At 45.3% G+C, this 62,321-nt stretch overlaps 13 protein-coding genes across 13 annotated transcripts; 5 read left to right on the top strand and 8 right to left on the bottom strand.

Annotated features, from left to right (window-relative positions):
* Positions 1-9,252: 9,252 nt before the first annotated feature.
* Positions 9,253-10,831, top strand: SEPMUDRAFT_165689 (alcohol oxidase; the record flags this gene model as incomplete). Its single annotated transcript, XM_016908184.1, has 1 exon — positions 9,253-10,831. The coding sequence occupies exon 1, from the start codon at positions 9,260-9,262 to the stop codon at positions 10,829-10,831; it is 1,572 nt and encodes a 523-aa protein (XP_016758096.1). The 5' UTR covers positions 9,253-9,259.
* Positions 10,832-11,089: 258 nt separating this feature from the next.
* On the bottom strand, positions 11,090-12,351 carry SEPMUDRAFT_158185 (uncharacterized protein; the record flags this gene model as incomplete). The annotated part of the gene is made up of 4 exons (XM_016907774.1): positions 12,197-12,351; positions 11,676-12,040; positions 11,301-11,635; positions 11,090-11,227 (listed from the first exon to the last, which is right to left on the bottom strand). The coding sequence occupies exons 1-4, from the start codon at positions 12,211-12,213 to the stop codon at positions 11,090-11,092; spliced, it is 855 nt and encodes a 284-aa protein (XP_016758095.1). The 5' UTR covers positions 12,214-12,351.
* Positions 12,352-13,386: 1,035 nt separating this feature from the next.
* On the bottom strand, positions 13,387-16,141 carry SEPMUDRAFT_70961 (uncharacterized protein). The gene is made up of 4 exons (XM_016909923.1): positions 15,610-16,141; positions 15,004-15,529; positions 13,916-14,942; positions 13,387-13,774 (listed from the first exon to the last, which is right to left on the bottom strand). Exons 1-4 carry the CDS (start codon positions 15,689-15,691, stop codon positions 13,430-13,432), a joined length of 1,980 nt encoding a protein of 659 aa, XP_016758094.1. The 5' UTR covers positions 15,692-16,141; the 3' UTR covers positions 13,387-13,429.
* Positions 16,142-17,431: 1,290 nt separating this feature from the next.
* Positions 17,432-19,686, top strand: SEPMUDRAFT_158183 (uncharacterized protein; the record flags this gene model as incomplete). Its single annotated transcript, XM_016907773.1, has 3 exons — positions 17,432-17,961; positions 18,029-18,168; positions 18,235-19,686. The coding sequence occupies exons 1-3, from the start codon at positions 17,601-17,603 to the stop codon at positions 19,684-19,686; spliced, it is 1,953 nt and encodes a 650-aa protein (XP_016758093.1). The 5' UTR covers positions 17,432-17,600.
* A 115-nt stretch (positions 19,687-19,801) lies between these two features.
* Positions 19,802-22,498, bottom strand: SEPMUDRAFT_151052 (uncharacterized protein; the record flags this gene model as incomplete). The annotated part of the gene is made up of 4 exons (XM_016906566.1): positions 19,802-20,240; positions 20,310-20,726; positions 20,780-21,584; positions 22,347-22,498. The coding sequence occupies 3 exons, from the start codon at positions 22,496-22,498 to the stop codon at positions 20,454-20,456; spliced, it is 1,230 nt and encodes a 409-aa protein (XP_016758092.1). The 3' UTR covers positions 19,802-20,240; positions 20,310-20,453.
* A 279-nt stretch (positions 22,499-22,777) lies between these two features.
* On the bottom strand, positions 22,778-23,194 carry SEPMUDRAFT_151051 (uncharacterized protein). The gene has a single exon (XM_016906565.1). The coding sequence runs from the start codon at positions 23,174-23,176 to the stop codon at positions 22,865-22,867; it is 312 nt and encodes a 103-aa protein (XP_016758091.1). The 5' UTR covers positions 23,177-23,194; the 3' UTR covers positions 22,778-22,864.
* Positions 23,195-23,540: 346 nt separating this feature from the next.
* Positions 23,541-24,706, bottom strand: SEPMUDRAFT_151050 (uncharacterized protein). Its single transcript, XM_016906564.1, has 2 exons — positions 24,322-24,706; positions 23,541-24,248 (listed from the first exon to the last, which is right to left on the bottom strand). Exons 1-2 carry the CDS (start codon positions 24,694-24,696, stop codon positions 24,093-24,095), a joined length of 531 nt encoding a protein of 176 aa, XP_016758090.1. The 5' UTR covers positions 24,697-24,706; the 3' UTR covers positions 23,541-24,092.
* A 172-nt stretch (positions 24,707-24,878) lies between these two features.
* SEPMUDRAFT_151049 (isocitrate dehydrogenase subunit 1 mitochondrial precursor) lies at positions 24,879-26,428 on the top strand. The gene is made up of 4 exons (XM_016906563.1): positions 24,879-24,964; positions 25,023-25,068; positions 25,134-25,208; positions 25,282-26,428. Exons 1-4 carry the CDS (start codon positions 24,941-24,943, stop codon positions 26,268-26,270), a joined length of 1,134 nt encoding a protein of 377 aa, XP_016758089.1. The 5' UTR covers positions 24,879-24,940; the 3' UTR covers positions 26,271-26,428.
* Positions 26,429-26,764: 336 nt separating this feature from the next.
* On the bottom strand, positions 26,765-27,685 carry SEPMUDRAFT_70948 (NAD(P)-binding protein; the record flags this gene model as incomplete). The annotated part of the gene is made up of 3 exons (XM_016909922.1): positions 26,765-26,994; positions 27,083-27,161; positions 27,239-27,685. 3 exons carry the CDS (start codon positions 27,683-27,685, stop codon positions 26,765-26,767), a joined length of 756 nt encoding a protein of 251 aa, XP_016758088.1.
* A 313-nt stretch (positions 27,686-27,998) lies between these two features.
* On the top strand, positions 27,999-30,027 carry SEPMUDRAFT_127694 (RNase P/MRP, p29 subunit). The gene is made up of 2 exons (XM_016902167.1): positions 27,999-29,380; positions 29,439-30,027. Exon 1 carries the CDS (start codon positions 28,017-28,019, stop codon positions 28,722-28,724), a length of 708 nt encoding a protein of 235 aa, XP_016758087.1. The 5' UTR covers positions 27,999-28,016; the 3' UTR covers positions 28,725-29,380; positions 29,439-30,027.
* Positions 27,999-30,405, bottom strand: SEPMUDRAFT_165682 (glutathione S-transferase). Its single transcript, XM_016908183.1, has 5 exons — positions 30,167-30,405; positions 30,054-30,100; positions 29,753-29,909; positions 29,439-29,660; positions 27,999-29,380 (listed from the first exon to the last, which is right to left on the bottom strand). Exons 1-5 carry the CDS (start codon positions 30,331-30,333, stop codon positions 29,239-29,241), a joined length of 735 nt encoding a protein of 244 aa, XP_016758086.1. The 5' UTR covers positions 30,334-30,405; the 3' UTR covers positions 27,999-29,238.
* Positions 30,406-42,610: 12,205 nt separating this feature from the next.
* On the top strand, positions 42,611-42,766 carry SEPMUDRAFT_50655 (uncharacterized protein; the record flags this gene model as incomplete). Its single annotated transcript, XM_016909172.1, has 1 exon — positions 42,611-42,766. A coding segment is annotated over one exon (156 nt), but the record flags the coding sequence as incomplete, so codon positions are not given.
* Positions 42,767-50,262: 7,496 nt separating this feature from the next.
* SEPMUDRAFT_50043 (uncharacterized protein) lies at positions 50,263-50,430 on the bottom strand (the record flags this gene model as incomplete). The annotated part of the gene is made up of 1 exon (XM_016909146.1): positions 50,263-50,430. A coding segment is annotated over one exon (168 nt), but the record flags the coding sequence as incomplete, so codon positions are not given.
* Between the last annotated feature and the right edge of the window lie 11,891 nt (positions 50,431-62,321).

Genomic DNA, 62,321 nt, shown 5'->3' with positions numbered 1-62,321 from the left:
GATAGAATTGTAATCGACGATCCGTCGGCGGGTCTCCGGGTATAACCGGGCGAAGAACTAGTATAGCTACTGCTCTAGAGTATACCGTTCTAGCTATACCTCGAGAGTCTCTAGGTATATTAGGAACTCCCTTAGAGACTAGTTAGTACGTTGTTTAGCGGACACATAGTCTAGGTAAGCCTAAAGCAGTCGAGCGTTAGGATCGTCTAGAAGGTTAAGTAGGAACTGCTTGAAGTTATCCTAAGTCGTATCCTTACGCTCGGCCTCGGTTATCCGCTACTAGTATACGTACTAGCGGTCCTTCGGGGTATATCCCTTAGAGAGGTACTATATTGCCTAGGTATACTTCTTAGCTTCCCGTTAGAAGGATCGTAGATTCTAGAGGAATACGACTTCGTACGATATTACGAAGTCGCCGTATTCTTTTAAGGACCTCCCCTCGTATTCGCTAGAGGCTTTTACCGAGCGTTTAGGAGGAGGGGTAATATCGGTTTCTATAGTATACCGCTTATAACTACGGCTACTCTAGAGGTCGGCTACTTCTTAAATTAGTAGTAGACGTTCCTTTTCCGCCTATAGGCGGGCGATATCTTTCTAAAGGTCGCTTAGCTCCTTACGTTCGACAATAATTTCCGGCTCGGAATCGTTCGCGTCTTCTAGCTAGATACTAGCGAGAGCTTCTATAGATTCCTCCTAGTCGAGTAGTTCCTAAACTCGTCCTACTTCGATATCCGTAGAGGAAGATTGTTTAGTAGAGGCCTGTTCTAGTATAGAGGGGTTCCCCGGCGAGTCGCTAGGATTCTGTCTAGTAGAACGTCCTCCTACTATTGTTCGGACCTTTCCCTTATAGTTAAGGTCGGAGAGTTATTATATAATAGTTCTATAAGCGTAAGGGTATACGTAACAGAGGTCCGAGGTATAAAAGGTATAAACAATATACGGCTTACTATCTAAGGTACAATAACTCTGCCCTTCCTTCCTAGAGGAGGGCCCTCGCTATATATATAAGCTATTCTATTGTCTACTCCCCGCTACCGGCACCGCCTCCTCTTAGGTAGTAGCCGATAACCGGTTCCCTTAGGAACCCTCTTAATTTAGAACGTCTCCGATCGGTAGGGCATCCCTTCTATACCGGATCGCCGGGAGTCCGCGAGGGCTTCCCGGCCCGCGCGGTACGCCCCGCCCGCCTCGCTAGGGGTTCGCTAGGGCTTCTCTGCCCTAGCGTATTATAGTATACTTCGCGTTAAAGTACTTCGCCTACGCTTCGCTAGCGCGTTGCTAGCGCTTACTTAGGGTTTCGTAGTTCCGTTTCAGTCTCTCTATAGCGTCTACTACGGCCGGTACCTCCCTCTCCGCGAGCTCGCCCTAAGCGTTATACGTACTTGTCGCTAGCTCCGGGTTGAATCTATATAATACTTTGAATAGTAATATCTTTAATACGGCGTAGTCGCTATTGTTATACGCGAATTTAGCTTATATTAGTATACTAGCCTAATCGTCCTACTGCTCTAAGCAGTAGATATATAGGTACGTCTCGATTATCTAGTTCATCCGTTCGGTTTGACCGTCGGTTTGCGCGTAGAACGCTATACTAAGCCTACGTTTTACCTACGCCTTATAACAGAAGTCTAACTAGAACTAGCTCGTAAATACCGAGCCTCTATCGCTTACAATACCTATAGGTATACCGAACCGTCGTACGATTTCGTTTACTAGGATATTTACTAGATCTACGCTAGTGCATTTCTTCGTAGTTAGTACGAAGGTTACTATTTTAGTATACCTATTGACGATTACGAGGATCGTATCGTAGACGCGGTCGCTACGCTTGCTTAGTAGTAAGTCTATAATAAAGTCCTAGGTTAATTCTTAGAACGGCCTTTCTAGTATAGGCAGCGTAGCTAGTTCGCCGTATAGACGGTAGCGTCGCGCTTTCGACTTTTAATAGGCGTCGTAGGTAGCGACGTACTCTGCTACCTCGGTAGCTATCCCTAGCTACGAGTACTTTCTTCGGATTAAGGCCGTTGTCTTATCCTTCCCGAAGTGTCCTACTAACGGGTCGTCGTAGTATATACGTATTAGCTATACTCTAAGGGCGTAGTCCTTAGGTATATACAGCGCGTCGCCTACCTACAAGTTGCCTTCCTAGGCGACGTAGTCCTCGAATATGCCCTAGTTGCTTATCGCCTACTTATATACTATACGTACGTTAGGTTCTGCCTAGATAAGCGCGTAGGTATATATTAGAATTAAGTCGGAGACGTTCGCGTACGGTTATTCGTCTTTTAATACTACTTAGGCGACGCGGATAGGCGACGTATAGTACTACTATAGGTTAGCGTCGGTACTTCTCTTAACGCCGCGGTATAAGCGATCGCCGGTAATACGGATACGCGATACCTTCGGACTGTCTACTTCTAGTATACGTCCGTCCTATAGCTACAGCTTAGTTTGTAGGGTAGGGAGGAGGTTAGTTACCTTACGTAACTCTCGTACGTAATCGCTACGTCGCGACGGACCGTCGGCTAGGTTTCGTTTACCTACCTAGTAGGTAATAGTAAAATCGAAAGCCGCTAGGAATATCGCCTAACGGGCCTATCGACCTATAAGTTTCTTTACGCCTATAAAGCCTCTTAAATTAGCGTAGTCGACGAGTACCTTAACCGTATACTAGGTACCTTTATAGTACGGCCGCTAAGCTTTAAATAATTCGACTACCGCTAATAATTCCGAGTCGTATATCTCGTAATTATATTCTACGGGGATTATCTTATAGGAGTAGAAAGCGATAGGGTACTACTTAGAGCCGAAGAGTTGGCTTAGGATACCTACGATAGTAAACGCCGAGGCGTCGCTTTCGATCCGTAGCCGTAACGCCGGGTCAAAATGCCTTAATAGGGGTGCTTACTAGAAACGCCGCTTAATCTCTTAAAACATATACTCCTCGGCTACGCTCTACTAGATCGGTCCTAGCTTCCTACCTTTTACGGCTCCCTTTAATAGCGCCGTTAAGGGTACTACGATCCTCGAGTACTCGAAGATAAATCTACGATAAAAATTCGTAAATCCTAGAAAGGACTATACCTCCGTTAAGGTAGTTAGTATTAGCTACGCTCCGATTGCGTCTACCCTACGAGGGTCTATTTTTACGCTGCTAGGGGTTACGACGAACCCGAGGTAATCGACCTCCTTTATAAAGAATTTGCACTTTACGCGCTATATATAGAGTACGAATCTACGGAGCCTCTTAAGCACTTCGCGTACGTCCTTTATATACTGCTTGCGTGTTTTACTATAGATAAGGATATCGTCGAAGTACACTATATAGGTAATATCGACTAATCCTGCTAGGGCTCTGTTAATATACGCCTAGAACGTTGCCGGGGCGTTAGTTAGACCGAAAGGTATAACCTTATACTAGAAGTAGCTATAGCGCGTACGAAACGTAGTCTTCTAGCGGTCGCTTTCCTTAATCTTAATACAGTAGTAGGTATCGGCTAAGTCTAGGTACGTAAACTACTCGGCTCCTATAAGCCTATCTAGCGTTTCGCCTATAAGGGGTAGGGGGTACCGATTTTTTACCGTAATTTCGTTTAGACCGCGGTAGTCTACGTACAATCGAAGTGAACTATCCTTCTTTAGTACAAATAGTACCGGCGCGCCTGCTTTACTTATACTAGTCTCAATCTAGTCGTGTTCTAGTACGTTAGTAATATATTTATATAGGTGCTTAAGTTTAGCGCCGGACTAGTAGTATAACGGTCGGAATAGTAGAACGGTGCCTAGCCGTAGGTCGATCGTATGCTCTACGCCGTCTACTAGTTTGCTACGCTATTCGTCTATAGGAAACAAGACGTCGTAGTAGTCCCGATATTCTATCGGTAACTCTACAAGCTCTAACCCTACGTCTGTCCTACGTACTATTACTATATATACGTAGGACGAGTTCTTTAGGTCCTTAAAGAAATCAGGTACCTCTCGGATCTTAACGTATAAGTGCTCGCTACCGTAGCGCTATTCGTCGGTAGTACTATCTACTACTACTTACTAGGTACGACGCTACGGCCGTCCTAGGATAAGATTAGGTTCCGGTATATTATATATATAAAACAAGCCGCCTATCGTACGCTCGTTACCCGCGGAGTTTACGAGGGTTATATAGATATAGTACGCCCCGTAGCAGTAGCCTAACTAGCCTATAAACGAGCTTACCGGCGGTAGGAGTACGTTCCTACAGACTGCGAGGTTATACTTTAGTACGAAGCTACGCGATACTACGTTGATGTTAGCGGTATCGTCGAGTAGTATAGTAGTAGGGGTACGCCCCTTATATATCTCGACTTGTCCTTCGAGGACGTAGGTATAGTATACCTAGATAGGTAAGGGGGTATCGCTATCGAGATAGGCATCTAGAGCTTACGACTCTCCTCTAATACCTTCTCTTTTTTCGGCGCTTGCTCTTTAGGTACGGTAACCCTATAAACCGTATTCGCCTTGTCGCGGCTCGCGTAGTTAGGGTATACGGAGTTAGTCGCGATATATCCCTTCTTCTTATAGGAGTAATATTCTAGGTTCTCGTACTCTCGTACCGTCGACGTCGCTACGGTCGATAAAGTACGTCTATCGTATAGGGCCCTACTCTTGCTTCGATCCTATCGATCGTCGCGGCTTCGCGGTACGTCGCTCTCGGTACGCTTGCGTTTGCCCTACGCACTATAGTCGCGCCGATAAGGCTCGTCTTTAGTATAGACTACTAGCGCGTTGTCTACTTGCTCGAGGCGCCTTACTAGGTTTACGAGCTCTACTCGCGTATTAGAGATAGTATATCCCTTAACGATGTCCCTACGTAGCGACGGCTTTAACTTAGCGAGGAAGTAGCGTATTAGCTACGCCTACGTATAGTCAAACTAGGCTTCTAGATAACTGAGCTATACTACGAAATAACGGACGCTCTAGTCCGGGCCTTAATATACCCTTTTATACTCGATTATTACGCCGATCTAACGGTTTGACTAATCGCCGATAGTATTATAGAGCTATCCCTTGAATTCCTCCTAAGTATAGTCCTCGGGGATTACGTCGGAATGCTCGTCGTACTACGTCTCCTACGCTTCGCCTACAAGCTATATAATACTATATAGGACCTTGTCTTAGTCGGTTCGATATTCTCGGAGGGCGCTAAGGAAGACGACCTCGAGGTACCTAATAAAATTACGGCACTCTTTATCGGTATCTCCTTTAAAGGGCTTTAGTTCCCGAATCTTAGGACCCCTATATAGAGAATACGAGCTATATAGTAGGTTCGTAGCCTGTCTACGTACGTCGCGTAGGTCTATCGACCTAAGGTCTTCTTCGAGCCCGTTAAGAAGGTCGGGCTCGGCGTCGTCGTCTATAGTAACTATAATAGTTAGGGTTAGCACTCGGCCCTAAATTTGTTCCTATAGACGTTAGTTTTCCCTTTCGAGGGCCTAAACTTCTAACTCTATATAGAGACGCTAATTTGCCTCCTCGAGCTATATACGTCTAGTATACGGGTCGGCTACGTAGGCTTCCGGCTAGGTAGGAGCCTCCTCGAAAGGAGTCTCTCTTAGGTTCCCGTCTGCCTAGGTACTTATAGGGCCCGATACCGTCTCCTCGGAAGGTTAGGTATCTTCGTCTACTTCGCCGATAACGCGGCCCGCCTACGCTATAGCTACGGTACGGTCGCGTTGTTGTCGTAGGGCTATAGGACCTCTATAGATCACTACCCTTTAGAAGGATAGAAGAATTAGAAATATAAGAGTAGGGGTATATAGTAATGTATAGAGCGTCCTTCCTACCGCGTAGGAAAAGGAACAAACTAATTCTTGTTCTTCGGAAAGGAGAGAGCGGCGTCGTATAATATACCCCTACGCTAAGCATACGTAGGCGCTACGCCGCGCGGGCGGTCGCCTAATAGCCGATCGCCCGACGACTCGGATCGTACTGCTCCCGCAGCCTGTCCTGCCTTAGGCTAATATACCTTAGACTCAAATACCTAACCGCCCCCTAGGGCTATATGCCTCTAGGCCTAGCTGTTATATTTTTACCTACGTCCTTACTAGATAGGAGGGCTCTACGGTAGATATTATAGTACTTAGCTACGTAAGAGATATAGAGGGATTTAGTAGGAACCTTCCGAAGGAGAAGTACTACGTTGCAGACGCTAGATATATCTCGTCGGATATAATAATACTACTATTTGCCGGTAGGGTAAGGTATTATCTAAAAGAGTAGCTTTAACCTATAGTATCTGCTATATATACTAGTAGGCTACAAGCGGATTTGCGCCCTACGGACGAGAAGGAGTTATTTAATCTACGCTATTCCTTACTCCGTAATGTCGTAGAGCGAGTGTTCGGCGTACTTAAGAACCGCTTCTATATACTTAAGAAGCGTACAAAGTACTCTATATATATATAGATATAGCTAGTCTACGCCCTTATAGCGCTATACAACTTTATCGGACGGGCTAATACTAATAATACCCTCTTCCGGGATAAGATCGTATAGATATAGAAGGATATCCTAATACCCTAACCCGAGGATATATTTAATTAGTAAGGGGCTATAGGCACTCGTTAACCAACCGTCGCTTCCGAGGCTAAGTAAGAGCGCGAGATAGACAAGTTCTACGATAAGATTGCCTCTAATATATAGTAGGACTATATATACTATCTAATTACTAAAGGGCAGAAAGTTAGAGAAGTAAATAAGATACCTTGATTTTACTAATTATTATATAAATATATAGTAGAATAGCATATAAGTTAGAGGTATATATAATATTATACAGTTCTTAAACCGCGTTCAATATTAAGTAGTAATGACCGTAGTAAGTATAAGAAATCGGTAAGGCCCCGGGGGCCTTACTAAACTAGAATACTTATACAATTAGACGTAACAAGTCTAGTATAGAGGTAGAGCGCCGCTCTGCCTCCTCGTCCGTATCCTCTTCGTCCGAGTTAGTAAGCCTAATCTTATATAGTCTTACTGCATCGAGGTCAATACTCTCGATAACGTCGCGGCGAGTAAGTATAGTATAGCTCTTCCGGCCTACGGCCTCGGCTTTAGCGATACGGGCAAGCTACTTTTAACGCCGGTTATAGAGTAGGTTAATCCGAGCGACGTTACGGTTAAAGCTATCGTCTGTATTGTTATCGCTCTAGACTATCGCTATAAAGCGAAGGCGATATTCGTAGTTACCCTCTACGTACGTAGCGACTTGCTATAGCTGTTTATTAAAGAGGCGTAGACATACTTGCTAATAGACTCGAGAAGTATAGAATTCCTATATTAGACTCCGTACCTCTAATAGTTTCCGCTCGGATACTAATTTAGCGTTAGTAATTACCCTAAATACCTCTTTTATCTAGATACCGAGTAATTTAGTACTAGATACCTTCCGGATACTATCCTTCTTAGACAAGATAGGTATCGTACCGGTACGGCGGGTATTCGTACCGCTACTTGGTCCTAGTGTTTTAGGATTGTCTACGTCCTCTTGCTCGTCTATAGGCGTAGTCTCCTCCGGTTCCGAAGTAGTAGGTTGTTCCTCGTCGGATAGGCGCTTACGCTTCTTGTCTTGCTTAGTCTTTGCTACGGTTAATATAGCCGCGGCACTACTAGTAGTATACTCCTCTATCGCTATCTTAGTACCCTATATATTACGATACTACTTAATACCTAGTAGAGGATTGTTACGTAACTAGCGTACCTCCTTATAGCTATCTATAAGTATATACTTGTTCTATGTCTCCTTCCCCGTAGTAACAATACTAGTCTTCTAGTCTATACCCTATCTACTAACCTTAAGAAGGCGTTTAATAGCGGTAGTCTTCCGCTAATACTAATTAAACTTAGTCTTTACCTAAGAGAATACTAATAATAGCCTGTCTACTTGCCCTAGGTATATCTCTCTTATAGCCTTTATTACTACTACTACAATAGCAGACTTCTTATTAGCTCTTAAACCCCTACCTCTATAGCGGTTCAAATAGATAAAGTCCGAGTATATCTTTAGTACCTTAAGCTTAAGAATACGCTCCTTATCCTATATAAACTTCGCCCGTTAGACCCTCTTCTAAGAACTATTAATCTAGCTTTCCCTAATAGTATTATCTATTATACTACTAGTCTCTTCTTTATCCTCTTTAAGGGTATAACTAGTAGGATCCTAGGATTAAGAACTATACGTATTGTAGGTACTACTATAGATAGAGGGCTAGCTCTTACTAAATTAGCCTATACCTTCCTCGAGAGTTAGATTAAGATCCTCTATAGACAAGGGATCGTCCTACGGAGTAGCAGAAGACGGAGTCTATAACGAAGGTATAGTTAGTAAGTCGGAGCGATCGGTCGGTAGAATAGCGTAAGGTTAGGTCTACGAGGAAGCCCTAGTAGGCAAGTCGGGGCGCGACGGTAGAGATATAGATATATCCTCTATAGCGATCGCCCTAGTGTTTATATAAGCCGAAGTAGCTCGTATAGCTATAGTATTACGATCTGCCTTCTTATTAAAGAGTTAGTTCTAACTCTTACTAGTATTACGCTTAATTCGGAGGGGTATTTCAAACGTAGTATAAGATAGTAAGCTTATAGGTATTCGAGAGTAGTAGATACTATTATTAAGTTAGTAGATACCTACTGTTTATATATAAGCTTGCCGTCGTCGTACGCTATAAATACTACTGCTCTGATATTTAACTATATATATCGTATATAAGGTATAGGTAGTATAGCTTAAGACGGGTATAGCCGTAGTAGGCTCTTTATATTATAGTACAATACGGAATAATCTATTAAACAATATACGAAACAAACGATATAGTATTTCAACTCGTACCTACGGCTACCTGCGAATATTAAAGCGTAGGTTTAGTACGAATCTGTAGGTTGCGCGACCTATCTGTCAACCTGTCGAGAATTGGCTAAACGCCTACTAAACAGGCCCTAAGCAATGCTGCCAAATAGCAACATTAGTAGAAACCTGCGGACAGGTGTTCCGGATTACCTAAATAGGAAACCCGGAAACATGCCGCAGGTTGTTAACCTGCGGTAGCAGGTTAACAACCTGCGGGTAGATTTAAGAATATGTAGCAGGTAGATAGAGCTGCCAAAGCGTTCAATATATCAAGACTATTATATAGAACCATCAAAAGCGTTCAATACGTGCCAAGTCACCTGCGGCAGGTTGGTTTACAGATCGGCGATATGTTATTGAACAGGCCCTAAGGAGCCAATGGTCAACACTCCCTTGTTGGCGCCACTCCTCACTGAGACCGAGTATCTATGGCAATATACGTCGCAGCCGGATCCCAACTTGGGAGGCCGGGCACCCACAGCGGGCCAAGGACGCGCACTGGGTGGCGGAAGTGCGGTGAACTATATGGCGTATTGTCGCGCGGCTCCCTCCATCTACGATGAATGGGCTGCCATTTCCGGAAATCACGGGCTACGTTACGAGAACTTGTTCCAGGACTTCAAAGCAACGACGCACTATCAGGAACAGGTCTTGACCTACGATCCACGCCTCAACGCCAGTGCCTACGACCATGGGCCTTTGCAGATTGCAGCAACATCGGACACTATGGATTGGACTCTGCAATTCACGGAAGCGATGAAAGATGCTCTCGGCTTGCCTCAAGTCGACCTGAATGGTGGCGACAGTCTGGGAGTCACTTCTGGTGCATCCTCCATCCTCGCATCGAACCGTACCAGGAGCTATGCCCTGACCGCCTTTGGATGGAAAATGGCCGACCGTCCGAACGTGCACATTCGGCACGGCGCCTGGGTTAGCAAAATCCTGTTCGAGAATAAACAAGCAATAGGTGTACGATACCATGACATCAACGACAACTCCACGCATGAACTCCACGCCCGCGAGATCATCCTCGCCGGTGGTGCCATCAATACTCCCAAGCTGCTCTTGCTGTCTGGTGTAGGTCCGCAGAACGATCTTCGCGCCTTATCGATTCCGCTCGTCCTGGACGCACCGCACATAGGCTCTAATCTCTACAACCACCACTTCTCCGTCATATCTTACGAAGCCTATCCCCATGTCGAGACGCTGGGGAAATATATGCAAAACCAGACCTTCAGTCAGCAGTCCAACATGTCCTACGCACAAAACGGAAGCGGAATCCTCGGTCAAACCTCTGCTCCTTTTGCTGTCGCGCAAGGGCCCAACAACACCTCATGGGGAGGAATTAATGGAACCTATCCAAAAGAAGAAGAAGGAAAAGAAGAAAAAAATGACCGCGGCCAGCTCCTCTACCAACTCACCAACGGCGCCCTAATCCCCGGTATAGGCACCAACACTTCCACTCTCAGTGCATTCGTCGCTCTCATCCAACCCCAATCCACCGGATCCATCCGCCTCAATTCCTCCTCCTATCGCATCCCACCCCTCATCAACAGCAACTACTACGGCCACCCCGTGGACAAATCCCTAATCCTCCACGGCTACAAACAACTCCGCCGCATCATGCAACAACCCTGCATGACGCAACACGTCGTTCAAAGGGAAATTTTCCCTGGACCACATGTTGCGGACGATGATGATGAAGGGTTGTGGAAGGCTATTCAGGAAACTGCCCAGACGTTTTATCATCCTGTTGGTACGTGTGCGTTGGGGAATGTGGTGGATGGGAATTGGAGGGTGAAGGGTCTTGGGGGAGGGTTGAGAGTGGTGGATTCGAGTACGTTGCCGACTCCGCCGACTTGTCATTTACAGGCGAGTGTTTATGCTGTTGCGAGGAGGGCTGCGAGGGATATTCGGGGGGATGATGGTGATGAGGGTTGTTTTGTGTGAGTTTTTACTGGCTCTGCGACTGCTGCAGTGATGTGGCGCTGTCATTGAAGTTGGAGAAATAGATGTGAATCTTGAAGATATAATACAATGTCTGATTCGATATGTGTGTGTGTGTGTACTGCCCACCTCACCTCTCCTTCTGTAAAGAGATACTACTACCCTGTGATATATATGATAACTCTTTGCCTGGTACTCTTCATCAAAACCCTTCATTCAAATTACCCCCCCATCATCCTCCTTCCTCTTCCTCTTCTCAATCTAATAAGCACAGTTCGCCTGAGCATCATACTCCTCTCCATACTCCTCCTTCGCCAACATAGAGCACACCTGCCTCATTCCCTCGGGCGAAACTCCTCGGTTGTGAGAATCCACACATCCTTCTCCTACATTCCAGTACTATAGCAAAAAAAAAATCAGCAAACAAATAATTCTCTCACACTTTTATGGATAGGTTGGGGTGATAGCGTACCAAATTCGGATAACTCTCAGCAAGATAATTACAAGCCTCCTCACCCAAATGATCATCTTGCTGAGGAGCCGAGTCCGAAGAAGGATCGATGAGGTCGCAGCTGCATTGGTGTGCGTAGCAGCCGTTTTCGTCGCCGTCGCAGTCTTCCGACGAAGGAGAAGAGGAAGAGGAAGAGGAAAAGTCTTTGCTGCTGAGGGATTTGCCGCTGTTGCTCTTCTTGTGAGAGCTGCTGCTGCTGAGGCGAGAGGGAGATTTGGAGGGGGCATCCCACTGGGGGAGGGAGATGGCGAGGGCGCTGGGGGGAGGGGGGGTTAGATATTTTTTGTTTGTTGAGTCTGGAGGGGATGTGTATATGGGGTGAAGGGAGTGGCTTACGAAGTCGCGAAGAGGGCGAGGGTGAAGAATTGCATGATTGCTGATTGGGTTTTGAGTAGTGGTGGTTGTTCTTGTTGTTGTAGTGAATGTATTGGAAAGCTGATGATGATGCTGATGATCTGGGAGAGAGAGAGGAAGGGCAAGTCTTGCTGCTATATGTATGTCTACATTCCGACTGACTTGTCCAAGAAAATTTCCTTCTTCTTCTCCTTCTGCTTCTTCGTTTCACCGAGAGGAGATTTCTTGCTTCATGATTCGCAGGATAGGGCTCGAATTTTGGTGATTTCCTTGGAAACCGAAACCGTATTTTTGTCAAGTTGTCGGATGTAACTTGTATGAGCTCGTGGGGGAGGGGGGTTATGCTTCTGTTTCTTTGCTTAGCTACATACAATTAGCTGTCTGCTGTTCCCCTACCTTGGCCGTTTGCGCTAGACTGACCTACTGAGTTTAGTCCTTCTACTTCAACATAAATAATAAGTTTTTTCTAGAACGTTTGATGTGAAAAGACACTTTCACCATACCTCATTCGTGCATACATACACTGAGCCTGTGACTCCGCCACCACGAGTGTATAACGATGATCCCTCGAGAATGGTGGGATATTCCCAATCGAAGTCTCGTTTTTCCTTGTTTGTGTTCTCAGAAAGAAGGAAGAAGATCAAACTTGTCTCCGGACCGGACATGTAGGATCTGGAACGTAGAAGGTCAGAGCTTAAAAGGAAGTTCCCCGGAAAGATGGAAAACATGAACATGCTTTGCTAAGCTTCTTCTTTCGGCTTTCCACGGCGGGAACTAGGAGGTATTTGGATTAGTGTAGCCGTAAGAGAAAAGCTTCAATGGACCCTGAAAAGTCCTCGAGTCGGAGTGAAGGCACTCATCAATGTGATGACCAGATTTACCTCCTACATTTGTAGTACAGACACATCATCCCCCTCATCCCCATCTCTCATAGGGCCCTCTCCTTCATTAGGGCCCTTCTCCCATCAAAAACGCAACCTCTTTTAACAAAAAACAAAACCAATTACGTAGGTAATCTCCCTCCAGTCAGCAACCACCTCGTATCCCTCCCTTCTCATAACCGGCTCCGCCCCTTAGCTGTCAAAAACAAAAATCAAAAACGGCGACTAGAGAAGTAGAGGCAGTTTGTGACGGTTTGGACTAACTAAAAAGGTACCCTCCTAGCTGTAAAAGATGTTTCAGTTGCCTGTTTTTGGACGGAATTTGATTTGGGACGGTTTTTCTTTTTTGAAGTGGTGGAGTGGAGTGGGTTGGTGGATGGATGTAGGTTTGTGATGAAGGGGAGGACCATGAAGTTGGATTGTATGGTAAGGCTTTCTTTTTTTCTTTTTCTTTTCTCTTTCTTTTTCCTTTTTGTTTTTCCTTTTTGTTTTTCCTTTTCCTTTTTGTTTTCTATCAGGTTGATGGGGTTAGTTGGGGATGTGGCAATGAGAGAGAGAGAGAGAGAGAGGGAGAGAGAGAGAGAGGGAGAGGGAGAGGAACAAAGAGAGAGAAGCGCGAGCAAGCAGAGAGCCGCCATGTATACTTTTATCATCAGTCATCTATCTTTTCCTCAGCATATCCATAGTCTCAACTACAGATTACGACCAGCACATCTATAGTCTCAACTACAGATTACGACCAGCACATCTATAGTCTCAACTACAGACTACGCTCCAGACACTTCCTTCCTTTCCCCCATAGATTTTTATTTCCCATCCCTCCATCCATCCCTCCATCCATCACACTGACCCCATCTACCCCATATACGCCTCCTCCCCCCTCGTAATATACACCTGCCCAATCAACACCACACACCCCACGACCATCGCAATCGTAATAATGGGCAAATTCGTCACTGCAAAATCCCGACTACTCACGAAAATGTGTTTTCTCGCCAAAATGTCCCTCCACAGCATGCCGGCGAGAGAGGCACTGAAGGCGGTACTGAAGGCGCCGTAGTTGACGCCGAGAGCCATGCTGTAGATAGTCGCCCAGAACATGCGTTGCGAAATGGGGTCGCCGTTGCGAGAGTGGATTTCGACCCAGGATTGGAGGACGCGGCAGATGAGGATTGCGGTGCCGATGTTGGTTCCGGCGAACTGGAGGGGTGGGTTAGTTTTCTTTTTTCTCTTTTCTTTTTTCTTTTTTCTTTTTTCTTTTCTCTTTTCCTCATTTCCGTGTGCGAGAGAGAGAGGGGGGGAGAGAGAGAGAGAGAAAGAGGGAGAGGGAGATCAACTTACGTTGCACAAAACGACCGATACAAAAGCCATGCCACCGATAGATCCTACGACTCCTGTCCTACTCGTCCAGTGACTCCATCCATATGCGAATGTTGCCACCCAGCCCGATGTGACGAGAGATTGGACGAGGACAAACATTGCCAAAGCGAACGGGACCAGTTTCAGAGGGAGATGCTGTACGACCACGGTCGTGGTGGGGAAAGTCTGTCGTAGCCATTTCCACGTATCAGCGATGATGGACTGCAAGCTTCGTTGCTTCGTGGTGGTGTTTGTGATGGTGCGGGAATCGAGTGGAGGTGCTGATACGCTCTCGGACTCTTTTGGTACCGAAGCGAGCGGGACGTCGCTTTGTCGGGGTGGTTTCTCTAACTCAATAGTCATCTTCTCGGGGTCTTCTCCTCCAAGAGTCTCTTGAAAGTCCGATTTTTCTTCTTCGTTCCTGGAGTGAAGTTCACTAGGAGGTTCGGTGGTGGAGTTCGACGTGGGCGTTCCGGAGGCAGCCTGTCTGGACTCATGTCGATGTTTCCATCCATACGACAAGTCCCAGCAAAGCATCACGACAGCCCCAGGCACAGTCACCCAGAAGACGGGGTGTTCGTGGCCCGTTTTGGCTGTTGCATTGAGCACTAATATGGTAACCAGTGTCACAGTCATGACGGTCACGCCCACCGCAGCGCTCTTCTTGTCAACGTAAGGATGCATAATCTCCAACAGCGCTTTCAGCTCTTCGTCCTCGTCACTTCCAGCAGGTCTGGGAATATTGGGATTCACAGGTGGAGCATGTTTTGCGCTTTCAGGCAGTTCATGCATCTCAACTGTTCTTGGAACCAGACCATCCTGACGGAATACCAGAAGTAACAAGCAGGGAAAGAGGATCAGAACCGTGACGATCACAGGAACGATAATGTTCGCCGTGTAGACAATGAACTTGATGCCGAAAGCGCCGGCGAGCACCAAATTGGTGGGGTTTGAGGAAACGAGGACTGCGGAACCGACATTCGCCATCGCGAATTGTGCATATATCCATCTAACGCACACGGGTCAGGAGTCATTTCGTAGACAAAGAGACAGGGTAGTGCATGACTTACGCCTTGGCATTTGTGATGTTCCTTGAGACTCTCGTCATGTATGCGAGGAATGCTGTGCCGGAGAGCACGATTGGATCGTTCCCCACGAAGCTAGCGAGCGTGAAGAAGAAGATGTAAAGATAGAGATAGAGACGAATGCCATGTTTGCCACCCCTTTGGAGCACTTTGAAAGCCAGAAACCTGATCAGGCCAGAGGCATCGATGGAAATGGCAATGTATGCCAAGCTGATGAAGAATGCCATGATATCGAGTGGAGCGATATGGTTGGAGCCCACAGTGCCATCACGCACTTCTGTCCGTCCAATGGCGGTAATGGCAAGGAGGAACAGGTCGGCAATGACTGGCGCCGTGAGGAAGTTCATGGAGAGCCGCATTCGTACGAACTTGCCATGATCAGCAGTAGTGTCTCTTCTCGGACCATCATCCGGAGAGATGATTCGAGCAGCTTGCAATAGGCTTCGAGTGCCATCACAAATCACACGCGGGATGTACACGGGGATGTGAAATGGAAAAAGCACAACAAGGTCTGCGAGAGGCTTCAGATCAGTCACCAATCTATTCTTACGGATGCATGGCCAAGTATTCTTGCCATGTAATACCACTTACTGGTCAAAACGAAAACGATGAGTATGATGATGGACCGCCAATGCGTGATCCGACTGGTGTCCAGATCGATCTCCTCGGCCATAATGTGAATAGTTCGCAGGTGTCACTCGTGACTGCACGTCCAAACCGGTGGTCAAAGTCACACAGTATGTGCCACGGCGAGCTTATATTATATATGCTTCTGCCGCTCAGCGTAGCGTGCCCTTCCTGTTGGTTCTCTGTGTCTTTAAAGATTCCGAGTCTATATTGGTCAGACTTCTCTGATGCCCGCAGAGACCCGAGATCATACAGCAGGCTTCGAAAATGAGAGTCCAGCGTCCGTGTAGTGCATCCGTTCTCGTTTCAGTAGCTTTGATGCATGTCCTGGCCCCTTTGTTGCAGTGTTGACACTGTTGAGTAGGCAGAGATACAGCTGACGCCAAGACCTACGAGCAGCTAGAGAGGGATATTCCCTGCGCTATGGGCGTGTCAAGGTCGGCTACGACGGTCAAGAAGAGAACGGAGGCCAGGCAGCCAAGACGTAATACTCAATGAACAAGACTTTTCGTCAGGCAAAGAATCATAATCTGCAGCCTGTTGTCGTAGTGGACTTGTCTGGGATCAGTGTTTCTGCACGCTCACTCTGCTCTGTCTACTCCAAGACTCCCCAGCCAAAATAAGAGAGCCTCAGAGATGTGACTTTAAACGCCCTCGTCGCCGGAGGTAATGGAACAGAAAAGGTGATTATTGTTGCCAGGGAGCAGCTCTGTTTTTCCCCGTGACCGTGCTGATCCGGGCTTAGTGGACGTCTGGGTCTAGGGACACTCGTCTCCTTGGGTACCTCTTGGTAAGTTGGTATAGCACAGGCTGCACAGCGGGCCAGCGGCTACAGAGTCTTAGTCACCACCAGTGGCTGATGTGGCCGACGGGCAGAGGTATATGGCCGGCGGCCGCGCCCACAAGTTGTATGATGAAGTTGTATATGCTCTCGACGAGTCGGACTGCTGCTACATTTCTATGTTATCTACCTAGGCGCGAAGATGCGGAGGGGCAGACCGACACCAACATACTGTTTCGACTCCTGGCGTGCTCATTGAAGCAAATGTGAAAATGCTTGATGGAGTGGCTGTATATGGGAGACGGCGGGGCGGAGGGCGGAAATCCAGTCAATGGAGGACTTCTCTGAGAGAGGCGGGGGACGACAAGGTGTACGACGTCGATCGGTGTTTTGCTTGGCAATGATTCCAATCGTGAATCGTCCTCGTCGTCGTCACCGCCCTGTTCCTCGTTCACTGGTCATCAGCACCCAAATGACCCAACTCAACTGCCATCATCACAACACCGCCTCATTGGGACACTTCCATGCACTTACATGCACTGCATGAAGGAGTGAAGTGAATGAAATGCAGCTGTACCTACTGCCGCCAAGCGTTGGCTCTGCTGCCCAGCCGCAAGGGCCACGTCTTCCTACGACGAGCTTGTCTACGGTATTGTCTTCCGTCGTATGAGAATAGCAGTCCTGTAGTGGCTGATGGACTGCCGGCCGTGACGTGGAAGAGCGACAAGCAACGGCACTTCTGAGATTACTGAGATCAAGCATTGGAAGCTCGCACACCATTCCAAAAGGGAGAAGGAGTACCCGCCCTTGCTCGCCCTCTCAATGCAGCAAAGGCATGCCAGCGACGACGACACCTCCATGTCTCCTTCACAAGATCAAACCTCGCCAAGACTCATCCAGCAGCAAATCTGTCTGTCAGTGTGTCGAAAATGGCAATTCACTTGCATGCACTTCTGAAACGCCTCTGGGTACTCACTCCCGCGCCAAGCGAGTAAGAGGCGGAGCCCTTTCAGCCAGACGTTCAGTGCACGATGTCTGCTGCTGTCCAGAGATGCCAGTAGTGACGGGTCAGTAGAGAGCGAGCCATAGATATGAGGCGTTGTGCACGCCCACATCGCCCACATCCACACTCGCTCCATCTTGTCCCATTGTCTCTGCTCGTCGCCTCATCCAGATGTCTCCCGCACCAGCATACAACAATCGTATCTCCTGGCGCGTTGGCGACGATGGCGACGTCGACGCCTACCGCGAGAGCATAGCACTACCGAAAAAGAAAAAACAAGGCTTCGTAGCCAAAGTACGATCCACATTCACTGCCACGGATGGATCCCTTCGACCATTTCGACTCCTGAAAAGAGACGTGGGAAAGCTCATCAAGCGCTATCGTTCAGACTGGACAACGTTCAGCCAGGTCATTATTGCAAGTGCCATATTTGTCTTCTTCACCAATCTTCTGCCTGGTATCACCTTTGCAAGCGATCTATATGCCTCTACGGGTCAGAACTGGGGCACCATCGAGATTGTATTCAGCACCGGTATGTAAACGATGCGTGATTGGATAACCCCCCAAGCATCTACATACGTACTCACTCCCGAAACCAGGTCTCTGCAATGTCATCTTTTCATTCTTTTCCCTCCAGCCCTTGACCATACTCGGTGTCACGGGACCGTTTTCCGTCATTGCAGAAAATCTCTACACCATGATAACCGACTCCATGGGCGTCCCGTTCCTTCCCTTCATGGTAAGTGCAGCAGCAGCAGCAGCACTGGATTACCAACGTGAACGCTACTGACCACTGAGCCTTCAGGCATGGACATTGATCCACACCTGTTGGATGCTATGGTGTCTCGCAATCTTCAACGCCCACGAATGGACCATGCTTTATGTCACCGATTTCACCTGCGAGATTTTCGGCCTCCTGACATCGATCATATACTTCAGCAAAGCATTCCAAGAGTTCCGAAGGGGCCACACCGATATGCCTCTCGATGCTTTTCTCTACTCCGTGATCGATGGCGTAGGTACCTTTCTTCTGGCGCTCTTACTCTCCTCCGCGGAGAAGTGGGCGCCTCTCTTTCCGAGACACGTCCGGTCTTTTCTTCGACAGTACGCGACTGCGATCGCAGTCATCTTTTTCGTCGGCATCGGCTACCTGGGCGACGTCGAAGCCCTGGAGAAGGGCAGACTGTCCACCAGCAGTGAGCGATTTGCACCCTCCTCGCCCGAACGTTCCACCTTCTTTGTCCAATTCTGGGATCTCCCTGCAGGCTACATCGCAGTCTCGATGCTCTCCGGCGCCATCGTCACCATCCTCTTCTTCTTCGACCACGAAATCAGCACCATCATGTGCACCGCCCAACGCTTCCGCACGCGCAAACCCAGCGGCTTCGCATTAGAAATCATGCTCCTCGGCCTCACCACCGCCATCTGCGGCATCCTAGGCATCCCACCCGCCAACGGCCTCCTCCCCCAAGCACCTCTCCACTCCGAAAGTCTGATGCACACTTTCGCCGACGACGAGAAAGAGGAGATTATGCTGCCTGTCAACGAGCAGGGCGAAAAGAAAATCATTTACCAACCCCTACCCCGCGTCTGCGAACAACGCTGGTCCCGATTCCTACACGCAGGAGCAATTCTCGCCTGCATGTCTCCACCGCTCCAACGTGTGTTGGGCTATACACCCACCAGCGTCCTCGCCGGTCTGTTTATTTTCATGGGTTACCAAAATCTTTCTACAAACCCTATACTGAAACGATTTTTTTGGATTCTCACTCCGTCTTCGCAACTCCCTTCTCTATCCCTACCGCACCAACAACAACCGCAACAACCACAAATACAAGTAGTACAGCCCCAGCCAGAAGTGTGCCAACCACCACCAGCAGACTGCATCCCCCCCACAAACACCACCACCAACCCAAATCCATGCGGACGTGGATACTGGTCCATACACACCTACACCCTCTTACAAATCACCATTGCAATCATCGCATTCGCCATCTCCCTGACGTCGGCCGGTCCGGCGTTTCCTTTACTGGTGGTGGCATGTGTGCCGATGCGATTGCTCGTGGTGCGAAGGATTTGGAGTCGACAGACGCTGCGCATCGTGGATCGATGGTCGTGTCGAGAGGGTTCACCCGAAGATGACGAAGATGCCATGCGGGGAGAGGCTGCTCTGCTCGCGGGCGAAGGGCTGAATACCAGTCGGGTGGAGACGGGGTACTACAATGCTCCTCCGTTGCTGAGCGGAGAGAATGTATGAGAGAAAGAGATTGATAGATTTCCTTTTGTGATGATTTGGAAAAGGATGGCGTTCTGTTCAGCGTGTATTTTTTTTCATATAGAGGATCGGGAGCCAGAATTTGCGTATACCATTTCTTCATCTAGCTACGGTACCGATCCTTACTCCCTACCTTTTCGCCTCTTCGGCTCTTGTTTCTTGACTTATACTTTCCCGGACCTAGTCTTGCTCCTCCTATGCTTAATTGTGAATGAGCTGTACTGAACAGAAACAGCCTCAAGGTCTTTCAGCATACGACTCCGCTTTCGTGTCGCATCATCTTCATCATCCTTGTCACGTTGCTTGCCCAGACGTGTTTGACAATCAGCAAATGGATATCTCTTCCGCTTGGATCCTTTAGGTCTCTTCGGCTTCATCCACAACCGCAAATCCCCATCAGAGAAAACATTTGCGGGTCCTGCCTCCAGCTTCGCCCCACCATTGGGCCTATGACTCTGTCCGGCCTGTTGGGCTCGTTCCTGAGCAGCGGCAGCCTGTAAAATATAACGCTCGGGGTTGTATGGTTCCCAGGGATTCTTCAGATAATCAAGAGGTTGTTCGTCATCATCAGCTGCATCTATCTGTCCTGTTCTGAGCCTGCTCACCTCTTCAGACCAATTGTTCTGTGTGCGATCGGCCGTCAGATTGACACCAGGCCCATTTTGCTCCAGATGATGATGCTCCAAATGATGACGCGGCAGACCGGTGTCCGTATTAAATACTTCGCCAGCCTCGCCGAAAGTCCCCACCTAGGAGTCAGCAACTTCCTCAATCAAACTTCCGTTTCCCTTGCTGCTCAGACCAAAGTATGCTCCAACAGGCGAATTCTGCCAGAGTTCCGGTACGACAACATGACTGCCTTCCTTTTTGTTGACCCAGCGCACCATAGTTGGATTCAGAGCATTGGAGTCGCGGTCAGCAAGAGGAGTTTCGCCGGCCTCGGCTGCACGAGCAGCGTCAATCTCAGCGCGAGTCCGGCGTTTTGGAGCTTGTTTATGGAGCAGTTTGTTGATGGTTTCCATCTGTGACATGTCAGTAGAGACACACTGTAAGTGGTTCACCAGACTGAGCCTACCTTTTCCTCCTCGTTGCGCTTGTCGGACAGATTCTTCCTGCGTCGAGCCATCTCTGCTCTGCGCTGGACATGCTCCTCTTCCGTGAAGTGCTTTTTCTTGAGTGCTTCATTAGACAATGCCAGCAAATCACCCGTTTCTGCGCCTTCAAACTCGACCATGACTCCGCGTTGGCGCTTTGTGAGCTTTGACAAATCAGGGGTCGCGCTTCGTGAGTTATCGTCATCCTCATCGCTATCATCATCCAGCTCGTCTTCCTCGTCGTCGCCGTTGCCCCCGAGCTCATCCTCTTCCTGAGACTCTAGCTCAGACAACTCTTCGTCATCGTCATCTTCCGTTTCCTTGGCTTCGACAGATTTTAGCGCGCCTTGGGAGGGTGCTGTCACAGTGACAGTCGGTTTCGCTTTACCAGACGCGGTCTTTTGCGTGATGACAGGCGGGGGAGGGTGATCGTCCATGTCCACATCGTCGTCCTCTTCTTCCGCGTCATCTTCGCTGTCTTCTTGCGCGAGAAGCTCCTGGTCGCCATCGCCCCCTTCGATTTCCCCCTCGGCGTCCTGATCGTCGTCGAGATCGTCACTATCGGGGTCGACGACAGTTCGCGGATTGCGGGTCGCTCGTGCCGCGCGTCGTGGCGGGGCTGGGGTGGTGTCACTTTCGCTCGGCGTATCTGCATATGGATTGGGCGGGATGTTCGAGCCCGAAGTGGCCTGCCTGAGTTTGCTGGGCGGTGCCTTGACCGTGAGACGGAGGGATGTGGTCTTGCCGTTGGCGGGGCGTGCTGCGACGGATGCTGAGGACGAAGAGCTGATAATACGCGCGTTAGTTCGAGTGTATGGCTGGGCCGAGTGTGTCGCGGCGGCAGCTGGGTTAGAGACAGTGCGCTTGGAGCGCCGCTCTGCAGGCATGCTGGGGAGGAATAGAGAGCTATGTGATGATGGATGGCAAGTCCCGGCGGTGGTAGTAGTGGGGAGTATGGGTGGGGTGTGGGCGGTGTCGACGTGGCGGTGATGGAGTGTGGGTGTAGGGCGAAGTGGTGGGAGCGGTGGACTGCAGTGAGGTGAAGTGAGGAGAGGTGAGGGAGGGGAGGGGAGATGAGATGAGGGAAGGCGCAGTTGTGTTGTGTTGTGTGGCTTGCTCTTGCTCTCGCTCTTTCTCGCTCTTGCTCTTGCTCTTGCTCTTGCTCTTGTTGTTGCTTGTGATCTGCGTGGGCGTGCGAAGACAATGGCGTGCGGCGACTTCATCTCATCTCCTCGTTCTTCTTTCTATCTCAACCTTCCATTGACTCCCCTTCCCGCCCTCCCCTCCTTTTCTCCCATGCACGCGCTCGACTACTGCCGCCTCCACGTTCCCTCGTTGCTCGCCTCCACTCGCTTGCACATGCCGTGTCGGTGCCAGTGCCTGCCCACCACTACCTTCGACCTTATCACTTGCACTCCCACTCCCACTCCCACCAAACGACATTGCTTGTGCTTGTGCTTGTGCTTGTGTGCTGGTGCTGGTGCTTATGCGCCCATGTGCTGGTGCTTGTGACACGGTTTGGTGATAATTTGATGGATTACTGCTTACCCGCTGCTACCGCTGTCTCGTCCTCCAATAGTTCGAGCCGCCGCCGGCGGATGATATGCTGGCAGTCCTGCTGCGCCAGATGCCGGTGCAGCAGTGCTGATTGGCGTTCCGCTCGACGTCTTCAGCCGCTTGTTGCTGTCGGTTTGATCCATCGTGATGGCCTGCTGCGATGCACTTGGTAAGCATAAGAACCATCGCCAAATACCTTAGTGAAATATATATGGAGCTGTGTAGGATTGGAGCGCCGATCCTCCGCAAAGTGGAGCTGTGGGGCCAGTGAGCGGCCGATGACGCCGGCCGGTCTCTCTCTCCATTTCACTTCACCTTCGAGATTCTCATGGTATACGAAGGTGGCCGATTCCACTAACTTGACCCGCATCATAATATCGGCGAAAGCAGAACCTTTCATCTTATGTTAACTTTTCATCCTATCGTATCTCATCAAGAAGCACAACAATTAATTCTCTTCCAACCTTCTCTCTCCCCCTCTACTTATATGTCTTGATTCCAGAGTTCCATCACCCAAAAGCCTGCAAACTAGCCATACTCCCCGGATATTCATTCCTCTGCGCCCAACTCCTCACATTCTCAAAACTTCTACATTGGTGATATTCCGGCTCAAACCGCACCTCATCCGCAATCACAAACGGCTCCAACGTGGGATCCGCCAGACACATGATATCCTGTCGAATCCAATCCACACAATGTTGAATGTGACAAGCAGTCTGCAGAGTTTGATTATACCCGTCTTCTGCATCAAAGCCCCATTCTAGTCCAGAGCAGTCTCGTGGAGTGAAGCCAGACGGGTCAAGGAGGCGTTTGTGGATCATTTCGAGGCAGTGGAGACTGTGGAAGACGGCGACTTGGTAGAGGCTGTGGTTTTCTGTTCCCGGAGGTAGTAAGGGGGGAGTGGTGGGGCGTTTGGCGAGTGTTTGGTCGAGAGCTGGGAGGTGTTTGTTGTGGAGCATTACGATGCCGTTCTTTGGGAGGAGCATCCATTTCCAGAAGGTCTGGTTTTGGAGGCGCGTCCAGTAGCCTTCTTTGATGCCGAGGTATTCGACGCCTTCTCTCTTGGTGAATAGGTCGTGATCTGGGGGGTGTGGTTAGTGAGAATTGTGAGGGATAGGATTCATGGGTTGAGGTATGCGCTTACAGGAGGAAGCGATGGGGTCGCGCGCTTTTGCAATTCGATGGGCGATGCCTTTCCTGTTTTCTATCACGAGAAAGACCAAAATGTTTGCGAGTTGAAGAAGTACAATCCATTGCCACCAGGGCCGATTGCGCCAGAAAGATTGCCGACGTGTTGGTGTTGGTTCACTCCCTGCTGCTGCTGCGTCATCGTCGTCGTCTAGAGGATCGTTTGGATGGAGTGCACTGTACTCGTGCGACTTGGGCATTAGATGGTGCGTCTGCTCTGGTCGCTCCATCTTTCCGGCAGACCAGTGAGGTCAATACTCATCTGATTCTTGAGTGAGCAGCGTTTTTGTGCCGATTACAACTTTTTCGAATAGTTAGTGCGCAATGGACAAAGAGTGAATCATACATGCCTGAAAAGGGCTTGAATAGAAATAACAAAGACATTATTAGTGACTAGCTCGGATTTCACCTGTGACTTGTATTTTCCGCTTTGTTTACTCGCTCAGGCACTCCTCAGAGACCATTCGCATTGGAGATTAGATCTGTCGTAGCATCATGTTATCAAAAGCGATGCTGTTTATCGCTTCTATGCACAGTCATGGCAAGATGTTACAGCTTCGATGAACCAGTCACCTCGCCGACCCAGCTGTGCTTGCCTTCCTTGAAAAGCTCCATAAACGGCTGTCTCTTCTCGCCTTCTAGATTGCCAATATTGAATGCCGCAAAGCCTTTTATGGCGGAATTGGAAAGCCATAATGGCGAGCCCTACGAACGCATTGTAAATGACTATATCGAAAACTCACAGCTTTAGCCGCTCGAGGAAGCAGCAAGAACTTACGCAACTCCCACAGAAGTGCCTGTACAGTGTCGCACCGCTCTTGGTAGCTTTGTCATCATACACCTTCAACAAGTTCTCGCCTTTCAAGACGGTGATGTGGGATTTCATAAATCTGTGGTTGTACATAAAGGCGCTTCCGCTCGCTTGACGACAGTTATCGCAGTGGCAGAGAACGGCATTCTTGTCTTCGCCTGTGACTTCGATTTGTACGGATTTGCAGAGGCAGGTTGAAGTTCTGGTGGCGATGACGGGGGGAGCTTTGGTCTTGGTTGCGGATGACATGTTCTGGGCTGAGATGGGAGCGGAAAAGAAGGATGTCAGGGGTGTTCGTAGGATGGTCTTATTCTTGGTGACTCGAAGAGATATGCTCGTCATGAGGTGTGTTTCGCGGGAGATGTTGTCGAGAGTTAGGAAGTGAAGTGGTAGCAATGGAAGGATTCGGAGGAGGCGGCTTAAGGAAACGAAAGTGGATCCCTGCAGTCCATGCCATCCGAGCCGGGAAAGAGCGCCGGCTTCTGCATATGAACTAGAACTACCTAAACTGCTCAACTCTCTTGCGGTGCTGTCCTCCTCCTGTCCTTCTGCCAACACCACCACCACCACCCACCAGTCGCCCAACATGTTCTCCCGACACGCCGTGCAGGTAAGCGTCCACCCGTGCGAAGAACTGAACATGACACCGCTGACCCGACTCTCTCCAGGCTCTCCGAAGCAATGCAATCCAAACACCTTCTATCGCCGCTCGATGTACGCGAACACGCAGCGACCCGATGTGGAATACCGCCGACGCAGAATCTGACTTGAGGGAACAGCATACGCGACCGTGTCGTCGGACATCTTCAAGCCCACCAAGTTTGGTGGCAAGTACACTGTTACCTTGATCCCAGGTATGCGCCTGCAAAAGCAAAAAAAGCCGACGTCTGATAACGCCCAAGAGGAACTAAATGGGATGCGCAACAGGTGACGGTATTGGTGCGGAAGTTTCGGAGTCGGTCAAGACCATCTTCAAGGCCGATAACGTGCCCGTCGAGTGGGAACAGGTCGATGTGTCGGGCATGGAAACTGGCGACAAGCACTCGGAGGAGCTCTTCCGCGAATCCATTGCATCGCTCAAGCGCAACAAGCTGGGCCTGAAGGGTATCCTCCACACGCCCGTCACACGATCCGGCCACCAATCCTTCAATGTCGCCCTCCGACAAGAGCTCGACATCTACGCCTCGATCGTCCTGATCAAGAACATCCCCGGCTATGAGACACGGCATAAGAACGTCGATCTGTGCATTATCCGTGAGAACACCGAGGGAGAATACTCCGGTCTCGAGCACCAGTCCGTTCCCGGAGTCGTCGAGTCTCTCAAGATCATCACCCGCGCCAAGTCAGAGCGTATCGCCAAGTTCGCATTCTCCTTCGCGCTTGCCAACAACCGCCGCAAGGTCACTTGCATCCACAAGGCCAACATCATGAAGTTGGCTGATGGTCTCTTCCGCAACACGGTCCGCAAGGTCGGCGAGGAATACCCTACCATCGAGACAAACGACATGATTGTCGACAACGCCTCCATGCAGTGTGTATCCAAGCCTCAACAATTCGACGTCATGGTCATGCCCAACTTGTACGGTGGTATCCTCTCCAACATTGGTGCCGGTCTTGTCGGCGGCCCTGGCATCGTACCAGGCTGCAACATGGGTCGTGACGTCGCCGTTTTCGAGCCTGGATGCCGTCACGTTGGTCTTGATATCAAGGGCAAGGATCAGGCCAACCCAACTGCTCTCATTCTCTCCGGAAGCATGATGCTGAGACATCTTGGTCTTGACGACCATGCGAACAGAATCTCCAAGGCAGTCTATGATGTTATCGCCGAGGGCAAGACACGAACACGCGACATGGGTGGTGAGGCTACTACTCACCAATTCACCAGGGCCATCTTGGATAAAATGGAGGCACAATAGTTGATGAGACGCTCCCTCATCGGCAAACGGAATGTGAGATACAGTACTGCATGGTGTAGCTAGTTGACAAGCATCCTCTGACATTTTCTCGTTTGTCTTGATACCTATGCGTAGATCAATGTATATTGGAACAAACAGCGTGGACTCCCACACGCCCCAACTCTTTTCTTTTCCACTCTGCTTCACTACCGTCAGCCGCTATCCGCGAATTAATTGTCTACCCCAACCAAGAAGCTATCTTGGATGTGCGATGAGGTTGCAAGTCATCAACTACATTTACCTTACATTTGATACGCCGACCATGTAGCAGAAGCAAATGACCAGAGATGGACACCGCATGGTCTAGTGGCGTATTCTACATCACCTACAACTTCATTTGATTCTTCTGACACTTCACGTTCATTCTTTTACACATCAGGTAGGTACATGTAGGTATTGTATATGAAACCTTCTCTCTCCCCCCCCTTTCTCTCTCTCTTTATCTCTACCTACTATTACAACTCCCGGCACGACCCATCCAGACCGAAAATCTTGCCAGATAAATTCTCACTCATACCGCCTGCTAAAAACAATACCAAATTGGCGATTTTGTAGAATTCTGCTGGAGTAGTAGTAGTAGTCTGCTGAGATTGTATCGCGGATTTTTCCTCTGTCTTGATCAGAGCGGTCATGTGCGTTTGAGCTTCTTGGTAGGCGAGGGTAGATTGTTGGGTTTCTGATGGTGCTGTTGTTGCTGTTTTTAGTGGGTTTGATCAGTATACGTGGTTAGAGGGAGAATCGCGATAGGAAATGTAATTGGGACACGAACGAACCTTCTGGTATGATGATGTTGGTTCTGATGGAATTGCTGTTGTCTTGGAATTGCTGCATGAGGGATTTGGCGAAGTCGATCTGGTTTTTTCGAATATATTTTATTCGTTAGCATGAGATGGAGGACTCTCTCTCTCCGGAGCGGAGCTTTCGCAGACCATTTGTCTTTTGCTCTGACTTTCAACTTCATTTACACTCCCAGGAGCCACTGTAATGATGGAACCTTGCCCGGTCTCCCTCATCACATTTCCAATAGCTTTGGTCAAGTTTGCAATACCTGCTACATCATCATCATCATCTTCCTTCTCGACAAGATTCATAAGCGCATCGAATTTGCCTCCCAGACTCTCGAATTTCTCTTGAGAGGCTTCTATAATCTTTTTCGGCGTTTCAAGTTCTTTGATGTCGACTTGTTCGAACTGGAAATGTGTACCCAGTCCGGCATTGAGGGAGTGATCTCGAGGACGTGTGTCAATGCCCAAGACGAGGGCGTTGGCCTTTAGTAGAGTCTTGCAGATCACGACGCCCAGAGGAGAGGAGGCATTTGTTACGACGCAGATTTTGTATTGGAGGTTCAGTGGGTTGGTCCTTTCTATGATGGACATGGTGGCTTGAGAGTGTGAATGCAGTGAAGAGGATAGAAATTAGTAATTTTGCTGGGTTAAGCTGTAGTAAGTACATGAAGTAGAATTGAATCCACATGGAAGTTCTCCATGGCTGGCAGTAAGGTCCGGACGAAAGGTACAGTACCTTAGGTACCTAAGTAAGGTATGCTTGTTCTCGAGAGGTTGAGGGGGGAGGTGTTGTTCATGTGATGTGCCCGTTCGCTCACTTTCAATGTTCTGCTGAGTCAGCAACCTCTATCAAGCTCACAATTTCTCCCGCCAGTCATATCATCACCACATTCCACCATGTGAGCACATATCTATCCCGACCATGGCTGCACAGCCCCCAGAACACATCGCCGAAGAGCTGCTCCAGCGCGCATACGAGCCTGAAACCGCCAGCAGAATCTTCAACGAAAAGGTCAAAAAGATTCCACTTTTACTGCGGCCCACTTCACCAGATCCGAGCATCAACGCGCGCGCGAAGCGTCAATACGATCGTCGCCAGAAAGAGAAATTACAACGAAAGTCGAAGAAGCCAAAGCCTCTCTCCGCAAAGCAAAAACGCGCATTATGCGTCTACGAGATCCCCAAGGACCAGCGCAAGTACGCCATCTATGAGCCGCTGCATCGTATGTGGTGCGACTACATGCGAGAGATCCTTGGCTTGAAAGCAGGCAAAACATACGTCGATGCGAGTGGCGCGGGTCCCATGCTGGTGACCGCCGACTACCATGGTGCTCTCGTGGAGGTTGTAAGGAGCAGATGTCCAAGCAGAGTAAGCCTGCGCGGGATTGTGGTCAAGGACACGAAACATACACTGGAAATTATCACGAAAGGGAATGAGTTGAAGATTGTGCCCAAGGAGCAGACTATCTTCAGGTTTGAAGTGCCGTTGGAGGAGAAGGAGGAGGAGGAAGAAGGTGGAGAAGAGAAGAGGAAGCCACTCGTCTTCGAGCTCCATGGACATCAATTCGAGTACCGGGCACCTGATAGGGCGAATAAGAAGTTCAAAATGCATATCGATCCGGATTTATGATGCAGCCTGGAGACTTTGCCCCAGAATTCATTCACGAGCGTGCTTGTTGGCTGTAAGTGTGAACCACGTAGCGAGGTAGGGTCATTCATGTCGCGGAGCCGCGCTACACCTCTGATCCGAAGCAAATCTTCGCACACTGTTCAATCACCGACTTCCCAAGCACGTCCCGGCTCAGTGGCAGGTCCGCCATACTTGTCACCATCAAAAGGCTCCTGACATTCGTAACTACAACAGCGCAAAGCAGCCTATGTCATGTCACTGAAGGACGCCGGGATTGGAATACAGGTATACATCCACCAAGAAGAGGATCACACATGTATATGACTGCGTTCCACTCAATGGCAGGTGTCATTTCCAGCTTCACGCTTGGGACTGTGTTGCCCTATGCGGAATTCTGGGACTAGAGCTATGTAGGTAAGGTCGTCGCCGACTTAATCTATAGCTTCGCCCTACACATCGCATTGGTTCGTCTGTGCCTGGATTCCGTTGGCAAACTCACGCAACGAAAGGAGTCTTACTTCTTATTATACGCCCCTCCAATACCCCTCTGCACAGCAGGCCTCGCCGCAATACGATCAATCCACTTCAGAAGATGTGGGAAACCTTGCACTTCCTCCTTGGTAAAGCCACTTTTCTCCCAGTTCTTGACCCATGGCCTAAGGGTGAAAGTCAGCGATCCGACTGTGACCAGCTGAGCATACCGAAACGACATACCAAGTCTTCACATCAGCGATACTATATTTCCCCTTTCCATTACCTGCCAGATACTCCCGTGGCTCTCCGGTGTATTTGCCACTCAGGTGGATCTCCAGCACGCCAAAGACGCGCAGAGTCTCGTTGCGGAAACGCGTAATTGCGTAGGGGATCTTTTCTGGCGCCGCACGAGTGAAGTGGTTGACTTGGCCTTGGTATGGAGCGCCAGAGCCATGCCAGAAGCTTGGTGCGGCAAGCATTGTGTTAGTGAGGTGTGCCGGTCGGTACCTATGTTGTATGGGTGTGGATAGGTGGGTATAGTCGGCTGAGCTTACAAAGTCCACTGCAAAGCTTGATTGCGCTCAAGATCGTCGGCAAAGCCAAACTTGTCTTGTTTGTCGGCGAACTTGAGGAGGTAAAAGAGTTCGGCCGATGTCTCGTGGACGGTGAAGGGTGGGGACTGGGAGTTGTCTACCAAGACTGGAATTCGACCTGCGGTGGTGGTGATGATGGATGTCAGACACCGAGCACATGAAGTTGTCCCAACTTCTCCCTGGCGCTGTGCCTCTATACTCTACAAATATGGAGCTCAAGGCAAAAGACAATATCCTCGAGCATTGGTACTTGTGGACTCACCATTCGGATCTAGACGCAAGAACCAATCTTTCTTTTGCTCATTGGTACTGCACAATGAAGTTTAGACGATGCACACAGTACAGGTACAGGTAGGTGGTTGTTATCTTGCTTACGAGATATCAATGACGGATGTGGTCCACTCGGTGCCATACGCATCTTTCAACTCCTCGAGAAAGATCTGGACCGCTTGACCATTGGGCGTGTTTTGTGTGATGAGATGGAGGCCTTTGGCGTTCTTGACGTCCGCTGGGGTCTCGTCGGTATAGAGAGAATGAGACATGATGAATTATGGTATGATCTATCGTGCGGTGGACGATTGTGATTGTTCTTGGAGTAGTCACGGCTGTCTTATAGGGCCCTCATTGACAGTTACATGTATGATGATGATTCCAGGTACATGTATGTAAGGACTGATGCAATACACTCTACGCAATCGAGTGCCCCTCAGGGAAGCTCTCCCCGCCTTGCCCAGCCGCACGTCAGGACCATAGGGACTACATTAAGGGGAGGAGGGGTACTAGTGCACTATGTATTTACAGTACTTTTACGTCGCTTATTATGTATTGTTATAAAATGATATATGTCAGTTCATAAGGTGTTACGTGTTACGAGTAGTACGTCAATATGTTATATTACAAGTAAAAGTTAGAACATAAGCTATCTCTTACGTGTCTGTAGAATCTTATATATAAAAATTTTTATATATATCGAGTTTCTCTTACGCTACATCTTACGCGTCGATTTTTGCTAGCGCTTTTTATATTTGTCCGTCTCGTCTATAAAGTATATTCTTCTATATAGTACGTTAAGTACATACTATCGTATTGTACAAAGAAAGCGCTATAGCTTTAAGTTACGAGAAAAAGATATTTACGTAAGTGTAGTTTGAGCATGTAAAATTTTCTAAACGGTAATTCCGTCGTATAGTCAAATATACACCTCCTAATATTTGTATACGTTTTCTAATAATATACGTATTCCTATATCAAGCAGATGGATTATCTATCGCGGGAGTCTAATCCGAGCGTATATACCTAGTCTAACTATTATTATACAGTAGTATAAAGGTAGTATAGGTTAATATATCTATATATGCTCCTATAAACTACGTATATAAGAATTAAGCAGATAAGAATTATAGCGCGATAGAAGGGTTCGGTCCGTATCGGATATATATACCGAGTCTAGTCTAAATATAAATGTGTTCAAACCTATATACTGCTATCTATTATCGCGACCTCTAACCGTTACCTATCGTATTAGTATATCTAAGCTGCCCTGTCCGCTTGTCCTCTATAGTCTAATCGTTCTATCCGGCGTCTAGAATATGTATCCGAAATACTATATAGTATCGGACTAGAGTCGTAGAGTTAGAAAGGGCCTAGTACTAGATATATATATAGACCGTATATACAGGATGTTGTCGAGTAGAAGAGGAACTATATATGCTCGAGGATATATTGCTATCTGTTCGTATTAGCTAAGTAGATACGAACATTAAACATAAGAGCAATTGAATTATACGTATATATAATAGTTAGATCAAGAACGAAGAGTCCTAGTTAATATACAATAGGTCTTGTCCTATTGTCGCCTTAACTAGAGATAGGCCGACCGAGAATATAATCCTATCGCTTACGTTAACTAGTATAACCTATTGCTTCTTGCCTCGTAGTACTAGCAGGCTAATAAGAAGAGCGTCGGCGCTAATCTTGTATATACTAAGGCTAGTAACTTAATTAATACTATTAGGCTGTAGTAGGGAGATCTTTAGAAAGTAGAACTGCTTGTTAGTACCTATATCTAAGGTTAGGATTTGGTTAATACGTATAGGCGCTAGCGACAAAATCTCTAGGCTAGGTTAAGCGGACGCAGTATTAAAGTATATAAAGTCTCCGCAATATAGGGTCGTACGACGCTCGGTATATAGATTATCGAAAGAGACTATCTTCTACTACTTAAATAGTACCCTCTAGAAAGCGGTTACATTTGGTCGGTTATAGTCCTTCGTAAACGTAGCTAAGAGTAAACGAGCTAGCTCCTTATTTGCTTCCTTGCTAAATGCTAGGAGGCCTAGTGTCTTGTAGGCCTATTTGACGGCTAGCTTACTACGAGACTTAATACTAGTGTAATATACATCGTTTTCCGGAATCGCGTTGTACTCGATAGCTTCCTCGGGGTCGTCGCTAAGGACATTACGCTAGAGGACAGTACGCTCGGATTGCGGTAGAAGCCTGTCGAAGAGCCCTAGACAGTTAGAGTTAATACGACGTAGTTAGTCAACTAAAGGGCCCTTAGTTTGCTCTATACTTCCTATTAATAGAAAGCGAATAGTTATCTCGAAATTAATTCGCTAGAGGAGATTACGCTCTAGATTATAGTAGTTAGTAAGGTAGATTATACCCTTCAGGATGCGGTAGAACTCCTCGCTAGTTATAACATTAAGGTTTATAGCAAGACTATACTTAGCAATAAATGCTAGATAGTAGAGACTAGTATAGAGGTTTGGCCGTATGTTATGCTTCCTATATAGAGCAGACTTGATAGTTACTCTCTCTTCCTCTTCTTTATCTATAGCTATACTCTCTATAGCGGTAGAAATCGGAGTAGCAACAGAACTACTACGAGAATCGCTATAGGGACCGCGCGTACGAGATGTACGACGAGAGCTACGACTACGACTACGGCTACGACTACGGCTACCGCGCGCTGTTGGCTCGTTACTTGCCTGCGTGTCCCTACTATTGTCCGCAACCGGCGCTAGTAATAGTATACGACTACCGGCGCGGCTAGGTATCTTACTAGCTAGATTTGTAGATAAAGCTATTGCTAGGCCTTATTATAGGTACAACCTACCCTAGTAGGTATATAGGGTAGGTTAGGTATTGGCAATACCTAATAGGTATAGGTATTTAGCTAGGTATACCCAACCTATCGGGTTAGGTACAAACCTAGTAGGTATTGCGAAACCTAGTAGGTATTGCGTACCTATTAGGTATTGAATCTTCGTATATAGAAATAAAAAACCTAGAAACCGGGTACCCTAACGAGAGCGAGGAAGCGATTTATTTGGACTAGGTATAAGAAAAGAAACTATATATAAACCCGATATAGATACGAAAGTAAAGATTATAGTTAAATTGAATAAAGAAACTCAGGATTATATATACGCTATACTAGAAGTTATAATATTTTGAATCTTAAGAAATATAGTCGGTAAATATAGTCGGTAGGTAAACTTTATACAAGCTTAAAGCAATCTCCCTATAATCGTCTCGTAGTATCCCGGAGGCACTCTTACGCAAGCTTGAAGCTTAGGCGTACTAATTGCCTTAGCTCCTCTACTACATTACCCTCGTTATCGCTAATCGTATCTAAGTTACTAATCCGTTCTATAAGATCTTTCGTCTGCTCTCGGTCTTTACTAAGGATCTCCTATAAAGTTAGAGTACTAAGAAGCGCTTAGGAAACCTCTATAGCCTCCTAGGCGATAAGAACTCTAGTATTGTACTTATCGCTATCTCCTTTCTAACCCTCGGAGCTCGAATGATGCCTTAGGCTTGAATTTTAGGGTATCGTAGGGTCGTCGCTTAAGAGGGTCTGAAGCTAAGCTACGTATATATACTAGAAGCTCCCTTACGTATCGGACTAACTTAATAGTAATACTAAGATATACTAATATTATGTCCGGCGCTAATACTACTATCCTCTACGAGTACGGCAAACCAAAAATTATATCGATACGACGTCGCGTTATTAAGTTGTCGCATACCGCTAATACCTAGCTATACTAAGAGAATTACGGCGATAGTACGTAAACCTACAACTACATCGGACAGCGTATATATTAGTACGAGGTAATTCGCAGAGGTCTAATAAGTATAGTTTGTATAAATAGTCTTTCCGTATCTTAACGTCTTCCTCTTAAAATAGTAGTATTTCGAACTGTAGTCTAAGATCAACGGCTTACTCGATTTCGAAACGGTATATTTTGACTACTCGATAAGATTAATATAGGGAATCCATCCCTAGTCCTTACTAAGTATATAGTTATATCTCGTTACGTTGTCGTTATATCGATACGTAGACCAAATCTACCTTATATACTAGGTAGCGCTAAGAATTGTTCTGAGACGTAGCTAGTACACGTCTTAAAACAATCAATAGCATGTACGTATGCCTCGCGCAATTATTCTAAGACATATACCCTACGCAATTGTTTTGAGACGTATGCCTCGCGCAATTGTTTTAAGACGCGTACGCCGAGTGTAGTCGTCGCGAGTATAGTCGTCGCGAGTATAGTCGTCGCGAGTATAGTCGTCGCAAGTGTAGTCGTCGCGAGTATAGTCGTCGCAAGTATAGTCGTCGCGAGTATAGTCGTCGCGAGTATAGTCGTCGCGAGTATAGTCGTCGCGAGTATAGTCGTCGCGAGTGTAGTCGTCGCGAGTATAGTCGTCGCGAGTATAGTCGTCGCGAGTATAGTCGTCGCGAGTGTAGTCGTCGCAAGTGTAGTCGTCGCGAGTATCGTTAGAAGGCTCGTCGAATTGTTCTAAGACGCGTACGCCGAGTATAGTCGTTACGAGTAGAATTGTTTTAAGACGTATACACCGAGTGTAGTCGTCGTAAGTAGAATTGTTCTAAGACGCGTACGCCGAGTGTAGTCGTCGTAAGTAGAATTGTTCTAAGACGCGTACGCCGAGTATAGTCGTCGCGAGTATAGTCGTTGCAAGTATAGTCGTCGCGAGCATAGTCGTCGCGAGTAGAATTGTTCTAAGACGTATATACTAAGTGTAGTCGTCGCGAGTATAGTCGTCGCGAGTATAGTCGTTGCGAGTAGAATTGTTCTAAGACGTATATACTAAGTATAGTCGTCGCGAGTATAGTCGTCGCGAGCATAGTCGTCGCGAGTATAGTCGTCGCGAGTAGAATTGTTATAAGACGTATATGCTAAGTATAGTCGTCGCGAGTATAGTCGTCGCGAGCATAGTCGTCGCGAGTAGAATTGTTCTAAGACGTATATACTAAGTATAGTCGTCGCGAGTATAGTTGTCGCGAGTATAGTCGTCGCGAGTAGAATTGTTATAAGACGTGTACGCTAAGTATAGTCGTCGCGAGTATAGTCGTCGCGAATATCGTTAGAATGCTTGTCGAATTTTTCTAAGACGTATGCCTTGCGCAATTGTTTTAAGACGCGTACGCCGTCGGCAGTTTGGTATCGCGAGTAGAATTGTTTTGAGACGTGTATGCTAAGTGTAGTCGTCGCGAGTGTAGTAAGTATAGTCGTCGCGAGTATAGTCGTCGCGAGTATAGTCGTCGCGAGTATAGTCGTCGCGAGTGTAGTCGTCGCGAGTGTAGTCGTCGCTTGTCGAATTGTTCTAAGACGTATGCCTCGCGCAATTGTTTTGAGACGTATACGCCGAGTAGTCGTCGCGAGTACGGTCGTCGCGAGTAGAATTGTTCTAAGACGTATATAGCATATATCTTAGAACAATTGTTAGCGCTACCTAGACACTACGACGCTTACCGGCAATTGTTTTGAGATGCGTATACCGAGAGTCGTCGTCGTAAGGGTCGTCGTCGTAAGGGTCGTCGTCGTAAGGGTCGTCGTCGTAAGGGTCGTCGTCGTAAGGGTCGTTATCGTAAGGGTCGTCGTCGGCATTGTTCTAAGACGTAGATAGTATACCTCTTAAAACAATTGCGTTTCCGCGGTTCTTCTATATATTAGGGGTGTCGTCGTTATCGCCGTAGGTATAGTTGTCTCGAATTTGGCTATCGTAAGTATAGTTATCGTCGTAAGTGTCGTTGTCGTAGTAAGTAGTTGTCGTAAGTATAGTTGTCGGCGTTGTTTTGAGACGTGTTCTGTCTACAAAACAATTAGCTATTGTTCTAAGACGTAGACAGTATACGTCTTAAAACAATTAGCTATTGTTCTAAGACGTAGACAGTATATATCTTAAAACTATTCGATTCTCTCGGCCTGCCTTATCTTCTCGGCTTGCCTAATCTTCTCGGCCTGCTAATATAGCACTATACTATTATTATCTCAACCTGCTAAAACAGTACTGTACTCCTATCTCGGCCTGCTAAAACAGCCCTATATTAATATCTTCTTAGCCTACTAAACAGCCTCGAACTCTTATCTTCGAGTACTACTTTGCTAACAAAGGCGTAGTCGGCAGCCCTATTAGCCTAGACGGAAAACGCAAATCGGGTGCCCTCCCTCCCTCCCCTATACTCTCCTCTTCTCGGCCTGCTAATATAGTACTATACTATTATTATCTCGGCCTGCTAAAACAGTACTGTATTCTAACATTAGAGTACTACTATATAAACAACGGCGTCGTCTAGCAAAGCTATTTAATTAGCTCGGCCTCCCGAAACAGCCCTATATTAATATCTTCTTAGCCTACTAAACAGCCCCGAACTCTTATCTTCGAGTACTACTTTACTAACAAAGGCGTAGTCGGTAGCCTAATCAACCTAGACGGAAAACGCAAATCGGGTATCCCCCTCCCCCCTCCGTACTCTCCTCTTCTCGGCCTGCTAATATAGTACTATACTATTATTATCTCGGCCTGCTAAAACAGTACTATATTCTAATATTAGAGTACTACTATATAAACAACGGCATCGTCGGCCGCGTAAGGTAGTATACGTCTTAGAACAATTGCGTTTTCTTTATCTAGATTATCGTCGGAATTGTCGTCGGAATTGTCGTCGGAATTGTCGTCGGAATTGTTATCGTTCGGATTGTTCTAAGACGTTTGCTATCTACGTCTCAAAACAATTATGTCTTTAGGTAATCTTTGACCTACCCTGATTACCGTCGTCGGGATTGTTTTAAGACGTAGATAGCAAACGTCTTAGAACAATTATATCTGTCTAGCTTAATCTTCTCGGCCTGCTAAAACAGCCTCGTACTATCATTTTTGAGTACTTCCTTATATACAACTATATAACAGTCCCGAACAACTATATAACAGCCTCGTACTATTATCTTCGACTACTACTTCGCGAACAAAGGCATCGTCGGCAGCCTAATCAACCTAGACGGAAAGCGTAAATCGCGTCGGACTCCTTAGTATTAACGACTACTACTTCGCGAACAAAGGTATCGTCGGCAGCCTAATTAACCTAGACGGAAAGCGTAAAGGTCTCGAAGAAGATATCTATACAAAGACATCGCGTCGGACTCCTTAAGCGTCGCGTCGGACTCCTTAATTATCGCATCGGACTCCTTAGTATTAACAACCGGAAAGGCGCCGAGTTCTAATACCTATATATATTTAAGTACGGTATATAATATACGTAGAGGGTATAAACTCGATCGGACAGGAGGACGCTCGACGTTCCGTTTGTTTTAAGACGTAGACAGCACGCGTCTTAGAACAATTCATCGGTCTAGTATCCTTAACGTTCTCGCCTCTAGAAGAACCTCTTTTATTTTACTGTTCAATATCGCTGTCGCCGCATCCGTCGATTCTACTCCTTTATCGTCGTCGCGGTTTTGTCGTAGTCCCTATACTATCGTTGCGGCTTTGTCGTCGTCGCTATACCGTCGTCGTCGTAGCTTTGTCGTTGTCGCTATAGTATCGTCGCCGTAGCTTTGTCGTTGTCGCTATCGTCGTCGCGGCTTTGTCGCTATATTGTCGTCGTCGCGGTGTTGTCGCCGGTTTTGTCGTAGTCGCGGTTTTGTCGCCGGTTTTGTCGCCGGTTTTGTCGTCGCTATAGGTTACTTAAGAGGTAGTTGCTATCGCTGTCGCTAGATATCCGAACTGTATACATACCTAATTAATATAACTAGTACTACGATAACTTCTCGAGCTAAGTATAAGCAATGTCAAATCTATACTAATAGATATACGCTTACTAACCTAGTGTACTCGCGACTGTTACGCTTGCCCTAACGATAATACAAGAAGGCGACGAAGCAATAACTGCCCGCGAAACCGATCCCTTTCCTCGCTAGCCTACTACTATAACGCCGACTAACTTTTAGTTTGTTACCAATACGAAGTAGACAGGTTAGCTTAATAACATCGCCGGTACTAATATAAGGAGGAAGAAGCTTGCGAGCAACAATATACGGAAATTCGACTAGGCTAGCAGAATTATAGAGACTTATTAGGGGAAAGATATACCGGACCCGTATTACTAGTATACTCGTCGAGGCCTACTATATAGGGTAGATACTATTAATAGCAAGAGATATACTTACTATAAGCGATACGCGAAGTCGGAGTATAATACTAGCGTACCTGTTAGTAGTAGTACTAAGGCATCTCTAATACAGCGGATCTTAGACCTTAAGGACCGATTGGACAGCTTGGGATAAGAAGGTACCTAATATTCGAAAGAGTTAGCTATATCTTAGAACGTTGTTCTGAGACCTATAGCTTCCGTATTTCAGAATAATTCAAACCGTCTCCTTTATACCCCCGTCAAGTCTAACTCCTCTGCTATCGCACTGTTAATATTAACAAATGTATCTATATCAACATTAATAATGCCTAGCTCCCGTAGCCTATTACCTTCTATACGACCTACTAAGTTAGCCGCGTCGAGTAGACCCGTACTAGCGATTATAGCGTCGTCTACGACGCATATAATCCGAGCGGCGCGTACGGCGTTACTTATATTAAGCGTATCGATACGCTATACTAACCTCGCGATGCCGATGCTATAGATATTGTTAGATATAGCGCCCTTGCTCTTATATCTCGTAGTCAAGCCCTCGGTAACTAGCTTGTATATATAGCTTAGTATATCTACGACAGTCTTCTTAGATATATAGTACGTTGTTCCTTCCGGTACTAGCGGCCGTAGTGTTTAAGCAATACGTTTAGTATACTTGCGATTTAATACAGTCCGCTCGATAGTCTTTTCGATATCGCTCGTAGAGTTGGTAAGGCGAGTAAATACAGCACTATATTCGCTATTATACAGTTCTAGTATTTCATTAGATGTAACGAACTTGCCTAGTCGTCTAGATAGATTAATAACTAGCATACCGAGGATAGCGCGCTATAACTCGTAGCTAGTAGCCTTAAGTGTCTATTTGAACTATAGTATTTCTCCTATGTAGTTAGACTAGCTACTACTAAGGAATGTCGGGATTAGGTAGTTAACTATACGCTCCAGTTGGCCTACGTCGCCTTTACGAATTACCGAGCGGATGGTTAAGAAGTCCTCGATGTCTCTAAGTATACGATACATTATAGTGAAATCTGGATCCTTAACAACGCCCTCGCTATTTTTGCCTATATAGGCCTTCTTGGTTATTATCTTCTTATAGATAGTATAAATACAGTCTAGATACTACTTAGGGGAGAGCTTTAATACTGCCGCCTAGAGCGCTTCGATAGTAGTCTTATCGCGATTATCCGGATTGTTGATATCGAACAGTTTACGGTCTATAAGCTCCTACTCAAACATTCTATAGACCCTGCTCTAATATAACCGATATACTAGGCTTTAATAAATAAAGTACTTAGGTTTGTCGTTACTAATTCCTTCGATACCCTAGAACCTAGCGTCGCCTTAATATATATAAGCAAGAGCCTCGCCTGCGCTATTCTTATTTGTATAAGTCGCTAACCTAGTGTATAATCTATTTATTACAATATATAGGAAGCCTAGTACTAGTAGATACTAGCTAAAGCGATCGTATAGCTTTATATTTTCAATACTCTCGGCCTGAACTTAAAGTAGACGAGCTACTATTATCTAGTCGCTAACGATAAGTTTCAGCCCGTTGTCCTAGTACTTTAGGTACTTAAATCTTATAAACTTCAGGAATATATCTTCTAGTACGCTATATATACCGGATATCGACGACTCGTCGTAAAAAGAGATCTTACTAGCGTATAATTGTTAATCCTCTATATCCAGAATGTCGATAGTATACAATAGCACTCGTATCTTTGTATTAGCGCTACTAATATCGAGGCTATTCTAGTCTATTAGTCTACTGAAGTCGTATCTAGTATAGATCTTTGTAATCTTAGGAAATATAAGGCTAAGGTTATAGTCGATATAATGTATACTATTATACTTACGTACTGTATCCTCGTTCAAATTACGGAGGATATTAGTAGCGTCGAGCTAAACAGTAAGGTCCAACATATTCTAATATAGGCCGGTCGCTAGTATCCGCTTGTTCTCGGCTATATACTAAGTTGTTATATTAAGTTGCTAGCTGCTTCTACCGATAGTCTAAATGCCTTTACGACCTACTTAGCGTATAAGGTTGTCGTATATATAGTAGATTTATTGGTTTGCGCGGCCGAATATACTATATACAATCTGTTAGGCAATAGCGTTGTCCTTTATCAGACGCTAGACCGTCCGATACGAAGAAGTAATACCTAGGTTAGCGAGTACGTCTACAATAGGGCGTAGTACCCTTCCTATTGTAAGGAACAGACTTATTCCCTTCTAAAACTACGACGAGTTAATCAATACAATCGTTGATATAGCGATTTAGGTAATTGCCGCGATATACTTGGTTATAGTATCTGAAGTTTTCTATCCCTGTATCTTATACCTACCTTGTACCTTTTTATACGAGACCTTCTAGTTGTTCAAGACTTTGCGTAGCATTCGATTCTAGGTCGGTGTCTTAGTAATAATTATGTCTATTATCTCGTTAATGTTCGCTAGCTGTATAGCATTATATAAGTCGTATTCGTTAAAGAACTTCTTGCCAATTAGGCCCTTAAGCTTACGGCGTATAGTACGTTAACTAATTAACTAGTCGTACTCGAGACTCTTAACAATGTTTGCAATACGCCGGCGATAAGTAGCCGAACCTAGATCGCTATAATGTTTCTTTATAAAAAACGGGACTATTATCCTAGCAGCCCTAAGGGCGGTATAGATGTCTTCTATCTTCTCCTCGTCCGAACGTCTCTAGGCGTATCGACGAGCTAGCGTGTTCTGTTTATCTGTCTCCTCGTCTTCGTCTTTATCGCCGTCAAATATCTCTTCGTAGATAGGATTGTAGTCTAGTGCTTTACTCTATTCCTTATTATCGTTATTACTTAGTTGGAAATCTATATTATAGTCTTCTTCGACCTCCCCCTTATCGTCGTCTAGCTCTAAGAGTTTAAACGGCGATTCGTAGTCCGGATCGGTCGCTCGGCTCGTATATCGAGAACTACTAGGTCCAGACTAGAGTAATGCTTAGCTAGCCCTTAGTCGTAGTTAGCGTCCTTACGGCGACTAGCTTGTCTGCCCTCGGAGAGTTCCTTAACTCGAGCGCCGTAATTCGAGGTTATCTAATAGTAGGACTATCTTATCTTCGAGGTTATCTAATAGTAGGACTATCTTATCTGTCGGTAGAAGGTCGGATAGACTACTAGAGTCGTAGTACTCTAGATTGCCTGCTTCGATGTTATCTATTAGCGGAAGGTTAGAGAGACTACTAGAAATAGTGCTTATCTCGAATAGGTTATATATAGAATAAGCAATGTCCTCCTCTTGTTTATCTTACCGCGGTAGCGACGTACCGCTTATATCTTAATCGGCTATATTGCTCGTTGTTGATATAGTATATAGTACTTAGGCATCCGTAGCAAACGGAAAAGACGGCGAAAGTATATAGCGATATTAAAGCCTAAGGTATAGCGGACAACGTCTAAAATAGGTAGGTAGTATAGCTATTTGTTCTAAGATACTGCTTTTATATGTCTTAGAACAACTTAGTTAGATCGATACTTCCTCTAATTCGAGTTATAATAGTAAGGAGCAGCGCATTTCGTCTTTAGTTGTATCGTCGATAAATATTCGGTTCGTAATAGAGGTGTTATTTAGTATCGCTAGTATTTGTCTGCTGTTACCGTCGCTATATACGTTAATTGTTCTAAGACGTAATGAATATATATCTCAGAACAATTATACTATTATTTGTTGTTACTATTGTTTGCTTGCTATTGCCGTCGCTATACGCGTCAATTGTTCTAAGACATAATAGACGTACCTCTTATAACAATTGCATTTCTCTCTACGCGTTCTCGAACTAACCGATTACCTGACCTTACTATCGCTATATACGTTAAATTGTTCTAAGACGTAGTAGATACATATCTTAGAACAATTATATCTCTCTTTACGCGTCCTTAGACCAATCGACAATCCAAAGATACCCGAAGGCGATTTTACCTTTAGAGGAAGTCGAAAGGCCCAAAACCGAAGAAAGCAGATACGAACGATATAGCAACCTATACAAACGGGGCCAGACGCGCGTATATAGCTACTAGGCCGAAATATACTTAGCCGCGTAGAGCCTGCGAACTGGATACCTAGTCTCCGCGAGAGTTAACTATTGCTCGATTTCAGTACTCGAGACCGAGCAGTTACTATATAGTTTAGAAGGTAGCTCCTCGATATTCCCTATATTAACGAACTCGAACGTCTTTAGCTCTTAATCTATAATACTAGCCTATAGGACCTAGAGATATCTCTCGCTAAGCCGATTATCGAAGCAAGCTTGAAATAGTACCTTAATAGTTAATACATTCTATAAAGACAAGAACTTTGTACCTTTATAGCTTTAGATTAATACCGTCTTTATAGCTGTCTACGGCTATAAAGACGTCGTAGTCGTAGAGAGGACTAGGGGTAGGAAGAGTCTGATATTCTATACTTTCTCTATATTAACTAGATTGGTTGCTCTCCAAATTATACTACTAAACCGGCTAGAGGAGGAGTAAGCTAGTAATATAAGAAGAGCTCTAAGCTAGCTAGAAAGGGAGTCTTAAGGCCTAGTTAATGTCGTCAATATTATAGCAGAGAACCGTAAGCTAGATCTAAGTATTATAGACAAGATTCGTACTCGTAAGATACAGTATATCTTTATATCGCTAGAGACCGCCTCTCTGCCTAAAACGAGGGAGATTCTACGCGAGATTGCGGACTGTATTAGACTCGTAGTTATCGACGAGCTTTATCTTGTCTACAAATAGGGGTCTAATTTTCGTAAGGAGTTCGGCTAGCTATAGGAATTACGTAATATCCTTCGGTTTGATATAGTTATAATCGGTGCCTCTACGACTGTTTCCTACAATACGATAGACTTTGTACTATAGAGGGCAGGCTTCAGAGCGGTCGGCGATAAGCGATTTAAGATATAGATTATTCGCGGTAGTATCGATCGTCCTAATACGTCGTACATCCTTAAGAAGATCCCCTAAGAACGACTTAGTATACTATAGAATTGTCTGTACTAGCTTCTGAAGTACGTAGTAAACGAAGCCAGCGAGGCGACCCCCGAAAAGATCGATAAAGCGCTTTGTTTTATCGATAGTATCGGCTTCGTAGACAGTACTGTTTAGCGCTTCCGCTAGTAGCTAGTAAACATTATAAGGGATATCGAGGACCCGACGAAGAAGTATACTATAACTAGCGCTAATAGAAGTTATAATATAACCAAGGTTGTTAGCTTCTATACAGCCTACGTCGCTACTATAGACTAAGACCTCCGATACGACGAGTTCAAGACCGTAGGCTCGACTATACGAATCCTATAGGGTACGCTAGCGATTGCTACTAGTACTAACTTCCCCGATATCAAGTTCGTCGTATAGCTAAGGAATGCTATTACGAAAGATATTAACGATATTATACAACGCCTTAGTCGTGCCGGTCGCGCTCTAGACTATTAGGCGTATAGCTTACTGTATCTGCTATAGTATATTAACGATAGGATAAGGTATGTACTAGCTAGTTCAAGCTATTAATCTATCCGTCTACGTCCCGGTACCGATCCTACGGAATATCGGCAACCCCGATCTATTGTTGCCTATCGACTAGTGCGTCTATCCGGCCTCCGATACGTAGAGACCCCCGCGGACGACTTTACGGGTACCGACGTCGGTTACGGCATTAAGATTAGTAATAAGGATAGCGACGAGGACAACGATAATACCGTAGCAGAGGATTATACGGTCGTAGTTAACGTATACGATCTAAACCTAAAGAATCGTAGTTAGACAGAGTTTATAATGTCTATACGAGACAAGCTCCCTCCGATTATACGTCGCCTATAGAACTAGTTCTATTATCCGAATCCAGCTATACGGCTATACTTCTGTATAGTATTATACGAGTACTATAGGGAAGACCTTAAGATATACCTAGCTAAGGCGATAGTGCTCGGTATAGAGAAGTACTATAGCTATTACAATCCTATATTAGAAGATCTCGCCGAGTAGGACGTCGAAGTACTAGAGCTACCGAAGCTAATAGCGAAACCGAGAGCTAGTAGTAAGGCTGCCTTTAGAATAGTATATTTGATTCTATAGTTCGAAGCTAGAGCTAATTATACTTTTAGAGACCCCCTATAGAATATACTGTTCGAAGTCCTATTCGATGTAATTATTCCTACCGAGTTAGTATTCGAACTCTCGTATATAATAAACAATATATAGCTATTCCTAGATAACGATGCCGACGCTAAGATCGTCGAAGCGGATATTAAAGAGTATATACCTAAGTTCTATAAGTAGTATACGTCGAACCCGGACAATACAGACCTAAGTAGCGATATTCTAATATTCTACGTTCGTTCTTAGATAAACGCAATCAACCCGATAATATAACGAGACTATACTTAGTATCGGATAGAAGCTAAGACAAGACTAGTAGACAAGAGACAGGCAAAAGGACAGGCTCGGACTATAGGTCCGGCTAGGCGTACCCTATTAATAGATAATTATCGCTAGAACTAGCAAGACGCTGTAGTCGCTTCTACGAAGGCCGGTGTATTAGCTCGTTATATAATATATACTACCGCCGGTCGGATACAAACGGAGCAATTAGCGGAGCTATATAGTACTTAGTAGCGAGTTCGAGGAAAGGGATATACTATATTAGTACTACGAATACCGGGTAGACGTTCTTCTGCCGAGCGACTAAGAGCTCGTCGTAGAGGTAGCGGAGATAACGAGTTCTCTAACCCGACATTCGATATACTAGCAGTATTACGAGCTTTGCGTAAGACTAATAAACAGCGCCGTAGCGGCCGTATCTATATAACGACCTAGCAAAACGAGAACTAGTATAGCCTAGTATATAAGTTCGACGACGAGGGTAACCTAATTATAACTGCTATTAGCGGCAGATAGGTCGATGCCGAAGAAGCCGCTCGTATAGAGAAGCGCGGCCTTAGTTTAAGTCTAGTAGTATTGTCGCCGGGCCTAGTATTACCCTATATAGCAGCGGGTCGAACAGAGGATCTATTCTGTAATAGCATTACTCTAACCCGTAATAGTAGCCGTATCCTATCGGCTAATATATTCGAAGCGCTACGACGAAGAGACATCCTTAGTCGCTCTCCTATATCTACTGCTGCTGCTAGCTCCTCTGCTGCTGCTAGCTCCTCTACTACTACTAGCTCCTCTGCTACTACTAGCTCCTCTGCTACTACTAGCTCCTCTACTACTACTAGCTCCTCTACTACTACTAGCTCCTCTGCTACTGCTAGCTCCTCTGCTACTGCTAGCTCTTCTGCTACTACTAGCTCTTCTACTGCTACTAGCTCTTCTGCTGCTACTAGCACGTCTACGACTGTTGGTTCTACCCCTACGGCGCAACCGCGTCGTCGCAATCCAAGGCGGAATACACCTACCGACTAAGAGATAAGATGTATAGTTTCGATAGCTAGTAGCGAATTGTTCTAAGATATATACGTAGTAATAGCCGATAACGAATTGTTCTAAGACGCATACGTAGTAATAGTCGGCTTGCTGGTAGCGAATTGTTCTAAGATGTATACGCAGCGATAGCCGATAGCAAATTGTTCTAAGACGCAGGAGCGGCACGTCTCAAAACAAATGTAAATCGCGCCGCGCTTCTGCTAAGCCCGAGTCGAACTAATTATTAAACATTATGTCTTCTATACCTATCTATCTACTCCTATTATCATCTTGTATAACGTATATTGTAGTAGACAACTTCGATAGCGATGTATACTACCTATATATATAGTCGATTTAGTACGTACGAAGCTATATATACTGCCTATTCCTCCCTAGTCGACAGCCCTATAAATTAAAAGCTTTATAATGCTACTATACTATATAGAGACATACGTATAGACGCGACGAGTCGAGCTCTATAGGACGAAAAGCCAATAACCCTAATAATAAGAAGATACCTATTCAAGTGTCGTCGCTGAAATCAAGTTATATACCGCTTATAACTTACTTAACGTAAGGTAGACGACAATAGAATGTAGTAGTATCTATCTCTTCTTCCTTACCCTACTCGTTACCTTTTTCTTCCTCTTCTTCTTCTTCTTTATATATATATACATAGATACGCACATATATATATACATACATACACGCGCGTACACACACATATACATATACACATACATACCCTCCGCCGCCGCCGACGCCGCCGCCTCCTCCTCCTCCGCACTACTACTACTACCCCTACCCGCGGCGCCGCCGCCGCTACCGCCGCCGCTATAGCAAGACAGCTGTTCGGCCTTCCGCCGATAATCGAAGAGTCTTGGTCTATATATATACACGTCTTAGAACAATACTGTCTATACGTCTTAGAACAATACTATCTATACGTCTTAGAACAATACTGTCTATACGTCTTAGAACAATACTGTTACGTCTTAGAACAACACTATTATATCTTAGAATAATAGCTAACAGATTGTAGCTATTATATTAAGTACGCTGCGCCGCTATTGCCTATAGGGCAACGAGAAGTAGCCTATCGCGCTAGGCTAGGCGCAACAGTTAGATATATACATTCCTCTAGCCTACTAGAATAACAAAGCTAATAAGAATAGCGATAAGTTGTTCGACCGCTGCTTCGCGGCCGAAACCAAACTAGCCCTAGAAGCTAGTATAGAAGAGAACCGCTTGTTTTTGCGCGAGCTCTCGCTTACTGCTATAGCTGCTAAAGCGGCTGCTACTATAGCTACTAAAGCGGCTACTAATACTACTACTAATACTGCTGCTACGGCTGCTACTAATACGGCTGCTACTGCTTCCGCCCCTATCTGCGCGCTCGACGACGACGACGACGACGATTTCGGTAGTAGATTCCTATAAGTTGCTTTTAACGCGAGAATAGCTTAGTTATAATACTTACGCAAGCGCAGTATAAATAATATATACGACGACGACGACGACGAAACGACTACTGCTATCGCTGCTCTCGCTACTATCGCTTCTGTCGCTTCTATCGCTTCTATCGCTCCTGTCGCTACTATCGCTACTATCGCTACTATCGCTACTATCGCCCCGGCTTCGCCGCTGCTACTACCGCTACTACCTCTCTTGCCTGCTATAGTTACTCCTCCTAAGAGGACTACGCCTTCGCCTAGCCGTCTACTAGGTACGCGCCTAGTGCTCAATAAGGTTTACCGCCCTAGGGCGCTTAATAAGTAGTAGTCGATCTCCGACTATCGGTAGAATTTGGCCGTTACTTAGGCCGACGCTAGCAAATTTAATAGTATCTATCGATACTCTAGGGTCGCCTAGATCTAGGAGATAGGTATAGCCCGCCCTAGAGGCCCTTATAGTAAGTACGCCCGGCGCGGGCTGAACGATTGTCGGGTGTTAGAGCCTAGCTAACAATATAGCCACTACCGTAACAACTCGATTATAAAGGCAAAGTATGTTTAAATACCTACGACTATATAGAACTTTGTCGCTCTTGTATATGCTTATCTCCTATATAGTCGGTATTGCTGCCTAGCGTAATGTACGCGTACCTTACGAAGGTTCGCCGCCTTACAACTTCTATATATCGAACGACGGCAGTAACGCAACCTACGACGTACGGCATATAGGCGTATTAGTATACGACACTCTACTAGAATTGTTCTAAGACGTACGAATTACCTATCTTAAAACAATTGACTAGGTACTCTATAGGAACGATCGATTATCTAATTGTTCTAAGACGCCTAGCTGTCGCGTCTTAGAAGAATCTCGGAATAGCTACTTGCCTAGCTCTCGCGTCTTAGAACAATTCCTCAGAATGACTACAGGCCTGTCGCGTCTTAGAACAATCCTCGGAATAACAGTCGCGTCTTAGAAGAATCGCGTCTTAGAAGAATCGCGTCTTAGAAGAATCTCGGAATAACTACCTACTCGCCCGTTTGTCGCGTCTTAGAAGAATCTCGGAATAACTACCTACTCGCCCGTTTGTCGCGTCTTAGAACAATTCCTCGGAATAACTACAGGCCTATCGCGTCTTAGAACAATCCTCGGAATAACTACTCGCCTAGCTATCGCGTCTTATAACATTCCTCGGAACGACTGCAGGCGTATCGTATCTTAGAACAATTCCTCGAGATAACTGTCGCGTCTTAGAAGAATTCCTCGGAATAACTGCTTGCCTAGCTATCGCGCCTTACAACATTCCTCGGAACGACTATAGGAGTGTCGCGTCTTAGAACAATTCCTCGGAATAACTATCGCGTCTTAGAAGAATTCCTTAGAATAACTGCTCGCCCGTTTGTCGCGTCTTAGAACAATTATCGGAATAACTATACGCCTAGCTGTCGCGTCTTAGAACAATCCTCTAAATAACTACTCGCCTAGCTATCGTATCTTAGAATAATCCTCGGAATGCCTACTCGCCTAGCTGTCGCGTCTTAGAAGAATCTCGCAATAACGGTCGCGTCTTAGAACAATCTTCGGAATAACGGTCGCGTCTTAGAACAATCTTCGGAATAACTGCTCGTATCTTAGAATAATCCTCGGAATAACTGCTCGTCTAGCTATTACGTCTTAAAACAATCTCGGAGTAACTGCTCGTCTAGCTATCGCGTCTTAGAACAATAGCTTAACCGACTGCTCGCCCGACAACGATACCAATTTGGTACTTGGTCGTATAGTTATAGCGACACTTAGAGGAGGTCGGTAGGCCAATTCTAAGCGACTTTTGTAAAGGCTAGAGAGCTATATCGGTAGTCGTTGTCGCGTCTTAGAACAATAGCTTAACCGACTGCTCGCCCGACAACGATACTAATTTAGTACTTAGTCGTATAGTTATAGCAATACTTAGAGGAGTTAGCTAGGCTAATTCTAAGCGACTTTTATAATAGCTAAGGAGCTATATCTGTAGTCGTTATCGAGTTTAATATAGCTTATCGGCTCGCCCGATAACGATACCAATTTAATACTTGGTCGTATAGTTATAGCGATACTTAGAGGAGTTCGCTAGGCCAATTCTAAGCGACTTTTGTAAAGGCTAGATAGCTATATCTATAATCGTTGTCGAGTTTGATATAGGTTATCGATAATTACTTACGCTCAAAATCAGTGTTATTTGCAAATCTAGAACGCAGGTTTTAGATTAAGGTTCCGAGGATAGTAGTGTCGTATTGCCAAGAGTATTTTCTAGGATCACTTTCGCGGGTTTCTATATATAGGATATAGTTAATAAACGTCTTAGAATAATAGAAAAAAAGATAACGAAGTAACTAGCTGTCTATACGTAGGTTGTCCTTAGACGCTCTTTGAAAAGCGTAGCGGTCCGGGGTATCTCCGCTCCGAAAGTTTGACGTTATATTAATCCGCTCCGAAAGTTTGACGTTATATCAAAGAGAGAGCGTCTGAACGGAGATAGACTTATCGTCCCGATAGCGAAAACGAGATACTATTAATCTAGAGAATATTGCTATAGTGTATTAGCGATTAAAACGACTTTAGTGTCGAGCGATACTAAAATCGCGCTTATACCTAACTCCGGCGGTAGGAATACAGAGAATATCCTACGCTATTAATACGAGAGTAGGGTACTTAGACTCTATTAAAGACTACGTCTTTAGTACCTCGAATAGATCCCCTTTATCTATATTAGCGTCTAAATAGTCGGCGAGCTCGTTATCCTCGTTAGTGCTACGTCTTTAACTTTAAGAAGACTCTATACTCCTACTAAGAGTAAAGTCGATATAGCCTTTATACCGACTCCTTCTAAAACGGCCCTACTAGGTAGAGGTACTCGATAATAAACGATAGCTCTTCTTCTACTCTGCCCTTAGCTTACCCTCGTAATACGCGTAGTAACTTTTATCCCTAAAGTTATCGTATACCTAGAACTTCCGCTTAAGGCAGGGGGTAAGGAGGACGCTAATACCGTAGTAATCGCTAAATCGATCCTAGGTATCTCGATAATATTTCTCTAGCTTAGCCTAAGCAGCCTCGTATACCTAAAAGACATCCTTCTTCTAGGGTATCCTCTTATTCTTGAGTCGCTTTATCGCCTCCTCTAGAATATCGAAAAGCTTGTTATAGTATACGAGGATAAGGTAAATTATCGGACCTTTTGTAGTTCTAATTACCGCTATCGCCGCTATAAATGGTTTCGTAAGGTCGATAAGGTACTCTACCCTTTGCTATTCTTCGGAATCGATACCTATATCTTTACTTAGGTTAAGTCGCTCGATATAAGATTTAATAACTACTTGGAGTCTACTAAAGCGATCGAGTATTAACGTTGTTAAGGACTACCTTGTCTTTACGTCTTGAACGACCCTTAGGATACGATCTTAAACGCCTTTCTACCGACGGTACTTTACAAATAGCTACTTCTTTTAAAGTATCTCTTTCTAGAGGTCGATAAACTGTTCGAACCTTTAGGAGCTCGAGTTAATAAAGATATAAAGCTTCCGGATCTAGAGATTAAGATTAGCTAGAGTAACGAACTACCGACTATAATTACCGACTACGCGAGTCGACTATACTTTCGAGGTAGAAGGGTTTATAGTTTATTAGGCGTAGATACTAATCTTACCTTTAAAAGAAGATAGGGCATATTATTAGCTTAAGGACGGCTAATTTACTTGCTCTGTACTCTTCTTCTCTATAATATCTTTCTATCCTTATCGTAATCCTAGAATTTGGAAAGGTCGTTCGTAGGACAAAGCCCTAGGCGGTCGAAAAAGGCCTTTAGAGGAAGTTAAGTAGTATAGGCAAAGTAGGGAAATCGCTCCGGACGGCTACCTCGATTATAATCCGTAATTGCCTCCTCCTCTTCCTCTCCTATCTCTAATTCGGGACTAGTCTCCGTACCTAGATAGAGAGGTAGCTACTCTAAGCTCGTTAGTAGCTTAGTAACCGTTATACCGTACCTCTCTTAACAAGTATTAATCGCTAAAACACTATAGAATATTAGAGGAGAGTAATAATAGTAGAGTAAGTATCCTTATATCGTATTATATAGCGTCTTATTGTTAGAGGCGTTATCGTATATAATAGCAGTTAATCGGCGCTTAATCTCGAACTCTTGTAAGATCTCGAATAGTATCTGCGCGAGATAATTACTAATATAATAGCTAGTAATATAAGGGAAACTAAGCATCCCTTCGTACTAAGTCTATTAGTCGTTAATCTAGTAGACCCGTATAGTTAGGAATAAGGTTTTTATAGTCCTGGATTGCTAACTATTATACGTAATAGCTATCTTAAATCTTCTAGCGAGACGGGCTTTAAGGGAGTCGGCGGAGTCTATAACCTTAGTATCGAGTATCCTTCGGTATGTCGACGCGTATTTGAACGGAATTGTCTCGACCTATCCTAGGAGTAGTACTATATAAGTCTATTTTACCGAGGGTCGTTTAAAGAACTGGAATAGTAGACCGTTGTCGACAATTATCTTAAAGTATAGGCGTAGGAAATCGTCTAGTATATAGCCTAGGTCCCTTGTCTACCGTAGATTGCTAATAGTCTAGAAATATCGTCTTAGTATAAGTAGCTAGACGTAGTCGGCAGACGTAGTCGGCAGGTATAGTCGGCGTTAGTTAGTACTTACTTATTAATACTTCGCGGCCGTAAACATCTCCTTTATAAACCCTTGCTTATCTTATTTCTCCTAGTAGTTCGAGGAGTCGAGATACTTCTCGATAGATATTGTACTAGTATTTAGTACTAGATGTTTTAGTATAGCGTTACAGCATCTATATACGACTTTAGATATCGTATCTTCTTAAAGTATTCCCTCCTCTAGGAAATCCTATACCTAAGATATCCGAGACTTACTACCCTAGGTAATTAGAGACCGATCGAACATAGTACGACCGTTCCGCTTTTTAAGGCGCTTTCCGGTATAATTCTACTACTATACCTCGTACTAACGCTTAAAGTTGTCCTTATACCTAAGCCTCTATAGCTAGCAATTTGACTTAATATCCTACTCTCCTATATAATTAGGCTCGATAGGGAGAATAAGGGAACTATCTAGTTCCTCTTCTACTGGACTCGGCCGTCTCGTTCTACGCTGCCTAACGTTAGGTTGTCGTCGGCGTCGACCTAGTGTTAGACTCGATAGCGCATTAAGTATCGTCCTATAGCGCTAGCGTAGCCGTACGCTCGATCGCGTAGGGGTCCTAGAAGAGGTATCGGGCTAGGAGGAGGATTCGAGCCGGGAGCTTCCTACTCCTAGGGAGGACGAGAAGGAGGACGAAAACATAGTAGATAGACGACAATAGCGTAAAAGTCTAGAGGTATCTTAGAGAAGTAGGAGTAGAAAGGGGAAAAAGAAAGAGAATTTCCTAGTGTTACGCTATAACAAGGGTATAGCTAACAGGATATACCGACATTCTGCTATATCCGAGCTAACCTATCGAAACCCTAGTTCAGGCGTCGCTTGCTATTTACCTATCGCTTCCGCTTCTTAGTCTTAAACTTTAATAAGGGTAGCTAGTCTCTTGTCCTTCTTAACTAGTTCCTCGAGACTAGAAATCGAGAGGTAGAGTTCGTCTTCTTAGAGGAGGAGGAGTAGGATAGCTTCGAGAGTAATACTAGTATACTCTTTTACGCTATAATAGATAAGGCTATCTATTACTACTAGCTATATTGTCTGTTCCTTTGTAAGAGAGTTCTCTTTCTCGTATATCTTATACGCTATCTTCGCGAGATGCTTATTCTCCTTTATTGTCTTTAAAGGCAAAAAGCCGTTAGCTGTATAGTCGTAGGTAGGGGGAATAAGCTAAGAAGGGCCTAGCAATCGCCCTCTATAGTAGGCTTAAGCTTTAGTATCCTACGATAGGACATTCCGGCAAACGGCTCGCTTAATAGGCGAGAAGATCTTATATAGTAATAGCATTCGGACTTCTTTAATACAAATCTAGAATTATAATTAGTTTCTATAGTCGGCAAATATAGTCGGCAGATATTTACCTTTATTGTCTCGCTGCTAACGATTTTCAAGACCTCTTTTATACCTTTCTTATTTAGTATATCTAGGTTCTTAAGGATAATAATCTTGTCCTAGAAGTAGTAAATAGAAGAGCGCTATTAATTATAGGCGGTCGAAAAAGTAGAAGAGGATGCCTAGATAGTAAAGGTACTAATAGACTTAGCCCTCGCTTCCTCTATCTATAGAGTCGAGAATAGATTAAGAACTAATTCCGAGGGAAGGCAATAATTGCTAAGGCCGCTAACCCCTTTGTCGCACTCCTCGCTAATAGATAGATACTCCTATTCCTACTTAATCTAGTCTTCTTTCTAGAATATTAATCGTTCCTTAGAGTCGATATCGCCGAGTTCGAGAAACTAGTCGGCTTTATTAATCTTTGCCTACTCGTCGGGAGGAAGTATTATACTCTTTCTAGTCTACTTCTTTAAACTAAATTAGAAGTTAGTACTCAAATCTGCCGACTATATCCGCTAACTATATCTGCCTACTATACTTACGCTTTTTGATTATACTCCTTTATATATATCTTTCTCTAGCCCTCGATAAGTTCCTATTGCTTATCTTTAGTAAGGCTTTTAAAGCTCGTATACTCCTTAATTTGTATCTTTTTGAATTGCGCAAAGGATTCGTTACGTACTTTGTAGTATCGATCCTATACCCTCTTTTCTTCGTCTATTATAGTAGTACGCTCTCTATCCTATAGAGTATTTAGCTTAAGAGAGTACTCCTCGAGTAACTTCGAGGCTACGCCGAGCTTTACGCGCTTATTTGCTAGTACCTCTAGGGTATTACTCTTACGTTTCGGTATAGTAATAGTTTCTAATATTAGTATAGTAGTTAAAGAAGAACTTAGTCTAATTACGAAGGTAGGTATCGACGGCGCTAGTAAAGGTACGGAGGTATAGGTATTATAGAGGTATTGTAGTAAGGTAGTAAAGTAAGAGAGAGAAAGTAAATTTACCCTACTAGGGCAATTTAAGGTTTAGGCAGCAGCCGAATCCCGGTATTAGTTATACCGGGCAACGATACTATCTATCCTTCCGGACTAATAATACTCTACCGTACTACTGTACCGCCGACGTTATTCTAGATAATAAGTATAAGAACTATACGTAAGTTGCCCCCCCCCCCCTAGGCGTTATTAATTTCGAATATAAGTTGTTATCCGTTCGTTCGCTACTACTAGGACAACTGCTAGTAGGGGTTATATATATATAGTATATAGATATCTATGTTAAAACGATATATATATTAAGTATAGATATCTAGGACCTATATGTAAATACGCGTCTAAATTATATATCCGCCCTAGAGAAAACAATAGGTCCTATAGCTATAGATAAACGTGTTCGGCAGACGTAGTCGGCGTATAAGGCGTATACCCTACTAGCGGCCTTAGGATATATATAGAATCCCTGTATAGATTACTAATTACCTTCCCGCGAGATCCGATATACTCTAGAGATAAGCGCCTTAGCAAACTCCGGGTTTTCCTTATATCCCCCGTATTTTCCTTCTCTCTTTTCTTCTCTATCGTTAACTTTGTTAATTAACCGAGATATACTTAAAGCTCTCAAAATACCTAATATAGATACTGTTTCCCTCTCTACCTACGTCTCTGCCTCCCTCCCTAGGGATAACAACGACTAACTCGACTATAGACTCGATTTACTATAGGACGAACAATCGAGACCTAGAGGGCTTCCGAAGGCTGCTTTTAATAGCAGAACTAATATAAGGACTTAGAAGTAGTTAGATAGGACATAGGAGGAACGAATAGAGCCGCTCGAAAAGATATCCTATCTCGGAAAGGGGAAAGAAAAGTAGGGAACTTAGGGTACTATAAAAGTAATCTACAATCCTAATTATAGCGGAGAGAAGGAGGATAAGTAGGTAACTTAAGGTACTGCGGGAGTAATCTATAATCCTAATTATAGCGGAGAGAAGGAAGAAAGGTAAGCAAATTAAGATATAGGTCTAGTAATCTATAGTCCGGAGACTAGCGAAGATTCGGATATACCGATTAGGCGGCGTATACGACAACTACCTCAACCGACAGCCTCTCCTAGACTAAGTAAAAGCCTCGCCGAAAGGAGGCAGGGACGTACGAAACTAGTCGCGAAAAAGTCCTATCTAGGGAATAAGAGGCCGATAGGGAGTTAACGGCCGTAGAAGAAGCCTATAATACGAAAGGTACCTAAAGCGAGAACTAAGCGACAAACAAAGCCTAGTATAGCTACTCTTCGCGAGATTAGGAGATACTAGAAGACGACCGAGCTGTTAATACGTCGACTACTATTCTAGAGGATCTATCGGGAAGTTACTTTAGATATCGTAAGTAAATCTTCGAGTAGCGTATACCGGTTCTAAGTAGAGGCCCTCCTCTGTCTATAGGAAGCGACGGAAGCGTTTCTTATACTTAAGTTCGAAGTCTCTAATATACTTGCAATATATACAAAACGAGTAACGTTATAGTAAAAGGATATAGTACTTTATCGATAGATTCAGAAGCGCTTCCTAAAGGAAAATAACGGAAAAGATAACTTTTAAGCTTTTAGGAATCTGCCGACTATATCTGCCGACTATATCTGCCGACTATATCTTAGAGGAAGGATTAGGACTCCTACCGAGAAGACTTTCCGATAATATTTACTACCTATACCGACCGTACCTACCGACCGTACCTGCCGACCGTACCTGCCGACCGTACCTGCTAACCGTACCTACCGGTCACTCCCGGCAATTAAAGATTATATACGCAAACCTTATTTGGATCTCGTATAAAGTGCGTATATATTATTACTTAGGCAGCAAACAATCCGTAGCCTCTAATTAGCCGAGCGGTTGTCTCCTAATAATATAAAGTTACTCTCTACTTTAGAAAAAACCTAACTTACTATATTAATATTACCCTCTTCTTTTCTCTCTCCCTACTACCTCTACTATACTATACTATACTACTATACTATACTATACTACTATACTATACTATACTACCGCTACTATACTATACTATACTACCGCTACTATACTATACTAGCGCACTAATCTACTACAATAGCCTCGGCTATATCGATTGCGTAGAAGCGTAAACAATCGATTACTCGCAAGACTCCTCGTACTAGTAGAAAGGGACTTCCTTCGCGTATAGGTAGTAAAAAGCTTCTAGGCGCTCGTATTAAGAAGGGATATAGATATACCCTAGGTAGTAAGTAATTCTAGAATCCAGATCTATAGTCGGCATTTGTAGTCGGCATTTGTAGTCGGCATTTGTAGTCGGTACTAACTTCCTTAAAGCATTAGCTCTTAAAGAGATTAGGAAGTACTAGAAGGAGAGCCTACTCTATATTAAGAAAACCCTATTTGCTAGACTTATTAAGGAGCTCGTTATAGATTAGGCTTATATACCTCTTCGTATTCAAGCAAGCGCTCTTAGCGTTCTTTAAGAATATACTAAGTCTCTCTTAGTAAGAATCTTTACCTATAAGTCTTCCTATTTCTTATTCTTTCTAATTAATTACTTACTTACTTACTTACCTCCTCTAGCGGCTAACCTTTTAGCTATTTACGCTAAGCGCGTTATACTCTAAGGCAAAGATATAGAGTGTCTTCGCTCGCTCCTTAAGGAGTAGGGTATTTAGCCTAACGATTTCGTAGTCTACTCTTACAATTCTAGTCCTATTAATCCTAATTTTATCTATATAGAGCTAAAGAAGAACAAAGCTTCTAAGGTACTAAAACCGAAGGCTACGCCAAAATACAAGCCTCTCCTAACTAAGAAGCCTCGACGAATTGTTGATTACAATTCCGACGAGGATATACTAGACGCTACTTAGAATCCGACTATAGATAACAATAATAGCGAGGATACTACTACTTAGTAGGCAACTCTTAGTAAGTTACTCCTCTTTTATTATTAATTATAATATACTAATTTAATAGCTTAGGATAATACTCCGCTACTCCTAGATAATAAGCAAGAGGAAGATAAGCAGAACGCAGATAATTAGGACGAAGATAAGTAGGAGCAAGATAAGCAAGATCAAGATGTCTAAGGTCGAGACTTTTAAGCTAGTTATAATCAAGAAGAGCTAGATAATAATACTAGCGATAATAAGCAAACTCTTAAGCAGAGGTTAGAAGCCTACGCTAATAAGTTAGTAGCGGCAGCTTACGCGCTTACTATTGCGAAAGAGCGTTTAGAAGATAGCGTACGCCTTACTTAGCAAACTCTCGAGGGAGATACGAAGAAAATTACATATTAATATTATAGTTAGCAGCGGCTAAACTTCGAAGATTAGCTTTACGCCTATTAAAAGATTTAAGACGCTTAAGCAAAGGAGCAATCTGCTCTAGATACTTAGCTACTTACTAAGAAGTAAGGTAGTTTCTATATAAGAGTAGGGTGTATAGTAATATATAGAGCGTCCTTCCTACCGCGTCGGAAAAGGAACAAACTAATTCTTGTCCTTCGGAAAGGAGAGAGCGGCGTCGTATAATATACCCCTACGCTAAGCATACGCGGGCGCTGCGCCGCGCGGGCGGTCGCCCGATAGCCGATCGCCCGACGACTCGGAACGTACTGCTTCTGCAGCCCGTCCTACCTTAGGCTAACGTACCTTAGGCTCAAATACCTAACCGCCTCCTAGGACTATATACCTCTAGGCCTAGCTATTACAATTATCTCCTCTCCCTAATAGAGCTGTCCCTAGCGACGTTTTCTACGTATCGTATACGGAACGCGTATAGGGCGCGTACGGAGATGTTCGTATTCTATATAGAAGCTAGTCGCTATACTAGGAATCCTAGTAGTTACCCTAGGGCATTCTATATAGTAGAATGTAAGGAAGTTAATAGACCGTAGAATGCGATAGAAGAAAGCTTTACCTAGCAACAGGTAATAGTAACGAGTAAGTATATTTCGTCCTCTGCGCTACGTGTTTTTCTTCGTCCCTTAGTTCTTCTACAAATCTATTTTTTACGGAAAGCTACAAGCTCTTCGTACTCTCTTCGTAACCTATATATACGCGATATGCCTCCGAAGCGCGCGACAGCCGCAAAGGTACCTAAGAAACCCGTTCTAGAGCGCGATCCGCGTCGCGGTCGTATCGTAGCTAGAGCGTATAACATTTGCCTCCGCTATATAGAGCATATGTTCAAGGGTACGTCGATACCTACGCGCTGCGTACGCCTTACCTACGTTTCCTTACTAATCCGATAGTAGTAGACGCGAACGGCGTCGCCGAGCGCGCCTACAATAGCGTAATAGCTCCCGGCCGTAAGAAGAAGTACTAGAGGTACGCGAAAGGGCGCTACGCGTACGAACGCGTAGTAGACCTAGACCTACTTCGGCAGGCGCGCTACCTACGCGTCCTACGCGCGGCGCTTCGTTCTTATATAGCCGGTATACGCTCGGTATAGGTAATACGGCGCTTATAGCGGCTAGGGGGTAAGATTCTAGAGAGTAAGAAGGTACTTGCCTCTAATAAGGGCAAGGCCGTCGGCGTCTATAAGACGCCGAAGAAGGGTAGTAGTAGTATAGCTAGCGCGCCGGCGTCGAGCGCCCTAGCCGTAGCCGACTACCTAGAGATAGCGAAAGCTACCTCGGCCCTTTAGAGCATTTTTAAGCTATAGTACGAGGTAAGTTCTATCGCTTCGTACCCTACTCGTAGGCGTCGCTAACGTCTGTCGTAGATAGCTCGCTTAGCTAGCGCTGCCGGTACTGCCTTAGATAGCGCGGTAGCGACCGCGTATCCCGACTACGGTAGTTAGGAGCCGTACCTATCGGACGGTAAGGCTAAGATAAGCCTGCCTAGCGATAGCGACGACACTAACGACGACGACGACAACGACGCCGGTAACGGTGCCGGTAACGGTGCCGGTAACGGTACCGGTCCTACCGTTCCTCCTATTAGCCCTACTCCTGCTACTCCCTCTTCTAGTACTACTAGTACCGGTAGTGCCGTAGGTACCTAGCCCTCTCGTCGCGTTCGGTTGGCCTGCGTTTCTAGTACGCTGCGCGTAGGTTTTAGTGTTTTTGTTTTTTTGTATATATAGTGTCCCCGGCTTAGCTAGTCAAAAGCAAATTAATTCTTGATCTCTCTACCTACGTCTCGCTCGTACTATACTACTACGTTTCCGCTGCGCTTCGAACTCGTCGAGGGCGGCGTACTTACTAATATACTCTTTAGGTTCCTATTAATCAAATTCCTCGGGCTAGCTACGCTAGCGTACTAAGTACTATCGGATGCCCTTCCTTAGGCGCGTATCCAAGATCTTTTCTACCTCGTAGAGCCCTTCCTTATCGGCGAGTAGAAGGGTTCCCTCCTACGCGTTACCTGCGCGGCCCTTATAGGGCTCGAGATATAAGACGTAGAAGACGTTATAGATCTGTAACCCTACTAGTAGGGCTAAGCGGTACGCCTGCTTTCCTACAATATTAATTACCTTAAATAGCCCTACGAACTTATCTACGAACTTCTTCGTAGGTACCTTCAACCTTAGGTTTTTAGTAGATAGTAGTACTATATTCCCTACTTTGAACCCTATCGCGGTATACTTAGAGTTGAAGTACGTCGCCTACGCTTTACCTACGCGTCGCTAGCGCTTACTTAGGGTTTCGTAGTTCCGTTTCAGTCTCTCTATAGCGTCTACTACGGCCGGTACCTCCCTCTCCGCGAGCTCGCCCCGAGCGTTATACGTACTTGTTACTAGCTCCGGATTGAAACTATACAATACTTTGAATAGTAACATCTTTAATACAGCGTAATCGCTGTTGTTATACGCGAATTTAGCTTACGTTAGCATACTAGCCTAATTATCCTATTGCTCTAAGTAGTAGATGCGTAGGTACGTCTCGATTACCTAGTTCATCCGTTCGGTTTAACCGTCGGTTTGCGCGTAGAACGCTATACTAAGCCTACGTTTTACCTACGCCTTATAATAGAAGTCTGACTAGAACTAGCTCGTAAATACCGAGCCTCTATCGCTTATAATGCCTACGGGCATACCGAACCGCTATACGATTTCGTTTACTAGGATATCTACTAGATCTACGCTAGTACATTTCTTCGTAGTTAGTACGAAGGTTACTATTTTAGTATACCTGTCGACGATTACGAGGATCGTATCGTAGACGCGGTCGCCGCGCTTGCTTAGCGGCAAGTCTATAATAAAGTCCTAGGTTAATTCTTAGAACGGCCTTTCTAGTATAGGCAGCGCAGCTAGTTCGCCGTATAGATAGTAGCGTCGCGCTTTCGACTTTTGACAGGCGTCGTAGGTAGCGATATAATCTGCTACCTCGGTAGCTATCCCTAGCTACGAGTACTTTCTTCGGATTAAGGCCGTTGTCTTGTCCTTCTCGAAGTGTCCTACTAACGGGTCGTCGTAGTGTATACGTATTAGCTACGCTCTAAGGGCGTAGTCCTTAGATATATATAGCGCGTCGCCTACCTACAAGTTGCCTTCCTAGGCGACGTAGTCCTCGAATACGCCCTAGTTGCTTATCGCCTGCTTATATACTACGCGTACGTTAGGTTCTGCCTAGACGAGCGCGCGGGTATATATTAGAATTAAGTCGGAGACGTTCGCGTACGGTTACTCGTCCTTTAACACTACTTAGGCAACGCGGATAGGCGACGTACAGTACTACTATAGGTTAGCGTCGGTACCTCTCTTAACGCCGCGGTACAAGCGATCGCCGGTAATACGGATACGCGATACCTTCGGACTGTCTACTTCTAGCGTATATCCGTCCTATAGCTATAGCTTGGTTTGTAGGGTAGGGAGGAGGTTAGTTACCTTACGCGACTTACGTACGTAATCGCTACGTCGCGACGGACCGTCGGCTAGGTTTCGCTTGCCTGCCTAGTAGATAATAGTAAAATCGAAAGCCGCTAGGAATGTCGCCTAACGGGCCTATCGTCCCGTAAGTTTCTTTACGCCTATAAATCCTCTTAGGTTAGCGTAGTCGACGAGTACCTTAACCGTATACTAGGCGCCTTCGTAGTATAGCCGCTAAGCTTTAAATAACTCGACTACTACTAATAATTCCGAGTCGTATATCTCGTAGTTACATTCTATAGGAATTATCTTACAGGAGTAGAAGGCAATAGGGTACTACTTAGAGCCGAAGAGTTAGCTTAGAATACCTACGATAGCAAACGCCGAGGCGTCGCTTTCGATACATAGCCGTAACGCCGGGTCAAAATGCCTTAATAGGGGTACTTACTAGAAACGCCGCTTAATCTCTTAAAACGTATACTCCTCGGCTACGCCCTACTAGATCGGTCCTAGCTTCCTGCCTTTTACGGCTCCCTTTAATAGTACCGTTAAGGGTACTACGATCCTCGAGTATTCGAAGATAAATCTACGATAAAAATTCGCAAATCCTAGAAAGGACTATACCTCCGTTAAGGTAGTCGGTATTAGCTACGCTCCGATTGCGTCTACCCTACGAGGGTCTATCTTTACGCCGCCGGGGGTTACGACGAACCTAAGGTAGTCGACCTCCTTTATAAAGAACTTGTATTTTGCGCGCTACGCGTAGAGTACGAATTTACGGAGCCTCTTAAGTACCTTGCGTACGTCCTTTATATACTGCTTGCGTGTCTTGCTATAGATAAGGATATCGTCGAGGTATACTATATAGGTAATATTAACCAATCCTACTAGGGCTCGGTTAATATACGCCTAGAACGTTGCCGGGGCGTTAGTTAGACCAAAAGGCATAACCTTGTACTAGAAGTAACCGTAGCGCGTACGAAACGCAGTCTTCTAGCGGTCGCTTTCCTTAATCTTAATACGGTAGTAGGCATCGGCTAAGTCTAGATACGTAAACTACTCGGCTCCTATAAGCCTGTCTAGCGTTTCGCCTATAAGGGGTAGGGGGTACCGGTTTTTAACCGTAATCTCGTTCAGGCCGCGATAGTCTACGTACAATCGTAGTAAGCTATCCTTCTTTAGTACGAACAGCACCGGCGCGCCTGCTTTACTTATACTAGTCTTAATCCAGTCGTGTTCTAGTACGTTGGTAATATACTTGTATAGGTACTTAAGTTCAGTACCGGACTAGTAGTACAACGGTTAGAA

Source organism: Sphaerulina musiva (genome assembly GCF_000320565.1).
Source record: "Sphaerulina musiva SO2202 unplaced genomic scaffold SEPMUscaffold_9, whole genome shotgun sequence".
Classification (NCBI taxonomy): Eukaryota; Fungi; Ascomycota; class Dothideomycetes; order Mycosphaerellales; family Mycosphaerellaceae; genus Sphaerulina; species Sphaerulina musiva.
This window is presented reverse-complemented; position numbering and strand designations above follow the sequence as displayed.

What these genes read in the sequence shown, in the direction of transcription:
- SEPMUDRAFT_70961 (XM_016909923.1), bottom strand. Translation starts at nt 15,691, where the DNA reads ATGGCCGAGGAGATCGATCTGGACACCAGTCGGATCACGCATTGGCGG. An exon ending in CATCGTTTTCGTTTTGACCA is followed by an intron (nt 15,530 to 15,609) that starts GTAAGTGGTATT and finishes AGCCTCTCGCAG; the next exon opens with ACCTTGTTGTGCTTTTTCCA. An exon ending in TATCGGTCGTTTTGTGCAAC is followed by an intron (nt 13,775 to 13,915) that starts GTAAGTTGATCT and finishes CCACCCCTCCAG; the next exon opens with TTCGCCGGAACCAACATCGG.
- SEPMUDRAFT_151051 (XM_016906565.1), bottom strand. Translation starts at nt 23,176, where the DNA reads ATGATCCACAAACGCCTCCTTGACCCGTCTGGCTTCACTCCACGAGAC.
- SEPMUDRAFT_151050 (XM_016906564.1), bottom strand. Translation starts at nt 24,696, where the DNA reads ATGACGAGCATATCTCTTCGAGTCACCAAGAATAAGACCATCCTACGA. An exon ending in GGCACTTCTGTGGGAGTTGC is followed by an intron (nt 24,249 to 24,321) that starts GTAAGTTCTTGC and finishes ATGCGTTCGTAG; the next exon opens with GGCTCGCCATTATGGCTTTC.
- SEPMUDRAFT_151049 (XM_016906563.1), top strand. Translation starts at nt 24,941, where the DNA reads ATGTTCTCCCGACACGCCGTGCAG. An exon ending in TCTCCCGACACGCCGTGCAG is followed by an intron (nt 24,965 to 25,022) that starts GTAAGCGTCCAC and finishes GACTCTCTCCAG; the next exon opens with GCTCTCCGAAGCAATGCAAT. An exon ending in CACTGTTACCTTGATCCCAG is followed by an intron (nt 25,209 to 25,281) that starts GTATGCGCCTGC and finishes GATGCGCAACAG; the next exon opens with GTGACGGTATTGGTGCGGAA.
- SEPMUDRAFT_127694 (XM_016902167.1), top strand. Translation starts at nt 28,017, where the DNA reads ATGGCTGCACAGCCCCCAGAACACATCGCCGAAGAGCTGCTCCAGCGC.
- SEPMUDRAFT_165682 (XM_016908183.1), bottom strand. Translation starts at nt 30,333, where the DNA reads ATGTCTCATTCTCTCTATACCGACGAGACCCCAGCGGACGTCAAGAAC. An exon ending in CAAGCTTTGCAGTGGACTTT is followed by an intron (nt 29,661 to 29,752) that starts GTAAGCTCAGCC and finishes TGCCGCACCAAG; the next exon opens with CTTCTGGCATGGCTCTGGCG. An exon ending in ATCGCTGATGTGAAGACTTG is followed by an intron (nt 29,381 to 29,438) that starts GTATGTCGTTTC and finishes TTTCACCCTTAG; the next exon opens with GCCATGGGTCAAGAACTGGG.